Consider the following 70,833-nt stretch of genomic DNA (forward strand, 5'->3'; position numbering starts at 1 on the left):
AGTTATAAAAATATATACAATCATTTGTATTCTTCACAAACATGTCACGTCTTTTTCTCTTTCGTTTTTCTTCCGAAAAATAAGTTAAAATGTCTAGTGATGGTGGATATGTGGTTGTAAGTATATATCCCAATTGACATATGAGAAACAGTGACACCGAGGTCATACTTGAGTGTGATAATCCCATTCTGTTGCGCACCCGACGAGTTAGTACTTTATCCAAGCTGAAAAGTCTGATATTGAGTAGCATTGGTAGTAGCGGGAGAAAAGAGATATATAGGAAGGGTGGGGTATAGGTTGATAGCACCGATGGAAAATTGAGTATTTCGGTTTTGTCTGTTTTGGTTCCATGACGACGAGCATGTGCGTCTCATGTTTGACATCCATGGGAGAATCATGACAGAACAAGTTATGGAGCTTTCTGTAGAGGTCGGTGATGTTGGCGGCGGTGGATCTGGCCACTCAGATTTTGTGCAGGACGACCCACCTCTCGCATCACCACCGATACATGTTGCGAATCCAGTGGAAGACATGGACGTGGATGGTGAGAAATCCGATGAGGAGTATGGTACGAATAGCAATGATAGTGGTTTTTCTGAAGATTATGAGGAGGAGGAGTTTGTACTCGAGACGCCGGTGGAGGCATCAGTTCGGCATCTTTTTCCTGTCCCGCACCCAATTCCGGCCTTATCAGCTGTACTCAATCACTATTAGACGTTGGATTTGGATGCGATGCATCAGAAAACTCCATTTTTCAACACGGGCAAAGACGATTACGATTTAGACAGTGGTGTGGAGTTTCAGGTTGATCATAGATTCAAGAGTAGAGATGCAATGATGTAGGGTGTGAAGAATTATAACATTCACAGAAGTGTTGAGTATTAAATAGTAGAGTCGGACCGACTAAAGTACTATGTTCATTGCCGACAATATGCAATTGGATGCCCGTGGAGTCTCCGTGTTGTCCTCCGACAGAATCTCGGATATTGGTGAGGTCTCGTTTAACTGTGGTGTAATTAATATCATTTATCATTGTTATATTTTGTATAAATGCCAGCCATGTATGTATTATTTCGTTAGGGAGGTGCATAAGGTTGGAGGAGCGAGCGCACACGTGTTTAGCACCAACCATGTCTCAGGACAATCGACAGTTGGACAACAGTTTCATCTGCCATGTCATCCTGCCATTGATACAATCCAATCCATCCGTCAGCATTTATGCACTACAAGGTGCAATTAGGCAAAGTTATCACTTCAAACCCTCGTATAGAAAGGTCTAGATGGCGAAGCAAAAGACAATTGAGAGGAGTCATACAATAAGGTGCCTAGGTTGCTGCAAGCACTGCAAAATTGTTGTCCCGAAACAATATATGAGTTAAAGGCCGTACCGTACTATGATGGACACCTTATGGTGCGCGACTGTAGCATGTTTGATAAGGTATTCTGGACCTTCCTTGCCTGTGTGAAGGCATCAAAGCATTGCAAGTCATTCATCTCTGTTAATGGCACGTACCAATATGATAAATATGGTAGTATTTTGTTTATTGTAGTGGTACAAAACGACAACAACAATATTCTTCCTGTTGCTTTTGCAATTGTTGAATTTGAGAGCATCGAATTGTAGTTTTTTTCTTACTAATTTAAGACGACATGCGACTCCACAAGACGATTTGTGGATTATTTCTAACAGACTCCACAAAAGACATTTATTTTGTACTTGAATGTTAGTTTAACAAATAAAAAACCTGATAAATAATAAAAAATTCGAATAAGAAATGCATAAACCTATAAAACTATAAAAATTTTAAAATAAAATTTGTTTCAATAAATATTTAGATAACAAATTAATTTAAATTATAAGTAAAATAATTTAAAAAATAACTACAAACATTTATCTTATAAATTAATTTAAATAATAAATAATTAATAACTAAATTAATAAACATCTATAAAATTTAATTTAAATAAAAATATTTAGTTAATTAATTAATAACAACATCAATAAACCATCTCCTTCTAACTTATATTAAGTAAAAATATTTACTTAAATAATAATAACTAGAAATAAATATAAACATCTTGTTACTTAATTAAGTTTACTAAAAATATTTAGTTAAATAATCAATAACTAAATTAATAAACATATGCTTAATAAATATTTAAATAATAAATTTATTTTAATAATATCTAAAATTATATCCTATTATTTAAATCATTACTAACAATATATTCATTCACTTAACATATATTGCATACTACTTCTATAAAAATAGGCTATACATGTATTTTTTAACATAAATATAAAAAAGCAACACTAACCTCAAAGTCGACTGCCCCAAAAATGTGTCATGTCGCGTTCAGTCAGTTGATGTTCACATCATGCGCATCGGCACACGCTATAATCTCCTAGTAATGCGATAATATAATTAGAAAAAGGTAGAAGTGGAAAAAAAATTGAAGATTTGGTGTAATAAAGACTCAATGATGTTGTAGACGAAATACATATATATAGATCTTTTTCACATTATAAACAAAATAAGAGTATACATATTTCATTTATATTGTAAACGAGATAAAATCGTTATACACCACGTGTATAAATATGATACGACCATATCGTTTTGTACCTTATCTCGTTTATAATGTAAATAAGATACGTACACTTTTATTTCGTTTACACTGTAAACAAGATAAAAAATATAATAAATTTTTATAAAAATATTACAAATTATATATTTTAATAAATAATATATTTATTTTATTTATTTAAAAAAATTTCTCTCAGAACCAGGTCAATTTGAATATACATATTATTCTTAGTTATTTGATATATGTTTCACGTGATACAAGTCGCCATTAGTATTTTACTCTTTTATTATTTATTTATATTTTATTTTTGTATAATCCTTTCGTCTTCAGATACTAGAAAATTATTTTTTGGTTCAATTATTTTTTTAATTTTTATAATTTGATCAAATTGTTAATTAGATTTTTATAATTTTATTAATTAAATTTTTATATTATTTTTAATTTTATAATTAAGTCCTTCCTAGTGTAAAAAATATTAGAGTTAAATATTTTTTTATAAATTAAAGATATTCATAATTAAAAATCTAAATAAATGTTTGATCGAATGTATTTTTGAAAAAAATATTTTATTAATTTTAACATTTTTAATATGAAAAGGATCTAATTACAAAATTAAAAATAATATAAAAATTTAATTAAAAAATATAAAAACCTAATTAAAAATTTAGTAAAAGTATAAAGACTAATAAAATACAGGTTAAGTTAATAATAACTTTTTGATTCACTATGATAAAAAATTGACGGTTGCATTTCTCTCCATACAGCTCTCATCGCTAGACTTCTACCTTCTTCATGACTACTAATGCAAGGTCGAAAAATATACCCAACGACCACCAAACCACTGAGTAAGAGTATGACCTCTTGCAATGAAACATCAAGAAAGTGAGAAGGGATGAAGATTGATTTACTAGATCCAATATCCTCATCCCAAGAGTTGAAAACTGGATGCAGGATGAACTGAAATCAGGTAGAAGATCTTATGTCAACATGGTTCGTGGAAATGAACCTGGAACTGAGGTCAAGTTAGTTGACTCTGAAGATGATGATATATTGATATGTCCAATGAAAAAGACATCCAAGGTGAGATTGCCCCTAAAATTGAAAAAGAAGAAAATAGAAATAAGAAGGACAACACTAGCAAATTAGAAATCAAAGTACTGAACTTTGAAAAAAGACCTCTTTAATATCCTTATCAGTGAAGCGCGGAACATGAACTATAAAAATTCTGGTGGAGGTACCTAATAGTCAAACTGTGAGAAAGGAAACTAGGCTACGCTGCAATGAAGAGGAGGTTGGAAGTCTTGTGGGGCAGATTTGGTGGGATTGAAGTTATTGATCTGGGAAACAACTTTTATATAGTCACGTTTTATGCTTAAGATGATCTAGATCATACTATTTCTAGATGGTCTCTGAAAAATATACTATCACTACCTAGCTATTAGGCAATGAAAATCAAATTTTAAGCCTCTTAACACAACCATAGATAAAATTATAGCATGGGTTGGATTACCAGGGCTCCTCATAGAACTCTATAATGACCAAATCTTGAGGAAGATATGAGATCTTATTGGAAAAATCAGACAAATTGATTATAATACTTTCCATCTTTGTAAAGAAAAATTTGCTAGATTATGTGTCGAGGTTGATCTAACCAAATCTCTACTTGGGAGATATATGGTCAATGAAAAACTTTATCATATAGAATACAAAAGCATCATATTTACTTTGCATACGGTAAAGCCAATCATGACCAAAAGAACTATGTGATGAGAAAAAAGAGAGAAGATCAAACCAATCTAATTCTTAATATTGAAAATAATCAAGCGGGAGCTGAAACCAACAATAAAGACTAAGCGGGAGGCAACAATCAAGTGAAATAAGATAAAAATGAAGAAGCCACAAGAAAAGAAAAAGGGAAAGCCATAATGACTCAAAGCATGGATAACTTTGGACCCTGGATGGTGGTACAGAGGTAGATAAAGAGAAAATGAATCAAAAGAGGAGAGCAATAAGAATAGAGTAGGAATAGCAAGATTACAGAAAAGAAAAAAGATAATAAATCAAGATTCAGTATCCTCGAAGTAGAAGAACCACAACAAGGAATTGAAGAACCACAAGCAAACGACAAAGTTAACAAAACCTACAACAACAATTACCTAAACAAGCAACAGAAATCAAAAGCTAGACCCCAACCAGAATAACAAATAGTAGCCACAAGAGGAAATAAGACCAAAAATACAAGCTCCCAAACCATACCAAATAAAGAGAAAGAACCAGTTACAAGGACTCACAACGAACCTTAGCTATAAATAGAAACCATAAATGTCCTCAGAACCTAACAAATAGCAACCTACAAAAAAAATTGGATAGAAGTTAATGATGATACTCAAGAATAAATTGAACAAGTTATAAATAAAGAGAAAAACACACAACAAATAATGGAAGAAGACAAACACCTGACCCCATATTCCAAGAAGTAAATAGAGAAGACGATGTGGATACAGAGATTCAAAAAGAAATATCAAAGCTAGTTGAAGGGGTAGATTTTGATACTCTACCTAGCAAGAAATGGAATGGAGAGGACACTGCTGGCATGCAATTAAATTAGCCCTTATATTTTGACTTTTTCCAATGATTATTATGTCATGGAATGTAAAAAGTTCAGCTACTACGACTTTTATGTGCACCTTCAAAGAATATATGAGACAATACAAGTCTGACATTGTTATATTGCTGGAGACAAAGATTAGTGGTGATAATGCTATTAACACCATTAGAAACATGAGTTTCAGCTATCGAAGAAGCACAAGGGTTTGCTGGTGGCATCTGAATATGTTGAAATAATGGTGAGTACAGTATTGCCCCAATTGAATAACATCCACAATTTATTCATACAAAAATTGAAAGCCCCATGAGAGAAGACTGGTGCCTCACGACAGTCTATGCCAGCCCTCAAAACCAAAATAGAAGATTTCTTTGGCCTCTCATTCAAAACACTGTGGATATATGAATAAGGATTGGCTTGTCATAGGAGATTTTAATGAAATTAAAGACATTACAAAGAAGAAAGGTGGTGGCAGCACTGATACCAGAGCTTATAGAAATTTTGCGACTTGGATCAATAATTGTGGCCTTATTGACTTGGGCTTTTTGGGCTCGAGATATACATGAAAAAGGCTACAATGGAAAGATAGGATAGAATTTTCAAGAGACTTGACAGAGTCCTTGCAAACCCTAGTAAAGACTATCCCATCAAGAACCGATGGTTAATGGTCTCCCTAGGTCCAATTCTCACCACTACCCTCTCCTTATTACCCAGGGATAAGGAATGGCCAGAAACGGAAATATACCCTTTAGATTTGAGCTTATGTGGGCAACACACCCTGAGTATGATAATTTGCTTCGACAGCACTAGAAGAAGAATGATACCTTCATCAGCAACCTCAATAATATTATAACATAACTCAACAACTAGAATAGATACACTTTTGGAAACATCTTCAAAGCAAAAAAGGGATCATGAATAGATTGGCAGGCATCCAGAGACACACACCTATGAAAACAATCCTTTCTTAGATCAGCTTGAGACATCTTTTCAGAAGAAATTGAATGACATGCTAGATAAAGAAAAAATTTTTTGGCTATAGAAATCTAGAGAGCAATGAATCATAGAGGGAGACATGAACACTAGATTCTACCATACAAAAACTATCATCAGAAGGAGGAAAAACAAAATCCTAAAACTAAGAAACCAGAAAAGCAATTGGATAGAAAAGGAGTAGCAATTGAAAAATCACATAGTGGACTACTTTCTTAATTTCTACAAAAAAGAGGTAATGAGAGTTCGTTCACACATTTTGACAAATCCTTATTTTGATTTGGATTTATCTACTTGCAGGGCAGTGGAAATAACCCCTATGGACAAGGAGATTAAAAAAGCCCTTTACAGCATAAGCTCTCTCAAAACACCAGGAGAGGATGACTGTCTAAATGTTTTTTACAAAAACAATTAGGACCTCTTGAGCAGGAAGATGTGTGAACACATCAAGGATTCCTGGAATAACCCAAATCTAATACAGAATTAATTGGAGTCTTATCAAGCAAAGGCTAATCAATTTCAAACTCCCTACCAAGTTCATCAACATCATCATGGGAGGGGTCAATTCAGTCAGCTACAATGTTTATGGAATGGAAGCAAAACCAAAGATTTTACACCTAGTAGGGGTGTGAGGTAGAGAGACATATCTCCCTATCTCTTTATAATTTGCATAGACTATCTATTCCAACACATTAAAAAAGAAGTGGATGTTGGGAACTGAAACCCTATCAAGGTGGGGAAAAATGGAACAAAAAATTTTCCACCTAATGTTCGTGGAGGATCTCCTTCTGTTCGCGGAAGTTTCTACTAGTTAGATCACTAAAATTAAAGAAGTATTGGATAACTTCCACACATCGACAAGGATAAAAGTCAATAAAGTTAAATTCACCATAGTGTTCTCCAAAAATACAGCACCTCAAACCAAATAGGATATCACTAGCAAAATTGAATTCAAGGAGAGCAGTGCTCTGGGAAGGTATCTTGCGCCATGATAAACAACAATAGAAAAGGCAAAGATAATTTCAAGACTGTTATTGAAAGAGTCTAAAGTAAACTAAAAAGGGTAGAAAAGTAAGTGTTTATCCCTTGCGAGTAGGGGTAGAAACAGGTCAGGTTAGGCCAGGCTTTACTCTTAACAGGCCAGGCCTGTAATAGAGTATATTGGCCTTAGCCTGACCTGTAGCCTGGTATAGGCTTTTTAATGAGTACTGAGCCTGGCCTGTTGTTAAATCTGGTCTGGTCTGAAGCCTGTCAATAGGCCTATTTTTTTAAATAATAATTAAATTTAAGATATAATTTAATTTTTAAAATTATAAAATATAAAATAATAAATTTATGAATAATATTGATACAAAATACACATATATAATTAAAGAGACAAATGGCTGAGTGGATAAAGGTATTATTCTAAGATAGAAGACCCAAGTTCAAATTCTTCTAATAGCAGTTTTACTAGTATAATAAAACTCTCTATATATATTTGCAGGCTCAGGCCGGCCTAACAGGCCCAACAGGCTATTTCAAAAGCCTAGGCCTGGCCTTTTAAAGAATATAGGCTTTTTTAATAGCTTGAGTCTGGGCCTATTTCCTATCAGGTTAGGCTAGGCCAGGCCAAACACAGGTCAGGCTGTAGGCCCCTGGCAGGCCGCCTGACCTATTTCCACCCCTACTTGCGAGAAGGATTATGTTAACTCAAACGGCCACTAGTCTGACGATGAATTTTGATATGCAAAATGGGAGAGTGCTTAAGAGAATTTTCTATGAGATTGAGAAACTGCAAAGAGGCTTTATATGGGGAGACACTGAAAATCAAAGGAGACTACATGCTATATGATGGAAAACTCTTTGCACTCCGAAACATGAAAGGGGATTGGGTCTGAGAAAACTTAATGTTATGAATGATGCCTTCCTTATGAAGATCATCTGGCAACTCAGTAGAAAACCAGACCCTATATGGACAAAGGTTATAAGACACAAATATTACAGTAGAAGTAGATAAATCACTCAACTAAGATCCAGAAGTACGGACTCACCTTTATGGAGAGAATTTGTCAAAATATAGCTTGATTACACAAAGAACACAATTTGCCACATTGAGGATGGACTCTCTACAAATTTTGGTGAGACCCCCGGGTGGAAGACACGAATAACCTGCTCGAAGTTACAACACAAAATATTTCAGATACTAAATCATCTGTTTGAGAATGGACTAACAACAGAAGAGAATGAGATATTAATAAACTTAAAGAGTATTATCGAAAGACATGGTGACAAAGATTATAGCTTCTCCACCAACATCCCCTTGAATAGGACGAGGACATCAAGGGCTGAAAGCAAATGAAAAATGGAAACTTTTTCATTGGATCCACGTACAAAGTACTGGAGAAATGGACAAAATCTCAAGAAAACCATTGGACTAAAGTTTGGAAATAAGAAGGACCTCAAAAGTAAAAAACTCTAGTGTGGAGACTATTACATAACATATTGTTAACTAACTAGAGAAAAGCACGTTTTTAGAGGAGAGGATACCTGTCATAGCTACAGAACTCAGACTGAGGACATAATGTATATATGCCTTCAAAAACGGCCCAATTGTTTCAAGGATATGGATAAATTTGATAAAACCAGAGGCAGTGCAAGCATTCTTCGAAATCAATTTGAAGGATTGGGTTTCTCTCAACCTCAACAATCAACTTGGGAACTCACCAGGCATGAATTGAAAAGATGTCTTCATTGTCACTAGCTGGAACCCTGGAACTGGCGCAATAGAAAAATCAATGAGAATGGTTATCGAAGACCCTTACATGCAAGCAGAAAAATTTTAAAGAGGGTAGAAGAAATTTGGGAAACATTCAACAGGAAGAAGACTTTAGCTTTTGAAAGTCTAAAAAAACCATTCAAATCAGATAGAATCGTTCTCAAGTTTAATGGGTTGCATTGAATACAGACGGTACCATGGAAGGAACGGCGATAAAAGGGGCTGTGGTGGTTTCCTTAGATACAGCGACAGAAAGTGGATCGGCGGCTTCTCTTTTTTGATCGGACGCTGTTTAGCTTACAAGACCGAACTATGGGGCATTTTAAAAGGACTGGATCTAGCCTAGGATTTGGAAATAACAAAGGTAGTGGTATAATGTGATTCTCAAATTGTCATTTCTTTGATTAATGACAATAAAGATTTTAATAAAGTTATTGAAAAAAAAAGTCTTGAAATATTTTTTTTGTAAATATATATATAGAAAGGACAATAAATATGTTAATTGCCTAGTTTAAGAAAAAGTCTAAATTTAGATCCCAATTTTTATTTCTAAAATTTGTCTTAGAAGGATGTTATTAGCATCTTAGTTGATAATAAATAAGAAATTGCTATGCCCGTTTAATATGTAATTAATCTTCTTTTTTGGGCTGTATATAACCCCGTTGTTTCAACCCAAAAAAAAAGTACAGGTCAAGTAAAATTGGAAGAGACTTAAAAAGGAGACCTTATATATGTAATATATATATTAATAAAATCAACTGATTCATAAAAGATACTATACTTTAATTTGCTGAATCAAGTCATTATGCATGGTCTTTAATAGTTCAATCTTCATTATCATATTTTGGAAGTATTGTTGTGCATAAAATATCAGATTAATATTACATCGAATCTATTCATTTCCCAAGTTTTAAGTTCAACTTAGATAAACACTTCATTATATATACAATTGACATAAATATCAGCTGCGTATGCTTTTTAGTTTTAAACCCTCAATGAATGCAAATGCAAATGCAAGTGCATCATCAAATAATCATGGGGAAACACCTAATTTGGCCTCCGAAATTAAAAAAAAAAATTATATCTAATATTTTAGTTTTTAATAAATTTTTATTTTCTAAACGTCTTTAAAAATTTATTCTTGTCCTACACATTAATTCTTTTGTCATTCTCAATTAAATTTTAATATATATATTAAACAAATAATTTTTTAACAAATTTTATTATAAACAAGACAGTTAAATTTCTAAAAATTATACTCTAAGATAAACTAATCCCACAATCCTATTTCAAAATAATAGAAAGATTAATTTGTTGAGGTCTAAATTATCTGATATAAAATTCTTTAAAAATTAATTTAGATATTTATTCAATGATTATTTTCACTAATGACATTATTAATTGGAAGCCCCCCTTTAAATGGGTAGTTCTAGATTCACTGTTCATATATATGAGATGAAATAATACAACAAAGTATGGAAAGTCAAGAAATGCTAAAAGATAAAACAAAACTAGTAATTTAAATTTTAAAACACAAACAAGCCGACAAATAATTAAGCTCGCACAAACCTGCCTCAAGCCAAATATAACAGCGGTTTGACAATTCGAGATTAAAGGTCTCACTATTTTGGAGCCGCTTTGTTAGAAAAATATATTAATTATTTGAACAACACTTTGAGTTAATGCGATCTTCCGTATAAAAATTGTCAAAGGATTTTAGGTCAAGTTATTATCAGCTGTGACCAACTGACCACTGATCACACAAATATCTATCATGAGTTTGACTATACTAATGAAAATTGTCTGCGCTCTAGGGACGATAGCAGAACTGGTAGAAGTGAAATGTTACTCTATCTAATTTCGTTTTGTTTTACAATAATTTGTATAAAATTTATCTGATTTTTATTTTCGAATAGTAAAAAATTGAATCATAACCTATTTTTGCAGGTATTTATTCTATTTTTATAATTATTAAAATCTAATAAATAAAACTAAATTTTAAAATTTATATAATTATTATCACATATATAACAAAAATTAAAATAAAATTTTAAATATGATATAATATTATTAATTATTTTATTAATTATTTTACATATATTACACATATTATATATTATATATATCAGGATAGATAAAAATGAGTGGTACCTAAATTTATTCTGCCTATCTCAATAATCTACCTCACTAAAAATTCATTCCCATATGAGATAAATAATTATCCATTTCAAACAAATAAAGACGAAATAATTTAGATGGTTGCCACAATTCCTACTTGGCTCCCACTCAATGACATGCATAATGAATTACATTAAAAAAGAGGTTAGGAACCCTAAAAAAGTCTTTACGATACTTTCTTGAAAGTAAAGAATTATTTTTCAACAAATTAAACAGAAGACATTTATAATTCAAAATATTATCCATTCTTTCTTTTTTACTCAAGGGGATTAATTCAATAAAGATGGGTTGAACTTTTTAGCAAACTTTATCTGTAAGTTAAGATGGAAGAAATTTAAAATTTTGGAGAATTATCTTAGAATTAGGTTAAATTTTATTGTCTTTCTCTTATTATTTTAACAAAATATTAAGTGCACAAAATAAAAAATTAGATATTCAAATTATTCATTATATATTTATACATAAATATATATTTTATTTAATTTATTTTTAATATGTATTTATATAAATAATTAATTTATTGGCTAATTTTAAATATATACATAACATAATTGATTTTTTAATTTTTTTTAAAAAGTATTTATTACTTTTATCAAAAATATTATTCATACACTAAAATTAGCTACTAAAATCAGTCATCAATATATATGTGGTTTAATTTATTTTCAAGGTGTATTTTATATTCTAACATTATTTTATATTAATAGCTAATTTTAGTGACTTATTTTAGTGTACGCATAGCATATTTCTACTCTTAAAAAGTTAAAAGTACATTGAATCACGTTGGTATTCCGGTAATCTATATAGAATTTATTTTCTTTCTTTTTATTTTAAAAAAAATTATATATATAAAAAAATATTCATACATTTGATATTTATATTTTTTACTTTTTTTTTGGTATTCTCATATTTTATGTTTTTGGACTTGCTTAAGGGAACATTATTTACAATAACAAAAAATGGTAATGGGTCAAGCTGAAACATTTGAAGCCCAAAAATAGAAGCTTGGAAAGGAAGAAAAAAAAGCCCAAAATCACAGAATGGAAAGTTGAGGAGGTGACGCTCCATTGTGGTGTTGCGAGCTGAGCAGGTGAGTCCTCCCATGGCGGCAAGCAAAATGGTTCTGCGCCGATTCTTCTCATCATTTCAATCCCGTCAACATCCTCCAAACCTCATCAATCTTCAAGGCAAGTCTCATCTTTCACTATCTCCCACCCAATTTCCATCATGTTTGTTATTATCTTCAAGCTATATTCTTTGGTTCGAACTTCGAACTGAACCTTTTATAAAACTTTTCTTTATTTTTTCGTTTCGTAATTAATTAATTGTTTCATGGAAGAGTAATTGTAACTTCTAGCTAGTGGCTTTGTTTGGTTCCCAAGGTTGCTTTTGGATTCTGTCTCTTATAAGAGAAGGTTCAAAAAGACAGGAATTGTCCAGAAAATTTTGTGCCTCTTATTAGGGTTTAGGGATTTGTAGGGGATCAAGTAGCAGCCACCCCCTTTGAAACTAGAATGAATCACACAGTTCAATAAGAAGGTATAATCATGAACTTGTAGAGCATTGCTACCAAATGCATATTGGAAATGTACATATTACTCCCTTCCATGGTTCAAGCTCAGTGACTAATTTTCTAGTATGGTGACTGGCTTGTTCAAATTATGGGTTTAAAGTTATGTTGATATCTGCCTGTGAATGTCGCCGATTACAAAGGAAGATGGTAGAATCTTGTCTTAGGTATACAAACATGATCATAGAAACGTTGTGGAGGCTCTGATTACTAATTAGGAGAGTGGATTAGATGGGGGTAGTTCAGTAGTTAGAGGTTGAGGGAGACTTAAGAAAAATTTAAGAGGGAAATTATTAAAATTGTTTATCAATAAATGGTTTAAACACATATATGATTTATGAGGTGGCACTGTGACCTTGCTTGATCCATATAATTGAACTCGGCTTAGTTATTATTTTTGTCATCTATATTATGCAAGGCAAAATATGAGTTTGGAGCAAAAAGGATAGATTGATTTGTTTTAAGTTTAAATTCATTGTTGGTCTTTCACCTAAAATATTAAGCTTTTTTAGTTGAGTGATTCTTTAATTACTTATGCTATGTTTGATGTGTGCATAAAACTTTTACCTGCATGTATACAAGATCGAAGAGGAGTCAATATTAATAGGTTAATATTGTTTAATGGCAGCAGCATCTTGGCATTCTTCTACCAGTTCAATATTAAACAGATTTGGGTTTCATAAAGCGGTCTCAACAACTACAAATCCAACCAATTCTGTTCCTGAAGATATCGAAACCAACGAAGCTGACGGCGCAGAGTCTAGTTCAAGTCTGGATAATGTTTCTACATCGATGAGCATCAATGAGAACCCTGCAGTAAAGTTTTCTGCTACCTCAAATTTGAAAGCATCGTCGAGGCATGATCTCGCTATGATCTTCACATGCAAAGTCTGCGAAACAAGATCCGTCAAGACAGTTTGTCGAGAGTCATATGAGAAAGGCGTGGTGGTGGCGAGATGTGGAGGGTGTAATAACCTTCACTTGATTGCAGATCGTCTTGGATGGTTTGGTGAGCCAGGAAGCATAGAGGACTACCTTGCTGCGCAAGGAGAAGAAGTTAAGAAAGGTTCAATTGATACACTGAATCTCACACTGGAAGATATAGCTGGAAAGAAGCCTTAAGAAGGCAAATTTTGCCCAATACACTGCGAAGAAGTGTAACTATAGATAGTTTCTGAAATCTCAATTCTTCTGTCTTATGGTTTTCATTGTATTAAAAGGTGTCATATTCAATGTTACTCTTATTTTCATCTGTTATTCTCGGTGCCAATTGCAGGGATGTTTTTTGTTTTGAGATCATCATGATTAGCTTGCCTAGATTCTTGGCATTGTTTAGTTTGAACTGTTGGGCTTAATCTCAGGTAGATTTAAGCACTAAAATGGTCTATGAGATTGGTGTCATAAGATTGATAAAAGTGCACCATGTTAGTCAATTAGAATAAAATTCTAATAAACATACACTTTTAGTAAAATATAAAATTATACTGTATTATATGTGGTTAATAATCAAACTTATTCCTAAATAATTATGTATACATCAATTTGGTCTTACACATTTTAAATTGGTTCTCAAAAGACATAACAACAAATTAAGTTGATCTTTTTATTGAATGATAATAATTTACTCAGAATTATATCTTTCAAAAATTAAAGTTATTAATATTTTAAAGACCAAATTAACATAGCCATACATCTTTCATTCATAATCATTTTGAGTTTGAGTTTAATTTTGATACGTTGACAGTGTAAAGTATTTTATATAGTTATTCAATCACATCTGTTCTTTTGGATAACTATTCATGCGGTCAATATAAAAAATAGTTATTTTTATTAATATAATATTAAATAATTAAATGCACGTGTAAAATTACTTTAAACTGACCGTGCTCAAAATTAAATTCTCCTTAACTTTGAGTTTTAACTATTAACCCATAATATATAATTTCGAATAGAGCTAAGTTAATTTGAATTATAACCCGTGCTTAGCCAAATAATAATAATAATAATAATTTTCTAAAAGTAAACGAACTATAACTTAAATATATAATCTTCCATACTCATTTAGAAATTGTGAGTCCAAATCTCACTTTTTAACTTAAAAAAAAATTCCTAAAATTTTTTTAGTCAAATACTTTAATTTTTAATAAATTTTAATTTTAAATTAGTTTTTAAAATTTTATTTTATTATGTAGTCTCTATATCATATTATTTGTCTTTATAAAAAAACTAATTTAAAAATTTAAAAATTTAAAAGAATCATTATATTGTCATTAAATAACGACAAAAATAAATTTATCTAATTTTTTTTATCAAAATTTAATAGCAGAATTTGTCTAATAAAATAAAAAATAAAAAACTAATTTAGACATTAAAATTTATTGATAATTAAATCATCCTTAGGATCGATTTGGGAAATTACTCAAGTATCACATTCTATGAAAGTGCTGGTGGCGGTGTGAGTTAGGCGTGAAACCGAACCACTTCTAACTCCCAATCCCAACTTCCAAAAGCAGAGCATGCCATTGTTGCTGGGTATTCAACAACTCATGGCTTCTCACACTCTCATATCCTCTTCTTCTCTTCGCATCACAAATTCAATGCCCATCAAGTGTGTTCCCTCCTCCTTCACTCCCACTAAAGCCTTCTCCTTTCTCTCACTCTCTCTTTCCGCAACTACAACAACAATCCCTACTAAATCATTCCAAGGTTTTTCACTACTCAATTCTTCTTCTTTTCTTTCAAGATGCAATCTTATTCTTTTTCTTATTCGTTTTATGTTTTTGTGGCTCAAGTTTTTCTGTTCTGTTTCATGTGTTGAATTTTTAGTTGCTGCTGTTAGATTGTATGAGAGTGTTATTGTTATTCCTGTTATTTTTCTGTTGCCCATAAATTGATATGTTTCCCTTTTAATTCGTCTAGTTTAAGCATGTCAAGTTATTGGAGTGTTAGCGGGGTTAAATGAAGAGAAGGTTACAAGTTATTAGAATTCAGTAAGATAAAGAGATATAGAATAATTAAGTAAGGGAAGGAAAAGGGGAAATTTTCGTGAATTTTGGAATCATCTTTAGTGTATCAACCTAGCTTCGGTTTATTTATTTTTAATTATTTTATCCATTTTAATCAAATTGGTAGGGTCATGATCATTTTATTGTTTTTTTGCTATGCTTAAGGAATTTTCCTGGGCAGTTTGTGATTATGAGAAACCTGTTGAGGATTTGATTGCACATTTTAATGGTTATTGCCTTCGTTTATTGTCAGTGAGGTCAGTTGCTGCTCCAACAGAATCTGTAGCAGGGTTTGATGACATGGTTTCTGGCACTCAGAGGAAGTATTACATGCTAGGCGGGAAAGGGGGAGTCGGGAAGACAAGCTGCGCCGCTTCGCTTGCTGTAAAATTCGCCAATAATGGACACCCCACACTCGTGGTTTCCACTGATCCGGCACATTCTTTGAGTGATTCTTTTGCTCAGGTTAATTTAGTGCCTCTGGTGTTGATGGTTCCTATATGCTAGATGCTTCAAGATTTGATGTCGTTTGTGCTTGTTCTAACATAATGTTTATAAATTTACTGTAGGATCTGACTGGGGGACAATTGGTGCCGGTGGAAGGACCTGATTATCCACTTTTTGCTCTTGAAGTAAGCCGAAACTGATGTTGAATAAATTAGCTGGCATTTGTTATCTAGATTACTTGATGATAGGATTGGTATTTTTCGTGAAAATATGTGTTTGTCACTCCATGTGTTGTATATGCTTAAGTTTTTAGTTCCTTACTTCCTTTATAGATAAACCCAGAGAAGGCTAGGGAAGAGTTTCGCAATGCAACTAAGAAAAATGGCGGAACTGGAGTCAAAGACTTTATGGATGGGATGGGTCTTGGAATGATTGTAGAGCAGGTAAAAGCTTTATCAGGATTGTACCAGCATTGTTACTTATAAATATTTCTTGTGTGTGAATAGTTTATGCAATCATCATGTGAATTTTCACAGGTTGATGAGTTTCCTAAAAGCGAAAGAGCTCTAGTAGATTTATAGTTCAATACTTCAATATGTGATCAACCTACAATGATTTTGACTAATGCATATCATAGAGGGAGGAAACTGTTTGTTTACACATATAGAGGGCTAAGATCAGTTAAATGTTAAAATCATTATAGATGTTAAGACCGATAATGACTTTGTTACAGTGAGTATTTAACTAACCCCACTGCTAGTATATAAATATGCATTAAGCTCAATATGCTCATGTCATCATACATCAAATACAAGTTTGTTTTCCACTTCATCATCTTATGTTATAATATAGAAATCGCATACTTGATTGCACATTTGTAGCTGTTTAAATTTTAATGAGCTTGTTATGCAATATCAATGTTACTATAACTTGGAAATACTGGTAGTTAATTCATTCTGCTTCATTATAAGCCTGCTTCTCTAATACTATTTGTTACATCTTTTGTTACGAAAGTTAGGAGAGCTAAAACTCGGAGAATTGTTGGATACACCACCTCCTGGATTGGATGAAGCCATTGCAATTTCCAAGGCATGAATTTTTATGTGCTTTGGTTACTTATTTGTTATTTCATTGCTAATTAATTAGTAATACAATCAGCCTTCATTTGTGGAACTCCCAAGTCCTAACAATTAAAAATATTGCCAGGTTATGCAATTTCTTGAATCACAGGAATATAATATGTTTACTCGAATAGTATTTGATACGGCACCCACGGTGAGCCGAAAGCTAATATATTATTAATGTCTCTTTTGTCTTTGGACATTATCTGATAGATTTATGCATTTTTTTTTCCTGATCAGGGTCATACATTACGGCTCCTTTCCTTGCCCGATTTCTTGGATGCATCCATTGGGAAGATACTAAAGGTAACAGGGGGAACCTACAGTTATATACATTTCTCAGTGATAATTATAGTCATTGACACCAATTATTCTGCTGCAGCTACGGCAAAAGATAGCTTCTGCTACCTCAGCAATTAAATCGGTGTTTGGTCAAGAGGAAACTCAACAAGCCGCCGTAAGATGACATTTTCGTACTTTTTTGCATTTTCTGTCATCTTAATTTTCTTACCACTTGTTTTATATTTAATGGTTCAGGCTGATAAATTGGAGAAACTTAGGGAGAGGATGATAAAAGTGCGTGAACTCTTTCGTGACACTGATGCGACAGAATTTGTTATTGTCACAATCCCCACGGTATGGACACGCAATGCATTCCGCAGCTAATATTTGAATCATGCATAAAATGGAAGTGGAATTGATTGTATTGTGAAATGTGAAGATCTAAATTTCCCAAAAAATTCTACTACTAATTAAAACTGTCTAAGTAACTGTTTATATTTTGTCTCTACTCCCTAAGGTGATGGCAGTTAGTGAATCGTCTAGACTGAGTGCCTCCTTGAAGAAGGAAAATGTTCCCGTTAAGAGACTTATCGTCAATCAGATTCTTCCGCCCTCAGCATCCGATTGCAAGTTTTGTGCTATGAAAAGAAAGGTGAGTTAACTGTTTGCTCCTTTATTCTTGAATTGGTTCAGTTGTCATCAGAATGAACTACAATGTAGTTTATATATAATTAATATGGCTGTTGTCACATCCGAAACAACTGATAGCAAAGTGTGTCTGAAGAAAAAACTTGCGAAAAAAAACTGTTGTATTTGCTGTTCTTTCTATTTTAAGGGTGAAAACTTAATGAAAACAAACTTGTCAGGATCAAATGCGAGCTCTTGATATGATCCAGAATGATCCTGAGCTAGCCAGCCTAACAATGATCCAGGCACCGCTTGTTGATGTCGAGATAAGAGGCGTTCCAGCTCTCAAATTTTTGGGTGACATTATTTGGAAATGATTATAACATAGTTCTAATTTCTAAATGCAATGGTTAGCATTTCTTCTTCTGTTCTTTAATATCAACTATGTCATGTTATATCAATTTGAATCCAAGATTTGTTAGATTTTTATTTGTTCTTGGTGAAGTTGCAGATTTCCGATTTCCGGTCGAGATGTAAAAGTTCCGGTACTGGAAGTCCTTTAGATGCAATGCACTGTCTTAGAACACTTATACAAGCTAGAGCTTCAGAAACTGAAAACTTGTCAATACTTGTGTAAATTTCCATCTTCTTTAAATCTTTTTCTTTGATCATTATTTTGAAGAAGAGAGGCAAAACGAGAGGGGGGAGGGGGGTCTCAATCATGTGTAAGTTTTCACTGTATACTAGCAAGAAATCTCAGTTATTGGAGCAACAATTGCAAATTCAATAGTGGAAGTTTTTTTTTTTTTTTTTGCCCACAATATTTCGCCATGAATTTGAGCTCTATTTACGAGTCTATTACTAATCTATGAATTGTTGCATGCATGAGGAGGAATTCGAAAGTAATTCTAACTTATCGAAGCTTTAGGTAAAAATCTATAAACCGTTTATTTTCTTGGCATTGTGTCAATGTCACTAAGCCTTTAGTATCTTGATGGGTTTTCAATTTCTACTGGATCAACAAAGTAAATCAAGGTCAGCAAATGTTGATAACAAAATTATATTAAAAAAATAAATCAACAAAATGATAATTATATTAAAAACACAAAAGATATAGGCAAACACATAAGCAAGGCTTTTTATTTGGCCCAAAATAAATCCATATTTTTTCATGCTTATAGCGGTAGAGTATCACAAACTTTTTTGCATGTATTCTCTCTTTTCAAGTTTTGCTGAAAATACACGAGTAATTACCAAAACTAAAATAAAAAATGTAAATTTAAGTCATTATTTATAAAAATATATACTATTTATATGATTAAAAGCTAATAACAACGAATTAAAATTAGTGTAGATATGTAATACAAGTTTTAAATTTCTACAATAATAACAATAGAATTTATCTTAGATGAAATACATTAAGTATAGTAAGTGATGTTCATGAAAGTTTGATATTGAAATATTATGGACATGATTACATTTTCTATAATGAGAGTGAAGGTGAGTATGAGTAGTTGATACCTGCTCATTATTAACTATATTAACTTCCACGCATTGCGCATTATTATAAGTAAAATTGTTTAGTAAATGTAGAAAGATTTATATGAGTTCTATCTCAACATTTTTTTTATATCTAATATCAATTTGACAATTATATGTGAAAATTCATATTCAAATAAAAAAATGATTACAAAAGTATAGTTCACTGAGGACGTGGTTCGTTGTTCAAAGCTTTTTTTTGTAGAGCAAGTAGCAAAAGTGAAGATGGGGTGTACCTGTAAAAGACACTCCGACGTTCAAGTCAGTAAATATTTAAGAGGTATAATAATTCTATGATTATATAATATTAAAAATATGAGCATAGAAACAAAAAATATGATATTAATTTTTAAAAATATGAGCATAGAAAACAAAAGAGATATAGTAAAAATATTTTTGACAAATGACAAAATTTATATATACTTAGTAATACTTACACATCCGTGTATATTCAACTTAATAAGAATATGCGATCACATTGTAAAAAAAAAATTGATACTATAATATGAGAAGAAAAAATGGGAAAAAAAGAGTGAGGGGGAAAGGAATTGTGGAAGAAGAAGAAACTAAATAAGTGTAAATGTGACTTCATATAAAAAAGATAAACCATACCTGCTAAGATGGCCTCTAAAAGATACAAAGAATGCTTTACATGAATCCAATAAAATCAAACAGATAAAGAACACTGACTTTGAAATCTCAAACCAAAAAGAAGGATATCATAATAAATACAAAATGGAAATGGTACCCAATCGGCAGCAGCCTGCAATGTGACATGATCACCCCATTCACTCACCATTCCTAATATCAGTGAACCATGACAACATCAATAAAGCCATATCATCTGAAATAGCATAACCTAGTCTTTATATAGATATGATGCTATTAAGTATAAACATACTTGCTCATTTTCTTTAAATAATCACTATACTCCATTGGAACATAGCTGACAGACACCACACACAGCAGAAAACAATATATCAATAACAAGAGATAGATTAAGAATGCCATTCATTCCCGAATTTCGACATCCCAGAAGCTTCCAAGGATTGAAGTTGTGATAATTCTTCCTGGTAAGCACGAGCACAGCTTCATCATTCTACACGTAGGAAGGATGACAGAAGCCTTCTCTAACATAGCTGCTACTTAAATCCGGATCATATCTAGTTATGATACTAGGAGAACCATTATTGGAAAGTGTGCAAACATCTAAGAGATTATGAACAACATCAGGATCCATGTCATATGCTGTCATGATCCTTCAAAACAAGCAACTCTATCCAATCCAAGGACTAGCTGTCTTATCTCAAGAGTTCAATATCTGAAACAGAAAAGGTGTAATGCATTCAGACATCATATAAACAATAAACTTAAGAAAAAAGAAGGAAAATATTAAAATGGTTCCTAATCTACCTAACAAGAACAGTTCAAAATGTAAATATAGACAAGGAATAAAGCACTAAATTCAATATATTCACTACATAAACACTTGGATCAGAAGCTACAATCCTTCAACTCAAACAGAGTTACCCAAATAGTATATCATATACACTTAGACCAATACAATGCTTCTTCAACATGATATCCAACCCCAAAGCATTAACCTTGGAACATGCAAATCTTTGAAAATCCCTAGCCACCCAAAAGCTTAACCACCCCCTCCCCCCCAAAAAAGAAGAATTTAAAAAAAATAATAATAAAGAACCTGAGGTAAAAAAAAAAAACAAGTGTAAAGAAAAGACTAAACCAACCTTGGATTAAGCAGAATAAGGAAGATAGGGATTTGGGAATGGAAGAATGAGAAGAAAGAGGGGAGGGTAATTGAATTCTTCAAGAAATGGAATGCGAATGAATGGATGGATTGGAAGTAAGAAAAAGCGTGGCAAGATCTCAATGAATTCCCCAAAGATTCAGAATCTTTAAAAAAAAATAGTATCATAAGTTAAAAGGATATTTATTTTCAGAAAAAAAAAAAAGAAGTATTAAGGATTAGCCTCAAAATCTGAACCTCATCAAACATTATATTACCATGTCTTCAATATGCATTTCAATAAAAAATTTAGAACTTTATTTCTCAATCACTAATTTAGAACTGTTGCCATCTTAAATTTCTAAATAACAATTCTGAAATTTAAAACATAAAAGAAGTTTCATGTTACCTTTTCAATCTTCACACTTCCTCAATGTGGTTCTTTGTGAATAGCTAGTAGAAACGTTGAAGAAGACTTCAATCTTGATGAAGAAGCTGTGCAAGTGCTTATCGAGAAAAACCATCACTTCTAATTGTCAATGCCATCCTGGAAAAAAGAAGAAGAATAGAAAGAAGTAGGTGATAGAAGGAGGGAATTTTGTATTGATTTACTAATGTCTAATGATACATGATTTTTATTGTTATATAGAGTATTTAAAAGAGTAATTATAACTGAAATAACAGAATATAGTTACATTAAATATTCCACTTGCATTCTAACAAAATAAAAAACTAATAAAAATAAAAATTTAAATTTTATATTTTAGTTCAAATTTAAAATATTTGTATCCTTTTTTTTTTCTTTAAAGTTAGTTGTTGTTCATTCATTAGACAAAATTTCACTCCAATTTGAAAAGAAAATACTTGTAAGTTAATAAAATGAATAATGACTAACTTTGTGTTTTAGTTCAAATTTTAAAAAATTTACATTTTTACAAATACTTATATAATATCTTATAAAATCGAGAATAAAATTGAAATAAAATCAAGCATTACAATGTCTCTTACCAAACATAATCCTATTCTTCTAGGACATGATACTTATATATGTTGATTTTGTTTGATAAAATTGATTGTGTGTGTACATAAATATAATTATAAAAATATTTTATGAATATTAAAAATTATTTATTAATTATTATATATTTATATAATTTGTACATATTTTTTTAATAAAATAATTGACTATTAAAAGAATTAAACTTTTTTATAATAAAATAATAAAATATTTTCATAAAAATTTATATTTGTCATAGAATAAACTATTAACTTATTAAATTTGATTTAGAATAAATAGTTATTTATGATCATGAAAGATTCAGATAAAAGAATTAATAATTTTTGCTTATATCGGAGAGTCAATAATTGACTAAAATTGAACACTAACAATGTAATTTATAGGAGCGGCAAACGGACTAGTTCACCCGACTTAATAGCAGATTGGCGGGTTAAGTCCGTCAATTTTTCGTTCTTTTTTTGGTCAATTTTTATTTTTTTTAATTATTAAGTTATTAAATAAAATAAATATATAATTTTACAAACATTTCTATAAATTTATAATTTCTAAAGACAAAAAGTTATAATTTTTAAATTTACAAATACTAAAGTTTTTATAATTCTAAATATCTAATAAACATAATCATTAACCAAGTTTTTTAAAACAAACAATACAACCGACATTGTCTAATTATCCAAAATATATAATTAAATTAAACATTGTCCAAATCTCTAATCAATCAAACATAATTCTAATTAGTCACAAAAAAAACATAATTCTAATTATAACTTAAAATAAAACGGACAAATATTTTAAATACAAGCAAAAAATAATATTTTAAATTCAATTATCATCTCTACCCTTTTGTAGAATGGCGGACTCAATAGATAAGTCTGTCCCGCTGCATCGAAATCCACCAAAACTTATGAATTAGGCGGTACAAATTAAGCTGATCCGGTAGATTTTGACTTATTTATCATTCTTAATATTTTGTAGAATAATATTTAATTAGAACTGTCAAATGAATATAATCATAGATACAATATTTATTTGAATGATTAATGGTTAGTTTTATTAGTATTTGAATTTTTTTTATGATGAAAAATGATTATTTATTTTTAATTTTATGTAAAAATCTTACAAGTTTAGTATGACTACGGAATCCGATAAGTTGACCAAAACTTGAGGCTAAATTAGCGGACAATAAAACGGCTGTCTTCATTATGGTTTTAAAGGACAATGTTGTGTTGAGTTCACTGTACTTGTATGTTGTGTCCTCGTTCGAACGTGATCTCATATCCTTTTTGGGACCCACCATCACTTCCTCACTTCTCATTCTCATCAAAATTTACATTGCATCTAAAGTCAAAGATACTAATATCTTCATCAACTACTTACCAATTTGAGTTTTCATATGCACAGTTTTTTGTTTGTTTCAGTACGAGAAAGTCTAAGGAGTCAGTATTTTTGTTAAAATCTGATTAACATTTAACTATCAAAATAAAAATGATTAATTCTATATTATTAGATATTATCTCACATTATTAAAAATATTGATGATGACTAATTAATGACTAAACATCACAAATTCTGTTAGTTCTTAACACTCCTTTTCAGATTCTACACAAATTAATTCTTATTCTAATAACTTCTTCATGTGCACTTCTCATTTCCTAATTTTATGGGTTATTATAATATTACATAACTTACATTTTTTGTCTCTAACATATATAAATAACATATTAAGAACAATTTAATAATGAATATGTATAAACAAGTTTGATAGGTTGAACCAACATATGCATGAATGGGAAGGTGTACAAGAATTTGGCATCCCTTCAATGTAAGCATAGCATCAAATTCATTCCCCTCTCTTCCTAAATGAATCAAAAGCTCTTCATAAATAGTTGACCTTTCATAATTCCCTTGCATGAATCAGGTTGTTCCAGTTCAATGATGAGAAAGTGGAGCAGCTCAAAGCATCTGCTATGGCTGTTTCTTTGGTTACCCTTTGTGGTTCAATGCCAAGAAGTGAATGACTATGACCAAATTGATAACCCTTCTGTTCTTCCACTTGTTACTCAGCTTGTCTATAGTAGACTTTCCAATTTGACTTCACTTCTCAGCCAGGAAATTACCACTCACTCCACTTTCTGTGTCAAAGATCCGTAAGCACTTTCTTTCTTTGATTATTGATTCAATTTTGGTAATGTTCTGAGCTAGTTATACTCAAATTTTAAGTCTTGTATATGCTTTAAATGTTCATAATTGAAAAATGTTCACAACTTGGTAATTTTATTTGCAACAAGAATTAAACCAATCAAGAGGAATTCCATGGATGAGAGAAAAATGGAATTTGAGTTCTTTTGTTCAATTGGGGCACAGACATTGATCTTTATAACGGTTTATAGATTTATTGTTTAAGGGATGCTGATTGGAACCAAGCATTTAATTTCTCATCAGATTTGAGTTTCCTGGCTTCTTGCATTAAGAAGACTAAAGGTATGATTGCTAAGAATCACAACACCTTTTATGAATCAATGTAACATTCTTGATTATTTTGAATCTGATTATTGAAACAGGAGATGTCACAAGGCGTTTGTGTACAGCAGCAGAGGTGAAGTTTTACCTAAGCAGTTTGTTGGAGAGATCTACAAGTTCCAATTATTTGAAGCCTAACAAGAACTGCAATTTAACTTCATGGTTCGCCGGTTGCGAACCGGGTTGGGCCTGCAGTGCTCCTTCATCCCAGAAGGTTGACCTTAGAAATTCAAAGGAGATTCCTGCAAGAACTTCTAACTGCCAACCTTGTTGTGAAGGATTTTTCTGCCCTCATGGTATCACTTGCATGATCCGTAAGTATAAACAAAAATCCTTATGAATCATTTGTAGTTTCTATGTACAATAACATTAGAATTAGTAACACTAATTGTTGTCTATCTCTGCTAATTCTGTGTCTGATTCCTCTCTACTTGAAATTCTTCTCTCACAGCCTGCCCTTTAGGTTCCTACTGCCCTCTTGCTAAACTAAACAAAGCAACCGGCGTATGCGAACCGTGAGTTCTATTTCTATCCCTTAAGTTGGGAGCTTTCTTGAGTTGTTGATTTGCAGAAAGTGTGTGAAATTAATGTATGATTGATATGTTTATGCAGATATCTTTATCAACTGCCTCCAATGCAGCCAAACCATAGCTGTGGAGGTGCAAATGTATGGGCTGATGTTAGTAGCAGCAGTGAGATGTTTTGCTCAGCAGGATCCTATTGTCCAACAACAACAAAGACAGTTCCTTGTAGTAGTGGGTATTATTTTTCTTCAACACTTGCCTACTCTTAGAAAATGCCAAACTTGGATCCTAGAAGAAGTTGTTAATGTTTTTTAAGCTTTTGGAGGAAATGGCCCTAACTCCTTGTATGTTACATAGCCGGTTTTACAAGTCTGGATAAATAAGGAGAGTTGTGTTAGGCTCTTGACAGCCAGCTAAAAACTTTGTTGAATCTTCATGATATGAACTAAACACGTTATTGCACTATCTACGCGTAAACAGTTTCACAATAGGCATGATACATGATAGAACTCAATGGTATTGTCTGATCTATGTAGCCGACTCCATCTAATGGGATGGCGACCCTGCATTGCATAGTTGCAATGAAATCTAAGATTAGTTTTCTTAACTCAACATATGAAGCACAAAAACACACTTAATTTCTTAACAAATTCTTTCTATTATTATGCTTTTGATTGTTAAATAAAATCATCATCCTGAAAGCTGAACTATCTTAATATTTTCTCTGGTGAATTCAGGCATTACTGCAGGATGGGTTCCACTTCTGAGAAAAGTAAGATTAGATATCATATTTAGGTCCCATTTTTACTGATGAATTTTCTCATGCAAAGTATATATGATAATTTTCTTGATTATCATGTAGGATGCTTCAGATTGACTTCTTGCAGCTCAAACACAGCGACGCAAAATATGCATGCATATGGAATCATGCTCATTGTAAGTTTTTTACTTTTACCAAACAAGGCCATAGAGACCATGATGGTAGATTTGAACACTCTTTGATTTCTTATGCAGGCTGCATTGAGTACTTTGCTGCTCATAATTTACAACTGTTCTGATCAAGTTCTCACTACTAAGGAAAGGAGAATGGCCAAATCTAGAGAAGCAGCTGCTAGAAATGCAAGGAGCACTGCCACTGCGCGCCAAAGATGGAAATTTGCAAAAGATGCTGCTAAGAAAGGTGCAATCGGGCTACAAGCTCAACTTTCAAGAAAATTCTCACGTAGGAGGGAAGAAACAAATCTTGAAACAGTTGTAATTTTGGATCAAGCAACTTCTGAAACAGATGTTGAATTGTTAGAACACTCACAACCTACTACAAGTTCATCTGCAAAGTTGAAGGAAAAGGGTAAAGAATCCAGTGGTTTTAAGCAGATCATACATGAAATTGAAGATGACATTCATGTTGAGGCCAACTTCAATGTGAAAATGGAAGCTAGAACTAAAAATGTGACAAAAGGAAAACAATTGCATACTCATAGCCAAATATTTAACTATGCATATGCTCAGCTCGAAAAGGAGAAGGCTCAGCAGCACGAAAACAAGGCCCTTACCTTCTCAGGAGTGGTTAAAATGGCTACCAACATTGAAAAAAGAAAGAGGCCTTTGATTGAGATTTCTTTCAAAGACTTGACTCTTACATTGAAAGCTCAAAACAAGCCTATATTGAGATGTGTTACCGGGAAAATTAAACCCGGCCGAATCACGGCTGTCATGGGACCATCAGGGGCTGGCAAGACAACATTTTTGTCAGCTCTAGCTGGAAAGGCCTTTGGATGCTTCGCGAGCGGTTCGATTCTTATAAATGGAAGGAATGAATCAATCCACTCCTTCAAGAAAATTATTGGCTTTGTGCCACAAGATGATGTAGTTCATGGAAACTTGACAGTGGAAGAGAATCTCTGGTTCAGTGCACAATGCAGGTACATTATATTGCTGCACATTCTAACTGAACTATGTTGTTACTTTTGAGTGCTAGAAATGTACTTATTCAAGTGATTTTTTTCTTTAATGTTAAAGGTTATCAGCTGACTTGTCAAAACCAGAAAAAGTTCTGGTTCTTGAAAGAGTTATTGAATTCTTGGGGCTTCAGTCTGTGAGGAATTCCTTGGTTGGAACTGTGGAAAAGCGAGGGATCTCTGGAGGCCAAAGGAAGCGTGTAAATGTCGGATTAGAAATGGTTATGGAACCTTCACTTCTCATCTTGGATGAACCCACTTCTGGTTTGGACAGTGCATCATCTCAGCTTCTTTTAAGAGCTCTAAGACGCGAAGCGCTTGAGGGAGTGAACATTTGCATGGTGGTTCACCAACCCAGGTAACTTCTTATTAAATTATATATCCAAGTTGAAATCTGCATGAGAAAACATTTTGCAGATTAATCTTATGCTTCCCTTACAATGATTTGATGACTAATTTTGATACTTCAGCTATGCATTGTTCAAGATGTTTGATGACTTGATACTTCTGGGAAAAGGTGGACTTACTGTCTATCATGGACCTGCCAAGAGAGTTGAAGAATACTTTTTAGGCCTGGGGATAGATATACCGGAGCGAATCAATCCTCCGGATTACTTCATTGACATCTTGGAGGGGATAGTAAAACCTGGTGGTAGTTCAGGAGTGAGGTATAAAGAGCTACCAGTTAGATGGATGCTTCATAATGGATATCCAATACCTCATGATATGCAGCAGAGCGCCGAGCAGTACGACTCGTCCATGAGCATAAATTCAGCTATAGAGGCCAATGTATATGATCATGAGGACAAAACCTTTGCTGGAGATCTGTGGCATGATGTGAGAAATAATGTGGAACTGCAGGGGGAGAAGATCAAACTCAATTTCTTGAAATCCAAGGATTTATCCAACCGAAGAACACCCGGGATATTCAAGCAGTATAAGTACTTTCTAATCAGGGTTGGTAAGCAGAGATTAAGGGAAGCTAGGATCCAAGCCATAGATTATCTGATATTGTTACTTGCTGGAGCATGCTTAGGAACTCTTACTAAATCAAGTGATCAAACATTTGGTGCAGCTGGATACACCTATACAGTGATTGCAGTATGTAAGTTATACAAGTCCCTTAATCATATATCATTTTTCATATGGCAAAGGAATGAGTAACCATGCTAAATTTGTGTTAATTTCAGCACTTCTGTGCAAAATTGCTGCCTTAAGATCATTCTCTCTGGACAAGTTACACTACTGGAGGGAGAGTGATTCTGGGATGAGTAGCTTGGCTTATTTTCTCTCAAAAGACACAATTGATCAATTCAATACTGTGATCAAGCCTGTGGTGTACCTTTCAATGTTCTATTTCTTCACCAATCCAAGATCTTCTTTTGCTGATAACTATGTTGTGCTGCTTTGTCTTGTGTATTGTGTTACTGGCATAGCATATGCACTTGCCATAATTTTTGAACCTGGTGCAGCTCAGCTGGTTAGTATTAAATATTAATTACCATCAAATAATAATAATAATAATAATTTTTTCTTTTACATTTTTAATTTCTCTAAGATGTTTCTGTTTCTTGCAGTGGTCAGTACTACTTCCTGTTGTTTTGACTCTGATTGCAACACAACCAAAAGATAGTAAAATTTTGAAGGGTATAGCAAATTTATGTTACTCTAAATGGGCTTTACAAGCATTTGTAGTTGCAAATGCTGAAAGGTAATCTATGAGAACGGAAGATAATTTGTCTCATTGAGAAAATGCTCAGAATGAATGATACTAAACATGATGTTAATTACAATTATAATGCAGGTATCAAGGAGTTTGGCTCTTAACTCGTTGTGGTTCACTAATGAAAAGTGGCTATAATCTTCATGATTGGAATTTGTGCATATCAATCCTCATTCTTATTGGAGTAATTGGCAGGGCAACAGCATTTTTCTGTATGGTCACCTTCCAAAAGAAGTAGTGCCAATTTTTGTCACAAAAGTTACAATATATCATGTCATTTTTTAATCTCTATCTAGAGCTTGTACATTTGTATTATAGTGATGAAAATTAATGCCATGTTTAAAATTTTACTGTTATTAAATTTTCTAGTTCACTTTGTTGTATATTTGGGGAATAGATGTTCTCTATTGTTAAAAAAAATTGAGAGCGTAAACTAAAGTGCGATCTTTAATTCTCTATTGTTCTCTCTCTCAAATTTATTCTTGGTCCCACTTATAAAACTAATAGCGAGAGATCACACTTTACTCTTTCAATTGTTAAAAAGAATAGAGAAAATCTTTAAGCTTGAAGCATTTAAGAGTTGTCAACATAAAATGTGGTAGTCGATTTTATTATTCAATAATGCTAGAGAGATAACAACACAAAATTATTTTATTTAACATTCGTAATTTTATATATGTAATATTTATAATTATATATTTATTACATCTAATATTATTTAATTATTCCATCAATAATTAAAAATATAAAATAAGATAAATAATAATTAAAAATATAAAATAAAATAACTTTGGACTGATTTGGATTAGTTTTCTATTTGTTTATTATTAGATTATTCATCAATTTATTGGTTCATGCAACATCACAGTGATTGCATTTATCGAACATAAGAAAAACTAGACAAAATTGCCATTATTCTTTTTAGTATATTACCATTTTCCTGTTCAGTATTCTATATATTTAGTTGTCCATTTGATTTAAGTTGACTTCAAAGAATGGTTCTTCAAAATGCAAATCCATGATATCAATTCCACCTTATGTACTAAAGCACCATGTGTATAACTCAGCTTCAAAGAAATGGAACCTTGGTTTCTACCTGTCTATCTATTTTTTTTTTTATTATATAAAAAGTTGATACTAATTTTTTATGTTAAATTTAAACCATATTTTTTTTTCTAATAATACCAGATAAGCAGTTCTAATTAATTGACAAAAACTTAAAAATCAACCAATTAACTATTCTAAAATATAACCCCCATAATTAATTAATTTGTTACATATTATTATTTAATAAAAATATAAAATAGAATAAATATTTACATTAAAAATTTTATAATAATAATAATATTAATCGTAACAAATTTTATATTATTTGACCTATTTATATATTTGTGTTTCTATTTAAATAATTGAGTCTAACATCTTCTGAACCATAACCAAGAGCCACCATGGCAAAGTTTGGAAAGAATCCTTCCAACCACCGAAAACTTTGCCTATGAACTTCTATTTTACCAACAAAGTCTTTCGATAATTGATGGTGTAGTTGAACCTTGACTGGACTTCTACAATTATAGATTTGACCTTGATAGACGGGTCAGTCTCAACCAATGACCTTAGCCTCAGCAACTGTGTTTGAGTCTAACTTGGAATGGTCCTGTGAAATCGTTTCCATGGTGCACGTGTGCCTACCATTGTATCTTCGTATCTTCCAACAACCTTTTTCTGTATCAAGCTAGCTTAGATAATCCAGTCGTACCCACGCTCATACATTTTGTATTTTGCATAGAACGTATGTGGTTTGGACTTATAAACATTGTAGTCGATTCCTCTAAAGATAGTGTAACTTCTGATTGCTGCAACAACAGATTTTCTAGAACGATACTCCATTCCAATCCTGAACTCTTCACATTCTCAGGGTCAGTAACACCTACAGAAATATCATCATTCATTGATCCATCCAAAATATAAAAACACAAAAACGTATTATTCACTCATCACGTACCTATATTTGCATATTCCGTAAATTCTGGTGCATTCATGGCATCAAGTTCCAAGTTGCGCATAAAAAAGTGGGATTTCATCGGTTGACTAACTGTGGGATGAACCATTACATTCTCAGCTGCTGTCTCGACTTCCACATCACCATCCTCGTCTTCGTCACCGACTTCATACGTGGCTTCAAAGTCCTCTTCGTTGTCACTGTTCATTCCTTCGTACACTGCAACTCTATCATCCTCTATATCTAAATCATTTTGAATTTCATTTGCCTATACGTTTTCAAACTCAACATACATCTGTGACTGTCGCATTGATTCTACCAGTGAATTTGGAACATATTCTGCATACTTTGAGAGAAAACAATAACTAGATTTCGGTATAAAATACTGCTCACTCTCGTCAACATACCATTCTTCATACTTTGACAGAGACCGTTTTAAAGTTCCATCAATGTCATAGTGCAAAAGAAAATGAATTCTGACACACAAACATCACTCTTTCATGAATATTTTGTATAATCTCACCATTGTAATATACTACTAAATTTGCAGTATCATCTGTTACACTAGCAACACACCCAAAAAACATTCTTTCTCACAATAAAAATGATACCGAGGAGAGCATTCAACACGCCCTACTGTTTTGATTTATCAGCCAATGACAAATTGTCACGTGTAACACACCCTCTATATGCTGTAGTTCCATGCAACGCAATTACCCCCCTCCCCCCACATGCTCTGCATCTATTTTTAGCCAAAACACCACTAATGAAACCACAACCAAATTCTTTAGCGAAGAGGAATCAATGTTGCTTCCAGTTGTCCAAGATACGGAGAAGAAGACGAATCAGAAGCCCATGTGGTGAGGGACTGTTGGTACGCAAGAAAATTAGTTTGCGTCGCCTCTAACATAAGAAATAAACCTACAAAAAATCAAGGGCTGAAAAATTAGATGTTTAATTTATTGGAAAAACTAGATGAAAAAAGAAAAGCAATGTTTTGTGTGCTGGTATTCAAAGGAACAAATGCAACAATTGAAGAGGAGATTGAGAATGCGATGAAGGGCTTCCAAGACTTCCTGAAGGTAAACTCAAGAAACAAGGAATTAAGGGTTGTTGACTCTTCATTGGCCCAATTAAGAGAGACTTGGGAGGCGCCAAATCATGTACAAAATCTAGCCATGTTGGACATTTTACCACCAGTCAAATATTTAATGTAACGATATTCTGTTATTTGACTTATTTCAGTCATAAATAGTCTTTTAAATACTCTATATAACGAAAATCACATATCATTAGTAAATCAATACAAAATTCCCTCCTTCTACCACCTACTTCTTTCTATTCTTCTTCTTCATATTCTTCAGGACAACATTGGTGATTAGCAAGTGATAGTTTTTCTCGATAAGCACTTGCAACAGCTTCTTCATCAAGATTGAAGTCTTCTTCAACTATTCTACCAGCTATTCACAAAGAACCACATTGAGGAAGTGTGAAGATTGAAAAGGTAACATGAAACTTCTTTTATGTTTTAAATTTCAGAATTGTTATTTAAAAATTTGAGGATGCCAACCGTTCTAAATTAGTGATTGAAAAATAAAGTTCTAGATTTTAGATTGAAATGCATATTGAAGGCTTGGTAATATAATGTTTGATGAGGTTCAGATTTTGAGATTAATCGTTAATATTTTTTTTTTGAAAAGAAATATCCTTTTAACTTATGATACATTAATTTTAAACTAAAAAAAAAGTGAAAAAAACAGTTATTTCTTGACAAAAAGAGTAATTTAATTTACTTCTTAAGATTTGGATGTAGATTTATAAGTTGATTTATGGTTGTAAGACTCATTTTGAGTGAACAACTTAAATTTTTAAAAAAGTTTAAAGTATAAAGACTTTTATTAATAGTAGCTTATAAATATGTTATTTTGTATTTGGATTTTTAGTTATAGAAGTACTTATTTAAAAGTTGTAACATTTGGATAAATAATTCAAAAAATATCTTTTTTTCCACAAAAAATTAATATTAAAACAACAATGATAATAAATACTTTTTAATATTAAATGTTGATACCTAATCACTAATATTACAATTGTTTAGACAATTAATTCTTTATTTGCTCTCTTATTAGTTCCCATTCTTTGATAAAAACTGATTCTTCTACTTTATCTTCACCCATAAGGTGTTTTTGTGTGATAAATAATAATAAAATTTTAATTCACAATAATATTGATGGTAATGCTAAAGAAATTATTGTGTAGTTAGTGTTTACTGTGTTTTATTATGTATGATATGGTAGATAAAAATAAAAAATAAATATGAAACGGTTCCGCTACGTTACCAACAGCATATCTGCCAACTTCTGCCAACTCTTATTTATAATTATGTTTCATGGAAGTGTGTTCGTGGATGTGTCTAATAAAAATGTCTTTTTTATAACTGTGTTTAATAGAAGTGTTTTATAGATACATTTTCTGGATGTGTCTCTTTATATATGTATTTAAAATACATTAATTATTAGACACATCTACGAATACACTTCCATAAAACACAAATATAAATAAGAGTTGGCAGAAGTTGGCAGATAATATGTTGGTACCCTATACTTTTCCAATATAAAATGTGTGTCAATGTATATTTTGTTGTTGTTTTTATTTTTTTTTTACTTCTATTAGAATTTCTAACTTGTTATAACTAACTATAAAAATAATAGCAGCTATATAAAAATAAAATCACATAAAAAAAATAAAATTAAAGTTAAAATTTTATACCACACATAATATTAAATACAAATTTAATAATAAAAATAAAGTGGTAAAATGGTAAAAAAAATTCCTAACTTGATCCAATGGATGATCTTTACAAGGCGTGACTAGCACTAACCAGTACATCTTTGGTTAAGAAAATTTCATATTCTCCAAGAACCAGACTCTTAAATCAAGCACGTCGTTCTTCCTTCTTTGGGAGTTGACAGGGAACTCCAGCGTTTGGTTGCGAAAATCGCATTCTACTAATTGTCAATGGTTATGCATGTATTTTGTATCATTGTACGTGTGAATGGTTCTGATGTTTTCGACGCTTCCATATTTGATTGTCATTTCTTTTCAGATGCCCTTGAAACAATAACCCTTCAACTATAAATCCTGAATCCTGTAATAACATAGCCACAGTCGAATTTAATTTAAATTAGAATATGTGTATGGTGGTGGGACCAGTATTTTTAGTATTTTTTTAGAGAGTCAAGAATAAAAGTAAATTTTTTGTTTTGAAGTCTTTTTTTTTTTTTACAAAAATAAAAGAATGATTTATCTAGGAAGAGAAGTAGGAAGAAAAGTCATGTATTTTTACTTTTTCAAGAAGTTATAAATTAATTTTTCGAAAAGTTAAAAGTTCTTTTTAAAATAATACCAAACACACGTACAGTGAGTTTTCATAATTTAAAAGTCAGAAAAAGTAGCTTCTGCTACTTTTCAAACGAACTCTAAGTATTATGGATAAGTAATTCTTAGTTATAAATGTCTTGAATAATATTCAATTTTTTTTTTCATGATCATGATCTATATAGACTAAAGAAAAGAAAGAAAGAATGAACTACTATTTTGAAAGCATAAAAAAAAATTCAAAACGTTTTGGTTTAGGATCTAGAGGATAATTAGAAAGATATTTTATGAAAATATGCATATTTGAGTTCGTTCATTTTATGAAAATAATGTTCAAAAGTGCAAGTTATTTCTGAAGTGTGCAAGTAAAAACATTGATGTCTATAATACTATCTATAATGTTAAAAAATATTTCACTAACTCAATGTATTGTTGTTTGAAAAAAAGAAAGAAAATTTTTTTGAAAATATCCCACTCTGTATAATTTTAAAGATACAAAAGATTCTTTAAAAATTTAGTTTTAATGTCTTAAAAATGTAAATTAATATAAATATATTTAATTATTTATTGTTATGTTACTAAAAATATTTTTTTTATAACTATGATATAAATATTCATATATAAAACAAATATAATTTGAAACAACTTAATCTATCACTACATTAAAATTAAACTCATTTTCTAAATCAAACAAGTGAAACTAATATAGAGTTATATAGTGTATACTGTCTAAGACTATTCCTCTTGAATAAAACTGATACTCTAAAAAATAAAAATAGCATGAGACTCAGAGAGAATCTAAGCCGTATGGATAGAACGAAAATAATGATATCATGACACGTCACGTGAAAATAACCGGCGACGGTTTTCTGATTCATACCGTGGTGGAAATAAAGATGCCGAATTTCAAGAAAAGACGTTACAAGCGACGTCGTTTTAAGCTATAGTAATATATACTGCGCTTTTTTCTTTTTTCTTTTTTTTTTTATTTGTAATGATTCTTAACCTTTGGGGAATTCATTGAGATCGCGCCACACTTTCTCTTACTTCCAATCCATCCAATTCATTCGCATTCCATTTCTTCAAGAATTCAATTACCCTCCCCTTTTCTTCTCATTCTTCCATTCCCAAATCCCTATCTTCCTTTTTCTGCTTAATCCGAGGTTGGTTTAGTCTTTTCCTTACTTTTTTTTTTTACCTCAGATTCTTTATTTTAAAAAATTCTTTTTTTGGGGGGAGGGGGTGGTTAAGCTTTTGGGTGGCTAGGGATTTCTGTCCGCTGGGATATGGATTTAGGTGTTATATTTCTTTTTCAGGGGAAAAAAGGTTGTGATTTTTGATTTGCATGTTCCAAGGTTAATGCTTTCGGGTTGGATAACATTTTTTTTCCAAGGTTAAACAAAACTAGATATTTAATTTCATATTGAAGAAGCATTGTATTGGTCTAACTGTATATGATATACTGTTTGGATAACTTTGTTTGAGTTGAAAGATTGTTGCTTCTGATCCAAGTGTTTATGTAGTGAATATATTGAGTTTAGTGCTTTATTCCTTGTCTATATTTTCATTTTGAACTGATCTTGGTAGGTAGATTAGGAACCATTTTAATATTTTGCTTCTTTTTTCTGAAGTTTATTGTTTATATGATGTCTGAATGCATTGCACCTTTTCTGTTTCAGATATTGAACTCTTGGGATAAGACAGCTAGTCCTTGGATTGGATAGAGTTCCTTGTTTTGAAGGATCATGACAGCATATGACATGGATCCTGATGTTGTTCGCTGGGGCCTTCATAATCTCTTAGATGTTTGCACACTTTCCAATAATGGTTCTCCTAGTATCATAACTAGATATGATCCGGATTTAAGTAGCAGCGTAGAATATGTTAGAGAAGGCTTCTGTCAGCCTTCGTACGTGGAGAATGATGAAGCTGTTGCTCGTGCTTACCAGGAAGAATTATCACAACTTCAATCCTCAGAAGCTTCTGGGATGTCGAAATTCGGGAATGATCAAGCGCGGGCAGCCGTACTTGCACAGGATTGGCATTCTTACTCAGATGGAAGCAGAAATTTTGGTGGTATAAGCTTGGCTACTCTATTGTTATCTTTTTGATGTGCTGGATATTTTTCAAACTTGTCATGATAAATTGTCAACAACATGTAGGCAATGAAACTTGCCAGAACTCTAACAGTGAGCCATACAACATTCCAGAAGCAGAGAATTATGATCCAAGTGGAAGGGAAAATGGTATGCATGACATTGATGTTTATGGTTCCTCTTCTGGGTCAGGAGAGATTCCAGTTATTAGTGATGATATGTGGCATACGTTGGAAATAATGGATGAGTCTTCTCTTGACGGTGAAGTAGGCAAAATATTAAACCAGATGGTCCCAATCCCTGTAAGTTTAGCCTTTTAGTGCAGCCAAATTCTGTTGTATTTAGTATCATTGGATTTCTTCTTTCTATAATTTCTTATATATGTAATACTTAGTGATGTATACTTTATATGTGAGTGTAGCTATAGAATTCCAATTTGGATATTAATACAAATGTCTCTTGTCTGTACTTGCAGCATATTCCTAAAACCAATGAAAAAATTCCATCATATGATGAAGAAATATCAGATCACCAAAGGCTACTAGACAGGTCTTGGTTTATTTATGATTTATAATTTTTTTTAGTGTAAGTTGTTTTCTAGGTAAAAAGTAAAAGGCATATCTAACCTGTAATTCTATCTGCTAACCCCCCCCCCCCCTTCCTTTTCCTCCTAAATGGGCAAATGATTTGTTAGTGTAACTAAAATGGGAATACTATTTAGCCACAAAGGTAGAACCTTATTGCAGCTCTCATTAAAATTTACTAGTATACTAGTACAGCATAGGTAGTGAACAACCATTAAGTAGCCAGTACGACAAAGCAGAAGGATGTAGGAACAGGTGAACAGCCATTAGGTCACCCCACACTCTCTTCATATTAGAGGGAAAACACTCCTTGCACTCTTAGTTAATTACTTTCTGAATAACTTGGTGCCATAATGACTTAATTTCTGATTACTTGGTTCCTTGATGACTTTGATCTTAAAAGAAATTGCAATAGCTAACTAGATGGATGCCACGGCAATAAATTGAGAAATGAGATTTTATAGACCCAAATCTCCTTTGTTTGATAATATGCAACACAAAGAGGAAGAGGTAGGGAATGTTGGACTAGCAAGACTAGCAGATACTATATTGTAATATCTGGCTTATTCTCCTTTTTCTTTATTTTCCGTCAGCTTCCTATCTGCAAGTTAGAGCAAAATATATATCTTAACTTGGTTGTTTGGTTATTTAGGATTCATCTAATTTAATGAATTTGATCCTTCTTAGATTGCAGTTGTATGAAGTGGTTGAGCGTAAGGTTGAAGGAGATGGTAACTGCCAGGTTGGGTCTTTATCCATTATTTTTGGATTATAACAATTCCTTTATTTAAGGTTTAATTTATCCTTGTAAGATAGTTTAAGATTTAATGAATAGCATCTGAATTATACTAATATCATTTTTTTGAAAGGATTCAACTTCACTGGCTGTTTTTTTGAGAAATTTGCAATGGATCATGATGCATAACATCCTTTTTCTAATGGTAGTTTATATTGTTTAAAAAGTGTCTTATTGGTTTTGTATTTTTCCAGTTTCGTTCTTTGTCAGATCAACTCTATCGCTCACCAGAGTATCACAAACATGTGCGGGAGCAAATTGTTCAACAGGTTTGTTCATGTTTGTGGCAAGTTAACAACAGATTATTTTTGAGTGGGCGACCTTAATCTATCTCTTGTTATTGATATATTGTTTTCTGCTGTGTTTGGTGTCAGCTCAAGTCTTATCCAGAACTATATGGGGGATATGTTCCAATGGAGTATAGTGATTACTTAAAGAAAATGAGCAAGTATGTTTATACTTTATAGCATTATATCTATGTAAAGACTAGGCTATGCTATTTCAGATGATATGGCTTTATTGATGTTCTCATGGTTCACTGATATTAGGAATGGTGAATGGGGTGATCATGTCACATTGCAGGCTGCTGCCGATTGGGTATGATGAAATATACCATTTCCATTTTGTATTTATTATGATATCCTTCTTTTTGGCTTGAGATTTCAAAGTCAGTGTTCTTTGTCTGTCTGATGCATTGCATTGGATGCTTAGTCTATTGGATTCATGTAAAGCATTATTTGTATCTTTTAGAGGCCATCTTAGCAGGTATGGTTTATTATAAAAGCTGTAGCAGCTTTAGGGCATTTTTCTAGTAAAGTTCAAATGGTTATGTAGTGAACTTATTCTTTTGGAACCATAATCTTTGTTTAAACAAAACATTGTTTTGGCTTGAAAAAAGACAACTGTTGAATGCTAGTTACTTAAAAATGATTAGGGAGGTCATGTGATGCGTAGAAGGATTTGTTACCGAGACATTTTTAAGATATATCATTGTTATATGCCATAGTTGACTATTTTTGTGGATGGAATTCAATCCAATTAGCATATCTCATGATTTGAAATGTTGAAGGAAAACCTTTGCATTTTAGTTGATTTATATCATCAATCACTTCTATGATTTGCTGAGGTTGTCTTTTTGTTTCTACATTTCAGTATGGTGTCAAAATTTTTGTGATTACATCATTTAAGGATACGTGTTACATCGAGATTCTTCCACAGACACAGAAGTCTGGAAAAGGTAAGATTATATTAGTATACATTGAGTTTATTATTCTATATCTATAAAATTCTATTATGGTGAAACAGAGGCATGCAGATTTGTATATAGAAGCAAAATGGTTCTTACTACTGTTAGTGGTTTTGTTTGACTCTTGCGAAATGAGCAAAATTTAAATTGGTATTATTTTGTTTATCTATTCGAAAGTAATTTGTCAACTGTGATGCGTAATCTTAAATGACAAGTACCTATAGTATTTTAACTTCTGTTTTAAGGACATGCTAAGCGAGTTTCCATCGTAACTACTGCAGTGATCTTTCTGAGCTTTTGGGCGGAGGTGCATTACAACCCAATTTATCCTGAAGGAGGTAATTCCATACAAGTACCGTAGAAATTTAATTTTGACTTTATTGCTCCATTGAGTCTCTTACTTTTATAATGTCCTTTGGAAGGTTCAGAACATTTCTCACATTACCATGTCCTAATTATTGTGATATGTATGCTATTTACCAAATGCAGCTACAAATTTTAAGCAAGCAATTTGAGGGTGTTTTTTTGTATGAGAGTAAGGAATGATGAGGGGAGTGGCAAAGTTTATTGATAGTTGAGTTATAATTAAGCTATACAACCTTGCTGAGATGTCCCCTATGTTATTTTGTTTTCTGCATTTTGGATTCATTTGTTGTACCTCAGACAGATTGTTCTAGTGTCGTTATAATTGCGGATTAGCTTCTATGCATAATCCTCAAATTTTTGGGGAAAAAGGAAAGGCAAGTAACATAACAAAAGCAACACAACATATTTTAGATAAGAGATTGGAAGATTAGACTTTCTTATTTAGCTTTTTCTTTTCTTTAGTTTTTGCTCAAGTTAGGAGGATCTATTTTCTTGTAACTCTTGCCTTTAATGATATTCTTCATTTAACTGTAACCAGAGTTGCCGGCACCCTATGCAAAGAGAAAGAAGAGATGGTGGAATTTTGGTGGTTAGGATTGAAGTATTTCATGCATGCAGCTACTTTATCATCTGTTCTTGTTTATGGCTCTTCACTCGGCTGTGGTTATGAGTTTTTTTTATTGAAGTTGCATATTTATACCAGTTGGCTCTTCCCCTTTATTCTGCTTCTATTCTTTTGTACATATCCTCATTTCCCCCCCTTGTACAGTCCTATATTCTTATAGTGCATCTCATTTACAGGAAGAGTGATCTCTCTCTCTCTCTCTCTCCATATTAAAACTCAAAGAAAAACAGTATGCTAAAGAGGAGAATCTATGTATATATCTATTATATAAAATATAAAAAGAGAAACCAATCAAACCATGGTAGTTTAACATTCATTCTCAAATACTTAACATTTCTTTATTGTGTCAGATCATTTTTTTACCAATGTGGCATAACTTACTTTTTCTCTTTGTATTATAATTTAAGATTTTCCTTAACTTTCATCTGCCTCTTTTGACATTTATCTGTTTTAGCCCTTTAGGTTATTCTGTGCTGTTAATGTTAAATAATTTTTTTTAAGTGTAATTGAGCTATAAAACTTATTTTATTATCTCTTTTTACTCATTTTTACTATTTATTGTTTTTATATTAAGTCACATTCACATTTATTTTCTTCTTCCACAATTCCTTGCCCCCTCGCTCTTTTTTTCCCATTTTTTCTTCTCATATTAGTGTCCATTTTTTTTTTACAATTTGATCACATATTATTATTAATTTGACATATACACGGATATGTAAGTATTACTAGGTATATATAAATTTTGTCATTTGTCAAATATATTTTACTCAATCTCCTTTGTTTTCTTCAGCGATATAATTCTCATTTTCACACGGACATGTATATATAATTATAATAATGGTAGTTGATAGTTTATAACTATTTTTTTAAACTAAAAATGTTATGGTATTATGATTCTTGACAAATAGAACTAGAAATTAGATTTTTTTATAGTTTTTTTAAAAAGATTTTACATTAGTTGAGGTTTTTGTACTTATATATTGCATGTAGTGACTTATATCTTCTATTATAGTATTTAAATATAGCATATGTATGTTACTTTATATATATTTTCATAATTCACAATCAAAATTTGACAAATAAAAAGAATAATGAAAAATGAAACATAAGAGAAATAGATATGAGGATGAATATAAAACTCATTTCTAAACTTAAAATTATTTCTCTTTTTTTTTTGTTGCTTCTTTTTACTCTATGTTTACTTTGAGAAAATGCTTTTTTATTTATTTAAGTGATTATTATTGTTAATATTCATAATTATTCAATTACAATTTTTGTGACAATATTTATATTAAACGATATTATTAATTTCTCATCTTTATAACTAATTGAAGGTTATGAATCAACAAAGTTTAAAAGTTAAAGCACAAATAATGTGTAGTTACGAAGACATAACTATTGCTAAAATTCTTGGGCTTTAAAATAGAAATGTAGACTTAGATGTCACTTGACGATAAGTTGGAAAACATGTTTGATTATTTTTAAAATTAGAATGCCTTTTTATATTTATGATATTGGTGTATTATAGTTTTTTTTTTATGTAATAAGTTTGTGTGTCTGTGTCTGTATATATATATATATGATACATGATCTTAATGGATGCTTCTATAAAATTAATATCAGTTGTTTTTTATGTTTGTTTTTATTTTTTCCGTTATATTTTATAAATCTTAGCCTCTTTTTTCTTCTTTTCTTTTTATCCTATTTTTATGTTTTTTCTTTCATATCATGTTTTCATTTTAATATGTCTGTGCTATATTTTACTGTTTATTTATATATGCATATTTTGATATATAATAATTAATTTTAACAAAATATATACTTTTGATCCATTACTCAAATAATACTTTTGACATATTTTATGTTTCTATGGTCATATTTTTAACATTCTATATTCACAGAATTATTATACCTTTTAAATATTTACTGATTTGAGTGTCGTATCGTAGTGTCTTTGCAGATACATCTCTACTTTTCTCGGTTTGACTCGGACCACAACCATGGAAGAGCTTCTGACGGAAATTTTCAACCAAGTTATAGTTTGGAGTCACCACTTCACTTTTGCTACGTGCTCTACAAGAAAAGCTTTGAACAACGAACCACATCCTCAGTGAACAATACTTTTGTCATTATTTTTTTATTTGAATATGAATTTTCACATATGATTGTCAAAATAATTTAATCAACTTTGATATTAAATATAAAAAAAATATCGAAATAGAACTCATATAAATCTTTTCATATTTACTAAACAATTTTAGTTATAACAATGGACAATACGTGTGAGTTAATATAGTTAATTATAATTTTAATAACTAACTACTAGTACTATTTAGTATCTACACAAATTAATTGCTGCATTATTTCAGAATTCACTATCTGATCTCAATGCTCTTCTTTAACTTATGAAGCTTATAAATTTATTTACCAAGATTCTTACAAACATAAATAAGGAGGTTCCTTAAAAAAAAAACAGGTAAAACCTCTTTTTTTAGTGGATTTGGTGAAGCCTATTTTTGCTAAGATACTTGTTACTTTGCAATTGGTTCTTGGAAGAATAAATTGAGTTGAACATTTATTTTATATTTTATTTATATATTTTTCCAAGAGTAACTAGCCATTCACATTTGAATATGAAAGTATTTGAATATTGTGATCCCAATGAGTAGGCCAAATGCAGAACCAAAGCATGCATATCTAAAATATTACTTGAATAGGTTTTTCTAATAAATAGATCTTTTTAGTATTTGAATTGAAGTTTATAACTTTATATCATCTCTTAGGTAGCGTTTGTCTTGAAATATTATAACAGAGACTAAGAGATTGAGATTCAGTATAATGTTTGTTGGTTCAAAGACTGGTACTAAAATTTCAGTCTGTCTCCAAAATTTCAGTATTTCAATATCTTCAAAAAGTGGGGACACAGAGTACTGAAATTTTTGGAGATGGAGACTGAAACTTTAATAACATTTTATACTTAAAATACCACATTTCAATTAATTAATTTTAACTTTATTCTTTGTACAAATTAAATTAGAACTTTATTTTTATTTCAATCTCTGTCTTTCACTTTACACTAAACACAATACTGATACTTATTTCAATATCTATTTTTCAGTCTCAATTTCTCAGTTTCAATCTCTCTTCCTAACGCTACTTTATAAATCTAAACTTATATTTATGCATACACAATACTTTTCTTTTGGGTCAAATAACTTCATATTTTTGTCAAAAGTTCATTAAGCACCTCATCAAAGGTTTAAGCTAAAAGAATAATACATGAGTAAAAAATTGATTAAATTACTCTGTTAGTACTTATAATTTTACCAAATTTATAAAAAATTTTAATGAAATCTTCACACAGTTATAAATTTTGTTGTTATTCCAAAAACGTTTAACTATTTTTAAATATGCTGAAGATAAAGATCTAATTACAAATTTAAAAAATGATGTAAGAATCTAATTAAAAAATTTTAAAATGTACAGACCTAGTTACAAATTTAAAAAAATTACAAAGACTACCAGATTAATTTGACCTAAAAAATTTAGATCTCTCAACGAATGTATTTAAGATTTAGAAAACTCATGTTTCTTTCATCAAGACCTTCTACTCCTAATCTATTGTATTTATAGCTCTGAACAATTTAAATCCATAGTCTAAACACATTACACAAACGAATAAATGCAGTTAAAAGATAGAAGCCAGAGATAAAAAGACAATATCAGCCGAGAAGCAGTATTATTTACACATTTAAAGTGGAAGTTGAGAGTCTCAACTACAGACTCCAGTTATTGCAATGAATCTTTTACCATTGATTTGCTTTACAGAACAATGGATTTTCATGTACACTGCAAAAAGAAAAAAAAAGACACATTGCCATCACCCTAATCTTTGCATCCTAACTCAACTCTCTTTATGGAGTTAATAATAACAAAACCAAACCATAGTAAGAAAAATTAATTTATTCAATTGTCCCTCCAATGCTTAATCAAAACTTAGGGATATATTAACATCCATGTTAGCTGTACAACGGATTTATGCGGTGGCGCGAGGAGGAGGACGACGATTTGTTATCAAGACTTCAATTATGATGCTTGAGGAGGAGCTAGTAAATTAGGCTAACATCCATGTTAGCTGTACAACGGATTTATGTGGTGGCGCGAGGAGGAGGACGATTTGTCATCAAGACTTCAATTATGCTAACAACCCTATGCGCCTTTCTGCAAATGCGGCCAATCGAATTATTAGAAATTCCATTGCTTCCTGAACAATTCACAAAAAGTAGTAACTGAATTCTTTACCTCCAGTGGTTATGAGCTTCTCCACGCGCGAAACTATGTGCTTGCCGTAGGTATACTGCTTCAGGGCATTTAAGTGAACCTTGATGCGAGAAAGAATCAGCTCAAGACTTCGATCGTCGCAAGTCTCGAGCACTTTTTGAACAACATAGTTACCAAAAGGATCCTTCATCATAGCCTACGATTTCATTGTCATAATCCAACTCAGGAAGTGCCTCTGATTTGATAATTTTAATTCTATCATATCTGTTTATAGATTTAGTTAATGAGAGATGAAAGGGGCCAAACCTGTAACGGCTCGTTCTCATCAGAGTTACCAAGCATTTCATTCACCAAAATCTGGCGTTCTTCGGGACTACCGAAAGCCAAGCATTTCTCAATAACATTAGAAGCAAACTTTTGTTGACTCATTTTAACAATTTGTCCTGCAAGCTTGCTAATAATAGCTGTCCTTTCATCTGGTTTACCGTGTTCGAGGATATGCTATAAAAGAAGCATGGTATTTAGAAGTAACAAAATAAAGATAAAGTACACAACAATTAAGTAATCTGCATAAGATAAAGTACTCAAAAGATAACACAGCCTGCTTATGTGTATTCAAAATAATCTAATCGAACAAACACATTGTTGAATGCTTCGTACCTGAATAACATAATTTCCATATTGATCCTGTGCTAAAGTGCATACAGATTGCATGATTTCATCCATTATAATTTGTTGTGTATTTAGAGCATCACAATGTTCTAGAACCCTCTGTTAACATCCACATGTTCAATACGATTATAAAATAGATAAGCTCATCACTAGGTCAATAAAACATAAAATACCACGTGCAATTTTCTGACCTGAATAACACGGCAACCGTAGGGATGAGTAGAAAGTGCAACAACTTGACCATAGAAAGATGAGACAATAAACTGAATTCTATCTTGAGGGACACACTCTATACACTTCTGAATAACGTGGTTTCCATTTTGATCCCGTACACATTTCATTATTGCACCGTCGAGTTCTGAAACCATTTGAGTCTGCTGCTCTACATCAACAACCTCCAAGGCCTGTTAACAAATTTAGCTGAGATTTGAAAGAATGCACTGATTTATCCGGCATATCTAAAGAGCAAACAATAAACAGAACAAAAACGTTCAGGTTGGGGGCTCGGTTCTTTAAACTATTTCCATGTAACAATAAATACCAATATTCACTGCAAACCGCTTAAGAACTTCAACTTCCTTCTCAAATCATAGCGATTACCAATTATACACCAAAGGACCATGTAAGATTGATGTGATACAACTCGACAATGTGAAATATTGAACCAGCACATATCTTATACAAAAAATGGGGAAACTAGACTTAGATAAAGCATATGAATAGGAAAATGAGAATTTAAGGCTTGAAAGGCACCTTCTGAATCACTCTGCAGCCATACATTTGCAGGCTAAGAGGTAAAACATAACCTGTAAGCTGGCTGGCTAATTCCTTTCTTTGATCTTCCGTACCATGCTCGAAAAACTGCAGTGTCAAGCATGATAAAATAGAATGAACAACCAAACCAAAGGAACATATTCATGACGGTACTCGATATTCAATATTAGAAGTTAATTGTACTTTTTGTATAACATAATTTCCAAAGACATCAGTCATCAAGGTACGAGCATGAGGAACGATCTCGGGAAATATCTTGGTCTTCTCCTCTACCGAAGCTGTTTCTAGTTTCTGCTGAATAAATCGGCTACCATACTGATCGGTACTGCATTATGTAAGAGATTATAATTCAGACTAACAGAGCGTTATATGATTAGGAACAACAATTCAGGAGCAACATTCATACCTAAATTGAACCACATGATCAACGATGTCTAGAAGTTCAAAAGTTCTAGCCTTGTTGTTCTTGAACTCATCCAGTAAGGACGAAGGAAATCTTCCGTCCATGTTATTGCCAATATCAGCATGCCATGAGCCACTAGAACCTCCCATTGAGCTTCTAATCATAGAATTCAAGCGAGATAAACGTTCATTCTCAAACAATGGATTTCCAGATCCAAGGGAAGTAAGTGAGGAACTTGCAAGCTGTTTCCCTGTATACGGCATCCCAATACCATACGGCTGACTGCCATAGAACCTAGGATTCATAAGCCCGGATTTGCTCAGGAGTGGGAGTTCATATTGTTGCTTTTGCTGAGCTAGAAGTGAATCAAGATATGCTTTCCGAAATCCCTCTAATTCTCCATTTGAGGTATCAGAAAAGTTCCTCATTTGAGAAGGATCACTGGAACCACTCACCCCATGCATTGAGTAATCAGAACTTTGCTGCAAGCATTGTATTAAGCGCGGATCCATATTTGTACAATGAAGGTCAAGACCAATCTGATTTGCCAGTGCCTCTAAACTTTGTCCATCTCTGCAACTCCTCAAAGCTGGAACCGAAACACTGAACTGTTAATGCTAATTAACAAGGCTAAATTACACCTGCTTAAATTAAATTTCAACAGAGAGAGAGAGAGAGAGAGAGAGAGAGAGAGAGAGAGAGAGAGAGAGAGAGAGAGAGAGACCTGTTTCAAGTTGATTATTGTATACAGCATTTGATTTCGAGTTTACAGGATATGAGGCAGTAACATGGCCAGTGTAGTCTATATTTGGCAAACTTGTCATATTTCCACTAGAGTGCACTTTGGAGCGCAAACTGGCAAAAGAAGCTGTTTTTTTCAGTAGATTGATTTGATCATTTGAACCAAATGTGTTAAAGTTTGCTACTAGCCCATTATGTCTGGCCAAATTAACATTGTTCTGTGCATTTAACATAACATTGGGATGATTATCAACTTCCATTTGTAGCTTAGCTTTTAAAAGATTCTCTTGCTCCGCGTGCCTAGCAGCAGACAAACTTAACCCTGATAATGAAGACGCTATATCGGCAATATCAGTCATACTAGAAGAATGACCAATCTGGGTCCCCAAGCCATTAACACTTTTCTCAACAGAGAAAACTTTACCACCCAATGGAGGAACACCGGATCCAAGCGGTCTCCCAATAACCTGTGGTTCAGGGGTTGTAACTCTTGACATAGAAGAACCCACTGCAGATGAAAAACTATGAGTACCATTGACACCATGTGTTTGAAGACCAATCAAACCAGGAGTGGAAGCTGAAGAACGCAAGCCCTCCAAAGACTCACGATCAACAATGCCATTTGAATCCAAAATATCGCCAAATGTATTGTGACTCACTGCGCGTGACATATTGCTAGACAAGGAAGTAGGTTGATCAAGTCCTTCCTGGTAAAACACTAAATTCAGTTATAAGCATAACAAAAATGCTGATGATTGAACACTAATAAATAGCAACACAGCTTTTCGTAGCACTTCTTTTTTTTCTTTACATTAAAATTTAAAACACTCACAAACACAAGCCATAAATTATGGAAGTGACAAACAGTTTCACCTTATTGGAAGGTCAAGGATATTGTCAGAAATCGAAGGATAAGGCAAGAGCATGTAAAGACCAATTATGCAACTGAATCATAGTTGCAAGTAAAAATGACACCTCAAAGTCGAATGCACTGAAAATGTCTCACCTAGAACCAAAATACACATGCAATTGGGATTGGAATTAATCAATTACCTGAAGAATATCAGCAATAGGTGTTCTCCTTCCACCAACACCAGCTCCGGTCCCTATTCTAGCCAAATCCATATGCCGATCCAGCAACTGAGCTGAACCCTGCCTAGAGGAATTTTGCAAACTGGCCTTCCTCAATTCCATCAAATCATTCTCTGCTTGTTGCACAGGAAATCCTGGTTGCATCGAAAACAGCGATGAACTATCACCATTTGCAACCATCTTCTTCCTCCAATCCCCAAATCCATCATATGGAGATCCTCCAACCTGAAACCTTTGTGTAACACGCCAATCTTCTTTCGACAACAGTGGTGGAGGTAACCTAGGATTTATACTCTCATGCGAGTAATAATAAGAAAGATACACTGGATGCGAACGAATCTCGTCTTCAGTCAAAATCCCATTATTGTTACCACTCCTACTATTTATTGCCCCAAAATCAGAGTTCCTTAGACTACCAAAAGCACTTAATGATCCCTCCACAGTCGGGGGTGCGCTTCCACTTCGATAAATGTTTAGATCCCTTTCTCGATTGATAAACTGCTGATTGCGCTGCTCTTGCAGTATCCTTTCCAACTCACTCTGCAGCGTGTCTTCAATAGTCCCATTCAACAAATGCTGCAAACCATTATCTACCTTATTCCCACTGTCCATCTCAAAACTAGAAGTCACCTATAAGTGACACCAAAACCGGTTAATTATAATTGCACAAAACAATAACCATTAAAGTAATTAATAACTAAGAAAAAACCACAAAAACCACAATCCACATGCCTGAATTCACTTTATTGTTGTAGGGAACAAAAACAAAACATACAAAAGCAAGAATCTTGGGTCATTCTATTTCATTATATCCTCCAAAAGTTAAAATACTGCCTAGAACAAACTTGAAATACGACCATAAGTTGCTCAGAATCACATCAGACGCAAATCACTATATTATCTCTTCATTTTTCTGACTACCCCTTTTACCCTCAGATACATAAGAGCAAAAAATCAATCAACAAACTTCAATCACAATTTACAAAGGGGGAGAGAGAGAGAGAGAGAGAGAGAGAGAGAATGGGCATACCTTAGACTCCGCAGCTCAAAAGGAACCTTCACATGAATAGAAACAAAACCCAAAAATTTTGGATCCTTTCTGAAACACAAAATAGAGAAAACCCCATCATAAAAAGAAAAAAAAAAGGAAAATCACAACCACTTGCAACAATCCAGGCGCAAATCAAGACACAAAGTTTTCACATTTCAACCGAGAAAGCAAAAGAAACGAAAAAGCTCGAAAGATTTCACATCAAATAGACAAATTAAATAAACCCCATAAAATTTTTCTGATAAAAATGAACACTTTTTGGGTGATTGAAGAATCAAAGAGCAATTAAAGTTACCCTATTGAAGGGAGTGGAGGAATGAGGAGAAGCTGGGAAGAATCGTTGTGTTGTTTTTGTTGTATCCGAAAAAGAAGGAATTTTGGAGAGGATGGAATTGTTGTGTGTTATGCAGAAATCAGAATAGATAGATAGAAAAGAGAGATGGCGTGGGCCTCAGTGAGATCAAAATCAGATGGCTATGTAATGAATGAATGAATGAATCAATCTATGAATGAATGAATGATGGTACGTACTGCATGGGATGGATGCGTTTACATATATCATGATGTAATGTAACATATCATAAAACATTCTTCATTCTTAGGCTTGGTTTGGTAAAATTTTTTGAGAAAGTGTTTGCCTTATTTTATATTTAGTAAATTAAAAAGTCCAAATACTTATGTTTATAATTTTTAAAAATTAGGTGTGTTTTTTAAAGTTGAGTTGTACTTATTAAAATAAAAAAAATCTAATATAATAAATATTCAAAATTACCATTATTAATTATTAACACTAGATTTTATTTATTTTTTCACACATATTTTTAGCCATTATATTGCTATTGCAATTCTCATATATTTTTAATTTCTAAACCTAACCTTCACAAATTCTAACACAATCTTCATATATTTTTTATTTTTCAACCTAATCTTCACAATTTTAACACAAATATATCTCTATCACGTATTAAGTATTAACTTCTATCTATTTATATTATTTTTTGTACGTTGTTTTTGTATTTTTTAGTAGAAGTTTATTTTTCTCTAAAAGTGAAGAAGAAGACCAGGTTTATAGAAATCAATCATAAAATTTTTGTACACCAACTTTATGAACATTAGTCAAAATTATAATAACAACATATATATACATATGTAATTATAGATATATAATTTTACTTGAGATGTGTGTCCCATTTGTCGTAATTTGTAAAAGTGAGTCAATATATATAGATGGGTATAATAAACATATCAGTACTAACATTAGATTACATACAAGTTTTAATGTTTTATTATTGACTAATAATAATTCTATTTATATTAATACAGAAAATAAATCAAATAAATATTTAAATTATTAGTCTTTAAAATTCGAAAAAAAAAATATTATTCTTCATTATAAATATATTTATTATAATTTTTTAATTTTTAAAAACTGTTTTACCAAATATAATTATAGTGTTTGTGCTTATTAAAAACTATTTTTAACATAATTTTATCAAATATAAGTGTTACACCTTTTAAAAAACTATTTTTTCAAAAATAATTTTCATAAACTATTTTCAAAAAATAAAAATTTTACCAAATCAAATCAAGCCTTCAAAAGGCAAGTAGATTTCCCTGCTTTTATTGGGTTTTTTCCTTTGGTTGAAGGGTTTGTTTCATCTTAGAAATAGAAATATGTATTAGAGAAGATTACAAGTAAATTGTATCTTTTAATATATTAATTATATATTAGCATATCATTCTAAATCTACTCAAAAAATATTAATAAGGATTACTTAGAATTGATGTAGATTTTATATATATATATATATATATATATATATATATTTATATATTATTGTGTTTCTCAATCCATGTATATATATTTGTTAATGATCATAAAAGATATATTATGATATATACCTGTAATATGTATTTATTAATAACTTATATATTGGTCATAAAAAAAATTGCACATAAAATAGTTTATTAGAAAAGTACATTATTATTAAAATATCAGGTTATTGCTCTAAAACTAACTCCTAAATCTCACCCACATTTTCATAACCATATATTAAGCTCACCCTTATAGTTATAGTAATGTCAACAAATTTGTTTATTGATTTGTGATAATGAGATACTTAGCTTAATAGGATGGGATATTATACAAATTAGGATTATTCCAACTTCTAATGAACACTTGTGGAGATTCCGATGACAAGATTGTTAACAAAAATCGTGGGTCCAACATTTTATTCTCAACCAAAATTTAATTGATGTAATAAAGTATGATTTTAAAACATATATTAATTTAGATTTTTTTTTCTTAACTCAAATATAATAAAATAATAAGTGAATACTATATTTATGATGTCTATGAAAAGACAAACGTAAAATATGGTTAATAAAATTTTTTTGAGTTATATAAAATATATTGTTAGATTATTTTGTAGTTTAAAAAAATAATGTAAAAATAATTCATGTTGTTAATAATTATGTTAAAAATAATATAAAATTTATTTCATATCTTTTATTGTTGTATGCTTTACTGAATATGTTAAATTTGTTTGTCTTTAAAAAAAGGTGCATATATTTTTTTGGTGTTTTTTTTTTTCACTGAAATTTTATATTTCAAAGTGGCATGACATGACATATGTTGTTGACTAAGTTCCTATTGGGCGGTGATGTGTTTATGACATATTGACGTACAGCTTTGTACATCCTTTAATAAGCAAGTACTCTTATAATAAATCTTTGAAAAAAGAGTACTCTTATAATAAAAGGATGTACTGACTAAAAAATTGCTTCTATAATTTTTGTTATTTCACCGTTATGGTGAACAATAAAATAATTTTCTGATATCTCGTTTGCTTCTTTTATAGTTAGTAATACGGGTGCATATGGTTGGGTGAAGTTAAGTTAGATTTGATGTGATTTAAATTTGATTCGAAATATATATTGGGTTTATTTATTAGATCTGAATTTGACTTTAAATCTGATGAAATCAACACATTTTTGGATCACAATTATACTGGGTAAAAATCAGGTGAAAATTGGGCCGTTCACATTACATTGCGTTAATACTTTCTTTTAAGTTAGCATGTAAAAATATCCAAATTTCTAAGACTCAACTATTATTTAATATGGTAAAATTCATTTAGAAAAATATAATAAGAACCAACCCTTCTTCAAAATTAAAGCATAACCACAATCAATACTAAAGTATAACCACAATCAATACTAATATTGTCTAATAACACTAAATATTTAAATCAATACAAATAACACAATATTATACATTAATCTAAAGTCTTATGCATTCTAAACATAAAATATTAACTTATAGTCTTATAATGACTAATAACACAAAATATTAAGGTTTACAAAACTTAAATTCCACATAAGAATAGCCATGATTCATTACTAATAACACAAAATATTAATTGTAATCGGACCACCGGGCCAAGTTTGGGCGACCTGGGCTGTGGCATGAACCCGATGCGAAATAATGACCGGATCTATTTTTGAGACCCTTACCCGACCTTAAACCCAATGAAATCACACCAAATTAGCCCCTAAAATATTCGGGAGAAGACCCGGGCCGGGCCATGTGCACCCTAGTTACTAATATTTGATGAAAATTAAAATAAATTGCATAGATTTTTAAATAAATAAATATTTTATTTACTAAAATAAATAATTTATAGCATTTTAAGCAAAATGCATCGAATTTTTTATCTCATTTACAATATAAACGAGATAAGATTACACATATTTCATTTACATTGTAAATTAAATAATACACGAGACGACGTGGCCGTATCACGTTTATACACGTGTTGTGTAAAATCCTTATTTCATATAAACGAGATAGGTATAATCTTATCTCGTTTACACTATAAACCAGATAAAAGTGGAGCAGATCTATATATAAGCATTTCATCCACCGCTACCATTAAGAGCTTTTCACTTCTATTTCTTGATCTTTTCTCCCACTTTTACCTTTTTCAATCATATTTTCGAATTATTTAAAGAATATGGCATGTGCTGATAATTACGATGTAGAAATTAACAGACTGAATGCGACTTAGCACATTACAGGAGTTATCGACTTTGAAATTGGTGTTATTTTTTGTTTTATGTTTATGTTAAAGCATGTTACTATATTTAGAGTACTTTTATAAAAGTAGTACGTTGACATGTTGTATATGTTAGGAATGGTTTAAATGTTAGGATATGATGTTAGGCATACTTTAAAATGGATTTGTTAGTTAAATATTTGTTTAGGTTGTTTTTCTTTATTCTAAGTAATTATTAAGCATATGTTTATTAATTTAGTTATTAATTTGGGTTATTAACCATTTCTAATAAACTTAATTAAGTAGCAAAATGTTTATGTTTTTATTTACTAAATATTTAAGTAAATAGTTTTTTTTTATATTTTATTACTTAAATTAAGTTATCAAGTTGATGGTGTATTTGTTGGTTATTTAAGTAAATAGTTTCACTTAATCTAACTTATATAAATTTTATTATTCACTATTTAACTAAATAATTTTATTTAAATTAAATAAGATATATGTTTATTAGTTTAGTTATTAATTATCTTACGAAACATTTTTATTTGCATTATATTATACAGACGTTTAAATTAATTATTTAGTTAAGTACGATTTTGGTCCCTAAGATAGGGGTGAAAATTTTTTTTATCCCGACCTTTTTTGCTTACAAAATAGTCCCTAAGATTTAACTTACTTTTAAAATCGTCCTTCGGCCAAAAATACCCTTCCCCCTTCTTTCCCAAAATCAACTAGAAGCATGAACTGAACCAGAAGCTGAAGCAGAACAGAAGCAACACCAATGAAACAACAACAACCAGAAGCAAAGAACAACAACAACAATGGATAATGGAATCAGAAGAAGAACAATAACAAAAGCAGCTAGAAGCAGAAGAACAACAACAACAAAAGAATAACAACATAAACCCATAACTAAAAAAAAATCATCATTATCATAAAAACTCAGAACCTAGAACTAAAAAAAAAAAAGAATCCAGAACTCAGAACTCAGAAAAAATAATGGATAATGGAATCAGAAAAACAACAACAACAAAAGAACAACAACAACAATGGATAATGGAATCATAAGAAAAAATAGAAGAATCGATAATCAGAAGCAGAACCAGAACCAGAAGAAACCAGAAATCAGAAGAAACCAAAAACCGGCGAGAAGCAGCAATGACCGGCAACCGAGCGAGGAGGAGGAGTAGAAACGACAAGCGGCGCGCGACGTCCACCCTCGCGGATCTGCTGGCGTCGACGTCGAGCCAGGAAAAGGAGCAGCGGCAAGATCTGGCGGTGAGATCCAGCGGCAACGACGAGAAGCAGCGACGGCGGCGGCGAGGACCCTTCCCCTTCCCTTCCCCCTCTTCTTCCCTGAACCCCCCTTCTCCCTTAACGCGTTTTCCCTTCCAAAATTTTCCCTTTACGCGTTTTCTTTCTTTTTTATTTTATATTTTTTATTAGGGGTAATTTGGTAATAAAAATTAAAAAATTAGTAAGAATGACGATTTTAAAACTACGTTAAACCTTAGAGACTATTTTGTAGGCAAAAAAGGCCAGGGACGAAAAAAATTTTCAGCTCCTACTTTAGGGACCAAAATCATACTTAACCCTTAATTATTTTACTAAATATTTTTATTATTTAAGTAAATTTTTTATTTAAATAAATTTATAATTTAAGTGTTTGTAATTATTTGTTAAAATAGTTTGCTTATAAGTCAAATGAATTCGTTAAGTATATGTTTGTCAGTAGAATGTTTTACGTTGAAATTCTTATAATTTTATAGGTTTATGCATTTCTGATTTAGTTTTTTTATTGTTTGTAAGAGGCCTCGCCTACTTCTTCTTCTCAAGAGAGTGAGTCACACATTTCTACCACTGAACGTCATTGTCCCGTACCTGAGGGAGGCTGGGTTCAAAGATGCATTGCCACTCAAGAATTTTGTGTTCGACAACTCCCTGATCACGACATTTGTTGAGTACTGGAGTCCAGAGACCCACACCTTTCACCTGCCCTGGGGTGAGTGCACGATCACCCTATAAGACGTTGCATACCACCTCAGGCTGCGTGCTAATGGGGAGCCCGTGGTTGTTACTCTCGTGACTTCCATACATAGTCCGGGACCGAGGCCTGGGAGTTAGTTGAGCAGCTATTCGGTGCGAAGCCTCCAGTAGACTTGAAACGAAACATAAAGTTTGCTGTCATGTGCCGGACACAGTAAGCATGAAATGCTCCAGGAGGATGTCAGCCATTATCCTCAGCTCTCAGTGCAGTCTTGATCGCTTGAGATCTATCAGAAATAATCAACAGACCTTTTTGTGTGGTGACGTGTCGCCTTAGATAGGTAAGAAAGAAAGATAATGATTCCGTCGCCTCAGACTCAACAATTACAAAGGTTACAGAAAAGATATTGTTTTTAGCCTGTTACCGTCTTGTGTCACTACAATGAGCAAAACACCACCATATTTGACATATATATGTGTGTCATCGACGGAGATGAACGACTTGCAATGCTTGAAAGCCTCTACTTAGGCAAAAAAGGCCCAAAATACCTTATCAAATATGCTGCAATTATGCACCATGAGATGGCCATTATAGTACGTACAACATTGATCTCACACATCATTCCGGGATAAGAACTCTGCAGGACTTGCAGCAACCTCGGTACCTTATTGTACGACTCCTCCCAATCACCGTATACTGCATAATCACCTTTTACTTCACCATCCAGACCTTTTTATACGAGGGTTTGAATTGATAGTTTTGCCTAACTGAACATTGTAGGACAGAGATGCTGACAGACGGGTTGGATTGTACCAATGGGAGGATGACACGACAGATGAGACTATTGTCCAATTGTCAGTGGTCCTACGACATGGGGTGTTAAACACGTGTGCGCTCCTCCCACCCTATACACCTCCCTAATAAATAGAACAACTGTAGTTGACAAGTACAACAACCATAACAATGACAATTGAAAATATAGAGCACAATGAAACTTCAACTTACCAATATCCGAGATTATGTTGGAAAGCAACACGAAAACTCCAAGGGCAGCCTGCTTCATCTTGTCAGCAACGCACATAGTACTTTAATCGATTCAACTCCACTACTCGGTATTCAGCACTTCTGCGAGTGCTGTAATTCTTCATGCCCTGCATTACTGCATTTCTGCTTTTGAATCTGTGGCCAACCCAAAACTCCATACCTCCATATAAGTTGTAATCGTCTTCACCCGTGTTGAAAAATGCAATTTATTAGTAGCCGCAACAAGAAAAACTAACTATTAACCTATGCATTGGTTTAACTTTTATTAATTGTTGCTAGAATTAATAAATACTAAATAAAATAAGTTTGAGTTATTTTTTATCTTTCTAGCAATACCGTGCTAAAAAATACAATATTTCACTGTGATTTACTAATAAGAAAAACAAGATATATATGTGTTTCGAGGGTTACCTGAAACGTTGATTTGGGCCTGAACGTGAGGTCCAGGTCCCTTCTGATGGCAGTGTCCGACCTCTTTGGTGTCGAGAGGCCGCCTGTCCGAGTTCCTCGTGAGGAGGTAGGGGTTAGTACCTACAAGAGACTCTTATGCTTAAATTAGCAAGGGCTTTAAATAGGTTTTTAGCATATTAGAACGTGTCTTATACTTGGAGGTTCTAGTATATTTATAGTAGAGCTGCTAACCACTTTTGTTGGAGTAGTTCTATCTTTTCTGATAGATAATTATTCTTTTTATCTTGGGAGTTTGTTAAGATCTTCTTTCTAGACGTGACAGAAAAATATTTGGAGGCAATTACTCGTTTAGACTAAATAGAGCTGGACCTCTTTGTTGATGTCCGACCTCTTTAAAGAGGTTGGGTACGTTTGCGGAGGCCACCTTTCTAGGTGGACTTTCATGTTTATTGGGTCTGATTTTCGTTTACTTGGGTCAGGTACGAACAATAGGTAAGTAACATAAAAAGTTTCTTAATTTTTTTTGTTTTAAATAAGTAAAAAAATCCTATTAAGTAACAAAGTGAACAAAAAAAATATCTAGGTTGGATTTTGACCCGCTTATTTATTTTTTTTAAGATAATGGTGAGAAAGTAAATGATTAAATGAATCATTCATGAGTAAAGGTATTGCTTACTATTTGCTTTCTGTTCCTTCGGGGACATCCGATACTATTTGCTTTCTACTTTTTTTTTTCTTCTTTTTTTTATATGTTCTGTTTTCCTTCCTACAATTCCGAAAAATCAATCAACATAGTAAATTCAGGCATATGATATTATTCTTTAATTTCTTAATTTCTTTTTGTATAATAGTTTTGTTTGTTCAACAACAAAGTACTTTTGGAAGCATAAAAACTCTGATTTTGGAGTGTGATAATAAGTAGTGTCAATAGTTGTGTTATTTCTAATATTTAAAAATAAGTGTTTATTTAACCATCAATTTAATTCAATTATAACAAAATATTGAATATCATAGTAAATTTAAGAATAATGAGTGCAGGAAACATAGATATTCAAGTATTTGCCTCAATAGTAGTTAAGGATGGTTGTCAAATGTTTGAAGTTGGTGGGTCCTCATTTTGATGGGTACAAATGTTGTTGTGTTGGCGCTTCTTATATTTCATCACTATTTGCAATGCAACCAGGATTTTCTGAGCAGCAATGATTCATGGAAACTAAGAAAACCAGTGTAAGGAATTCCTCTGCCTGCAACATGGCACCATTCTTCTAATATTTTATTTTTATATGTGACATTCTGAATAAAATATTTTCAGAGGATCAATCATATCATATATGTATGAGACAAATTAACTTATAATTGAGGCAATCATAGACTGTACAGAAAGAAAATCAATGTCGGTCACATAAAGTTTGTAGAAAATTAAAAACTCCAATACTTCTAGAGAAAGAACAGAACAGCAATATCAAAAATCCCCTTTTGGTATTTTTGAAGGGAAGAAAATAATTTCCTCAAAACCATTCAAGTTAGACTAAGATATTGGTGGGAAAAATGAAAAGAAAAGAAAGAAGAGAAAAGAAAAAGAAAATTGTCTGGTGCATGTTATGATCTTCATGTCAAGTGTTGCACTCATTTTCAATCATTTCCTGAACATCACCTATTACCCAATATGCATTATGGCCACCTATTACTTCAGCTTGTTTCTTCCCATCTTTCCATAGCTGCACAAATTATAACATGTTGTCAAACCATTACTTGCTGCAGAAGAAAGAAAATTTCATATAATTATATACAATGACACTTACTTGTATTGTTGGCATTTTCTGTGTTGAGGCCACAGCATAAAGGTACAAAGAAAGAGAGCAAAAATTAGATAAATAACAAGTATCAAGACAAAAAGTGAAGGCGACAATTGGTTAAAGCAAACACAACAATATAAATGATTAGAAAGATCATAAAAATGAAAAAAAAAAAAGAAAAGAAAAACCTTAAATACAAAAGCAATTAAGAACAGTAGCACACACAATAAACCTTAAATCCTTGGTGTATGATTCAATTGTGATGTGTTAACAGATTATATTTGTTGAGCTGTTTATGATAGGCTCAGAAAGTAGGAAGCGCTGCGATTATTTAGGATTTAATTTATATGCATCGTTAGTTTACACGAATATCTGATCCTATATTGCCACACTAACAAAAGTGTTTGACTCAACTATATCTCAAAATCATACAAACACAAGTATTCGATTAAATGATAGTGTGCAACCATTTCACGATGTTAATGCATGGCAATTAAACTTTAACTATATAGCCTCGTCCTGAAGTTAAACAATCCAAGAACATAGCAAAATGACCCAGCAAGAGCAGAATCATAACCACAGAATACCGGCTACCGATGCATCGTTTGAAACAGAAAAGGATGCAAATTTCAATGTGTAGTCCTCTTTAAACTAAGTTTTCAATCATGCATGTCGGAGATACAGATACATTACCGCAGTCTAAGTTAGAAATTTGTGAGAAATATTCATGAATTTGCTCTACATGCTCAATTCAAAAAATTCTGTTCCCTCAGGATATATAACTAGTAGCAATGCTCTGACTATTTGTAACACAATCATCAGAAATTCAAACAGTGATTTTCTACAACAGTTGGAGCTAAAATGTCAAGCACTCATTATAAGATACTAGAACATCTTTAACAAATACAAGCCACAAAAGATTAAAAAATGAAACATATATCATATAAACTATAACACAGAATATCAATACAGGTTTCTAACTTATTCCTTCATTTACAACTTGTTCACACGTAAAGTTTTGAATTTTGAATTATCTTTTGTGTCCTCAAACCATTATTTATGACAAATATGTGGCGAGATTCCTTCAGACAAAGGAAAGTGCCTTGCACAGATAAAGTTAGGAGAACATGGACATAGCATACATTCTAAAGTTTTAAGACAGCACAAACAAAGATAGCAAATTGAACAGAATGGATATAATTCTATAAGTGGATTACAGAAAGAACTTACAGTGACACCAGCCCGAGCAACAAGTTTATGTGAAACTGTATTGACATCGACAGTGTAGAAACATAATCTACACAAAATCATAGTAAGTATATCCTTGATTAAAGAGTTGACCAGCAAATATATTAGACCAAATAAGAATCCAAATATCATCAAAAGTTCAAAACCATCACAAAATTTCAAGTATCAAAAGGAATCTCACCTTGGATAATATTCCGCTGCCAACTTTTCCAATTTTGGTTTTAAGTATATGCATTTTCTACACCAATTTGCCACCCTACAAACCACATTTATAACCCTACCTCAAAACCCAGAATGTGCTAAAAGGAGTTATTCAGTAATCAGAAACATTAAGGGTGTGTGTGGTTCAAGTATTACTTTGTTATAAAGATTCCATTCCCATAGGAATCAAAGATACCCAAGGGGAAGGTGGGAATTGAAATGATGGTATTTTGATTCCCTGGAATCAAACTTGCTTAGAAATAGCTTTTCAAACTTGAACCAAGCATGGAAATATGATATTCCCATCTTAAAATTCCTAAGAATTATTTATAATTCCTCCAATCAAACACATCCTAAAGGAAATGTAATGCCCGTTATAAAGTGTAGGAACATAATGCTTAAGCAAACCACAAAACTTGTACAGATTATAAAACCAAACAAAGTAGAAAGTATAACTAATATTCATAAATTACCATAAAACAGAAACCAGAACAGTTGATCTGATCATGTCATATCAGGTGGACCATTCCATAGGGCTAATTATAAGGTTACTCTGTGATGATACCAATGACAAGAGAATCAAAACCAATAATTCTTTGTCACTAATGATGAGTTTGACAATCTAAGCTAAATAAAATTAAACTCCTAAGAAAGCATAATACGCAAATGAAGCCAATTGATTATACTATGAAATAACAGATTCAACTTAAAACAAACATAAGTCATGAATGGCCAACACAATTGATAATAGAAAATTTTAATTTTGGTTTTGAGTTCGTCCCTGAAACCGATAAAGACAAGAAATTTGAAAAGAAGGGACTTAACAAAGTCAACCTAGCTAGCTTTATGAATTAATATCCCAAATCAGAATCCGAAATCATGAAGATAAAAAATCAAAACTTTGTAATAAAAGAAAAGAGAAAACTAACCAAACAATGATGAGAGGATGTTGATTGTGGTGAAGGAGGTGATCAAATTGGTCATCGGTAGAAATTGGCGTGAGCTGAATGGAAAGGGGCGAGTCGCCGAGTTGGTGGTGGTGTTGGCGTTGGGGTAAGGCGTTTAGGGGAGAAGGAAGAAGATGAAGAAGAAGAAAAAGCGGTCTTTGTGGTTTGAAGGAGATGGAAATGGGAGAGGAACGAGAAGCAGTAGTTGAAGAGAAGAAGAAGGAATAAGGAGGATTGTAGTGAAGAATAGGAAGAGGGAGTGACATGATTGTTGAGTGCAGAAATTAATCAAGTATAGAAGAAGATGATTGTTCCCTTTTTGGAGCATCTATCGTCTACCTACCATTTCCATTTCCAATGCCCATTTTTGTACAACTCAAACTGTTGTGAATAGTAGCAGTACCAGAATTAATTTGGCTGGTTGAGGTCGACCAGTCAACTCTCTGGTTTGTTTGTACATATGTCTGATTTAAAGGCTTTTTTACTCGAATAAATAAAACAGAAACTATTTTTAATTTACTTGATCCTCCTAAAACAAAGTTTTAAAGGTGTTCTTCTTTTTCATATATGATGTAAATTATCCTAGGTGATAAGGGTTATAAAATATGTTAAATAGGACAATTTATGCATGTATTATATAGGAGAAAAATATGTAAATCGTCGCAGGACATGAGAGATTACAAATACACATAAATCGTCTTTCTGTGCCATGATTCGCGTGAAGTTGGGCTAAAGCACAAAGACCTGTCACGATTCACGTTCAAAAGCGTACCCTGGGTAACCTGCTACGATTCACGTGCAAAAATGTAACCCTCAAAGCCCAGAGACGATTAATGCTTGAAGAGTAACCCTAATGTAGCTGCAATGAGTTATTGCTTGACGTATTCTCTTAACACACAGCGACAACTTACGTTAGTGAGGGAGGATTCACCATATTTAACCAAATTTGGGAGAGAAGAGTTGGGAGGAAGGCAGGCCAAACCGGTGGAGGAAGTGGCAATGAGCGGAGGCTTCGGGCATTCATCGGCGACGGTGTGGCGGCAGCGAGGCCAGATCCACCATTGTCCGGCATATTAAGGCACAGAGCGGTGGGTATTGCGCATGTTGCCGGATTGACAATGAGGTTAGTAGTTGGACAATAAATTTGGTTGAGTTGGTTGATGTCATGGCTATTTTGGCTACACTCATATATTGATGAATATTAGTTTGAATATGCATGTTAGAACATTTTTTAATACTAGTGTTGCAATTTTTATTGTTTAGTGATTTTGTAGGATTTTGGTTGGGTTAAAAGATGTTAGAGTTCAAAATTTTAATGAGGCATGGATAAAGTGGTAGATAATTTTATGGTTGTGATGTTAGTGCGGTGATAAATTTTTTCTTATGCTACTTGAAGTGTGATATTTTTTATGAATAGGGATAAGTTGGCCTTTTTAATTTCAGAAGCTTGTTGGATAAACATTTTATATTGAGGTATTTTTTTCTGTATAATGACCTGTTAAATTGTTTCACTAATATTTATGTTTTATCAGCCAACTTGATGCATTCGGAGTTTTCGTAGGTAACAAAAGATGATCCTGCATGATCGCATGCTGCCGTACTTAGATCATGCCAATTTATTGCATGTTGCGAGGTTGAATGATTATTGGTTCAAGTTTGATGAGCCGTTGATCAGTGCATTCGTAGAGCGATGACGTCCTGAGACGCACACATTCTATATGCTATTCGGGGACTACACGATAATACTACAGAATGCGACATATCAGTTTGGCCTCCCTATTGGCGGACATGCGGTGAGCGGGTGTTTCAGTGACTTCGAGCAGTTGATGGAGGGGGGAAGGCTGCCTGGGTGTGGTTTGGAGAGCTATTCGGAGAACTTCCACCAGATGATTGTATCGATGACTTTACGGTTTTTTTTAGTTGGTTCCAAAACAAGTTCAGAGTCTTGCCTGCCAATGCATCGGAGGCAACGGTACAGATATATGCACGGGATTACATTATGATGTTATTGCCCACGGCACTTTTTGCAGACAAGTCTGGTGCTAGGGTTCACTTATGGTGGCTTCTGTATGTTGCGGACCTCGATGGGCTTGGCAAGTATAGTTGGGGCTCGGCCACCTTGTCCTGGTTGTATAGGTGTTTGTGCAGGATTGCTAACCGAAATGTAAAGAACCTAGCTGGGCCATTAGCACTGCTTCAGTCTTGGATTTTTTGGCATTTTCCGACGTTAAGGCCTAGAGGGTTTGATGCCATTCTCTGGCCACTTGCCGCGAGGTTTGACCTTTTCATGTAGAATATGTCTGTTATGCACTTGTTTGTATCTTATTTTTTAAGTTGAATATTAATCGTTTTGTATCTCGCAGGTGGGTGGATTTCTGCCATCGTCGGACGAGAAGGGTCATCGGGTCATTGCAACCCGACACATATTAGACAGGCTGAGTGGGGATGATATAAGTTTGATTGTCTATTTTGCTATTTTCGTTGCATGTATATACTTATGTATCTCGATAAATTTTAATTGATTCCCATATTGCAGTTCATTTGAATGCTATACAACAGTCGTGAGGTTATCCAAGTAGTCCATCCTGACATCTTCAGGCCTGACCACACGCTTTTATGGAAGCGACCACTGCATTGATATACTTTGCGTCAATTGAGTGGCACCAGATTGATAGGGTTTTATCTCAACTCGGGGGAGTTCAGCACATCCCAGATCCAGCTATCAACATTGACTTCTTGTTATCGAAGGATGGTAGAGGACCGACGAGGTGGTTCCCTAAGGTGTTCGACACCTGGCATCAGTATTGGGACCAGAGACGACAGAGTGTGCTTTCCTTTCAATTGGCCCCAGATCCTAGTCCATATGCTAAATATCTTGATTGTTAGTTTCGTGTAGCAAGAAGGTTCCTTTCACATGATCGTCTACTCATAGATCCTCGCCAGGTTGGGGTTCCCGTAGATGCTCCTATTCGGGGTCATGTGGCTGCACCTGCTAGGCAACAGGGACCGAATGTGGCTGCTCTTGTTCGCTTATAGCCTCTGCAAATGGATCTATCTCTCTTATCTCCATGAATGACGGTGCACTGTCCACTGCAAGTGCTGCTCCCATTGCAACTGCGAGTTGTCCGAAGCTACGCCCATCACCCAAGTCATCTGCCGGAAGGGGCAAATCAGCCACAAATGATGGGGATGAAACAAAGGGAGTCACCGGTTGTCCAGTTGGAATGGTGGTGGAACTTTCTTCTATGACGCCAGTTGGCGGATTCAGAGCAGATCCACCAGAGCTACCCTCTACATCAACCATTCTGGAAAACAACTCCATAGCGCCCATGTCAACAGATCTTGCTTGACTGTGGAACATAACTCGTATGTCGTCATCGCCAGCATCTCGTACTTTCCAAACTTAACAAACCTTGCTTCTGTGATATAGGAATACAAAAAAATAATTGCTTGACACATTTTTTACCACACTTTCTTGCCATCTGTAATATACTACTATGTAATTCCATCAAAGTTGTTGATAGATTTACAAACACACTTATCTGTTTCTCACTAGAAAAAACAACACCTTCACTTGTATTTTCATCAATTTTCCCTCGATGATGAACTAATAAAAATATACTCTCAGCCATCTCTTCCTAGACTCACAAAACTTCGAGTGTGATTTGTTTGCGCCAAACTCGTTTATTTATGGAGTTTTTTCATCATAAATCGTCATAGGCTCTGCAGGGTTATAACGTTGCATGCGAATCGTGGGAGGCCTATTAGGTTTAGCAAAGATAACATAAATCACGCCAGGGTTGTTAGGGTTCAGAAAACACATTAATCGTGGCAGGCCTTTGAGCTTTAGCCCAAAATCATATGAATCATGGTAGGAAGGGACGATTTATACTCAAGTTGTAATTATGGGCACCCTGGCACGATTTATGGCTATTTTGAATTAGCCAATACATGCATAAATCGTCCTAGGATGCCATGTTTAATATATTATATAACATTTATCACCCTAGGACAATTTACATAATATATGAAAGAGGAGAAACATGTTTGAAAATTTGTTTTAGGAGAATCAAGTAAAATTAGTTTTTGTTTCATTTATTTGAGTAAAAAAACTTGATTTAAATTTCCTCTTGTGAATATAGTTAGGGCTTGTTTGGGTGAGCTTTTAAGAAAAGATCTTTTTCAAGTTATCTTTTTTTAAAAGATCTTATAGAGAAGTAAAAGTAATTTTATGTTTGGATATCTCATGTAAAAAAGTCTTTTTATCTATCAATTATGTTTGGGTATAACAATATAAAAGTACTTTTTTATTTATTTATTACATGAAAAATATCTTTTTTTAAGGAAAAAAGATCTTTTTTTTTATTTTACTAGTGCTTTTACTTTTACTACTAGAAATTTGCCAAACACGTTAAAAAATAAAAAATATCTTTTTTCATTGAAAAAAGATTTTTTTTTAACAAAATAATGGCGCCCAAACATATACTAACTCATTCTTATTGGTTAGGGACAGACTTTTAAAATAAAATACAAATCATCGACTAAGTAGCCATTTTGACCAACAAAACTAAAAGATATTGCAGAATATCTAAACAAATAAAAATATAGTAGTAGAATACCCTAAAAAGGTAAATATAGTTGTACAAGATTAGGGATTATCCCTTCGATTTTGGCTAATAAATAAATATCTATAAAAATATTATTAATAAATTAAAAAATTAATTATTAAATTAATTATTATATATTTATTATTTATTTTATTTTAATATATATTTTATATTTTAATACATATTTTATATAAATAATTAATTAATTTCACAGGTAATTATTAGTATACATTGGATGATAGAAAACAGAACGAAATTATGAATTCTTGGATGAATGGTACTATGGTAGCATGATTTTAAATAAAGTAGATGTTTTGTGGAAAGTAATAATTTCACAATAATAAATTTATGCTATTGGTATGTAATAAATTTATATTGTTGATGGAAAAAAATGAAAATGTTGTTTTCTTTAAAATATTAATATTTGTATCATAAAATATACCATCTTATTGTATTTTTACAGATTTGTTCATGTGTATTCAATTCTCAAGAGTTGAGACCATTGTTAAAGATGTAAAAACAAAAAATTTTCAGCATTTAAATAACACTATTTTTTCCAACTAAAAAAAATATATTTTTAGCAAATCTTAGTTTGGGTGTCTTTGGTGACAAGTGGTATTTGAACATAGCTATTACAAGCCTTATTTATTATTTAATGCAGTGTTAGATATTTTTTATATGATATGTTTTCTTGTGTTTATTCATAATCCGTTTGAACATTTCAATTTAGAAATGATAGAGATCTGTTCAATAGGTCAGTTGAAAAGAATAACAGAAAGCCCTTAACGCTACAACCTTCTCACCTCCGAAGGGAACAAAGGATGTAATGTTAATTTAGAGTCTTATGAAGTTTTCATTTTTTTTAGATGATTAAGAAACAAATTTGATCACCATTGATATCTGATTTGCATTCGCAACTTTGTATTCTAAGATCATGTGAAAAGATATCAGATTTTAAAATGCAGAAAAAATATAAAATTGAATTTTAATGCAACCACAATAGAAATAATTTTGCACGATTTTGTAATCAAATTCATATGTTAAAATGATTTTTTAAGTAGTTAATTTAAAAATTAGTTAGTTTTGATGATACCATAATATTCAATTAGATACTTGTGTAATGCATGAAAATTAAACCCATAATATATATAATAAAATTAAGCATCTAAACGTTATTTAAATAAAGTCTTCAACCAAACTTTTTTTTTCCTACGCGTTGCTGTTTTTTTTATTTCATCTTTTTTTTGCGCACTTCTTTTTTTCAGTGTCGTCGGCATCGTCATTACTGTTATCACTGCCTCTTTTTTCATAATCTTTTTTTCATATATATGTTCAGAAAATTAGCACAGAAATTTTTAAAAGACTACGTGCTTAAAATATTGACAATCGACATATCCAGAACATTGACTTATTCACTAACAAAATATATTCACAGCAAAAATTTATATACAATATATGAAAATTTTTATGTTATATACAAATATTTATGTATTATGTGCAAAAATTTGTGTTATATCACTAAATTTTTGTGTTTTCTAACAAAAACTTTTTTAAACTATAGAAGCACGAAAAAAAATAATAGCAATATATACGCATATTTTTTTACTGAATTTGTGCTAACTTGATTGAACTTATTATAAAAATGCTTATACATATAGCATCACTATAATATATATGTATTATGGTTAGAAGTGAGATAAAAGATTAATGGCAAGCTTATCTCAATGTGTGAGAATCTAGTTCATTCATTCAAACTAAAATTCATTCATCCTTCCTTAACTGGTTCCTCTTTCCACAATCTTTTAGTTACCATTATTATTGCCTTCACTTCAAACAATCAAACATGACCAAAACTTTCTTGTGATGGAGTAACAAGTAGCCACAATAATCACAAACAATAGTAAATAATTGAAATTTCACAAACAAAAAAAAAAACTCAAAATTGGGTGTGACAAATAAAAAAATAGGTAGAACAAATGACAATAGCAGACATATTCAAATCTTATGTTCCAGAAAACTTCATCCGCTTAAACTCTTAACAATCTCAGCGAGTGCAGAATATGTACCGAAAACAGCACAAACAACACCAATTGAGATGATTGTAATGCAGAGTACTGCCTGCAGAAACACAAAAAAAGGTTGAGTTGATGAGTGAATTTGTGGTGTAACAAAAATATCTGATGATGTTTCTTCTAAGATTGTTAACATAGTATGTTTATATCAAATTCCATTTAATCAATATAGTATGTTTATCCTAGCATTTTGTAAAGGATCCTATAGTGTTATCAATCCAATAGTTTATCATTATGCAGTCGACTTCACGTGAAGTTGATAACTGAGAGTCGTGAGTGAATTTGATATAATCATACTATGGTATCATCATCATCATACCTGAAATCGCGTGACTTTGCCGCGCAAGATTCGTAGGAAACAAGCACAGGGAAGTATCAAAGTCTGTCACCAATGTGAATTCCAGTTAGTTTAATGCTTCAAGCTATTAGTACAAAGAAAAGGAACAGATTAAACTGAAGAAAACTTACAACAAGCATTGTGAGTGAAGATCCAATCAATGACATTACAAGACCTGCAAGATAATCATAATTAACAGCAGACTGATTTGTTGATCTAAGAAGTTAATGCAGTTCATCCTAATCACATTTTCCCTTTATTTGTTAGTTATGCATATTAGTTGGCTTGCTTAGATTCTACAACAACAACAATAACAAAGCCTTGTCTCACTAAGTGGGGTCAGCTACATAAATCAAACGATGTCATTGTGTTCTGTCATGTATCATGTCTACAGAGAGACCGTTTACATGTAGATCTCGTTTGACCACCTCATGGATGGTCTTCTTAGATCTTCCTCTGCCTTTCGCCCTTTGACCATCTTCTGTTATGAAATTTTTCTTTACAAAATCTTGAAAACAGAAGACACAGAAAGCGAAATTGAAAAGCAAATAGGCCTGGTTTTGTAAGCAAATTCTCTTGATAGTAAAGGAAGCATAAAGACTCACCGAAAAAAGGAACAGAAAGGCCAATAATGAGTGTTGAAACTACTAGCCCTGTTCTGATGAAGATGGAATATAAGAAAGACTTGGCATGGCTTGATGGTATCAACTCTTCTAGACTCATTGCTACTGGAGATATAGTCAATGCATACGTGATGCGAGTTAAGCGAAAACATCCTTCTTCGCCAAGAAATCGCAATAGAATTGAAGTATCATAAATCCGAAATTTAAAGGGCTTCCTAAGAAGCATAAATGTTGAAATATTCATATGGAAAATGTGAAAGGATATTTGGTAAATGGATTAACCACCTGCAAAAGTGCAAGTAACAGATAAGATAGTTAGCATATAGCAGTTGATATGCAATGAAATCGACTTAGTTAATGGCGCTCGAACAAGGACAGAGTAGAATGTAGAGTGTGCATACCGTAGTCCAGACAGCAATCTTGGTAGCAACCATTTCCTTGGGCATGTTAAGAGTGAACTGAGACAGAATAGCTTCTCCAAACATTGTGTATCCCATGACAGCCGCTCCGGCATACAGCGCAGTACAGATACCAAAACTATCAAGAAAATAAGGTGGAAATTCAGGTGGAGTCGACTTCACGTGAAGTTGATAACTGAGAGCCGTTAAATGATTTGATTAATTTGACTAAATTTCCATCTAACGGCTCTCAACTATCAACTTCACGTGAATTCGACTGCACCTGAGTTTTCACCACAAAATAATGATCACAGATTGAGACTTTTATTCCTTTAACAGATATATAACATACCTTGATTATACTGTTTTCTGCTTCATAGAACACATTATTCTATTCGTATGTTAAAGACATTAGTATGTTAGTTAGGAATGAATTCATTATTCCTAGCTAACCAACTTATATCTAACAAACACTATAATATCTCAAGAATCATAGATTATATAACTTGCTAAAGAAAATCCTTGGTTTTTACCATGTTAAGAGCACTGCAGGGAACTGATTTGGATTTGCCATGGATGTATAAATGTTTGGAAACACTGCATGTCCTGAGTAGCAGTATCCATAGAGACCAACAGCAACAGGAAAAGTTGCAAGATTGAGTGTTGTCCCTTTGCTCTGAAAGCCGACATCCTCAATGCCAATCCAGAACAAGCAGATAACCACCAAAACCGATGCAACAACTCCACCGGCTATAACAAACAAGGTAATCATAGGTTACAATATGATTTTTCAAGTATGAATGACTGTAATTAGATTCCTTGGAAAGCAAGTCTCACCTGAGATGTAACTGAGAATGCTTAGGTCCCGGAGCATAACAGTTGGTAGAACGGCCAAGGTGGTAATCAGCGCAAACAAAGTATGCGAATCCAATTCGATTCCTCCCAAACTCAAGTGAGCACTTGGAAATAAGGAAGACAAATTGTCACCCTCCAAAATTATATACTCAATGCAACATGCCTGTATGAAGGAAGGAATATTAAAGTAGGCAAAGTAATTTCTATCTGAAAAGAATTGAAGGTAGCTTCTATCTGCTATGAACTTACATACAATTCCACATACAGTACTATCTGCATTCAAGGGAAAAGAAAATAATAGTTAGCATCAGATTAGAGGTAGCAGATCTTGAACTAGACTATTATCTTTTGTAATAATACTTTGCAGATATTATTTTGTATCTAAGATTCTGTTATCTTACTAGTGAATCTAAAAATTTTGAATCCATAATTGGTTATCTTAACCAAATTCACCAGCAGGAATCTAAAAGACTTACTGAGATGGCGATACGCCCGGTGGTTCCAAAAGCGGCTTGGCCAATGTCTGGATATGTCTCAATTCCAGGTTCACTATCCAAGCAGGAACGCAAGAGCATCCCGGTATAAAAGGAAATAATTGCAAAAAGGAACAAGATTGAAAGGCCAATCCATCCACCTTCTTTGGCAGCATAAGGTGTAGAAAGGATTCCTACACCACAAAGGACATTTATGCCTGCAAAATCCAAAACAAGATTTTGAGTCCATGGTTTATATAGCTTTATGCATTGCATATATATGCATGTTCTGATACCAACATGTCTCAATTTTACACACATCTTATTCTGTTTCAAGTAACTCAAACTTTGGAATTAACTCTTCAATTCTTACTAGTTTATGAGTTAGTTTTACTATTCAAATTTTTCAGATCAATGTTTCAGAAATGTTAGGAGAAAATGATGTTGACAAGGTGGAATGATTAT

At 32.4% G+C, this 70,833-nt stretch overlaps 7 protein-coding genes across 15 annotated transcripts in view; 4 read left to right on the plus strand and 3 right to left on the minus strand.

Moving 5' to 3' along the window:
* Window positions 1–12,105: 12,105 nt before the first annotated feature.
* Window positions 12,106–14,135, plus strand: LOC130948178 (uncharacterized). Of its 2 annotated transcripts, none has more exons than XM_057876895.1 (2): window positions 12,106–12,310; window positions 13,325–14,128. In XM_057876895.1, exons 1-2 carry the CDS (start codon window positions 12,226–12,228, stop codon window positions 13,813–13,815), a joined length of 576 nt encoding a protein of 191 aa, XP_057732878.1. In that variant the 5' UTR covers window positions 12,106–12,225; the 3' UTR covers window positions 13,816–14,128. The 2 variants fall into 2 exon arrangements, with proteins under 2 accessions (XP_057732878.1, XP_057732877.1); XM_057876894.1 differs by having other exon boundaries at window positions 12,166–12,310; window positions 13,322–14,135.
* Window positions 14,136–15,119: 984 nt separating this feature from the next.
* LOC130947896 (ATPase GET3B) lies at window positions 15,120–18,983 on the plus strand. The gene is made up of 12 exons (XM_057876609.1): window positions 15,120–15,399; window positions 15,952–16,163; window positions 16,268–16,330; window positions 16,478–16,588; window positions 17,160–17,234; window positions 17,352–17,420; window positions 17,507–17,572; window positions 17,649–17,723; window positions 17,804–17,902; window positions 18,066–18,200; window positions 18,415–18,584; window positions 18,687–18,983. Exons 1-11 carry the CDS (start codon window positions 15,210–15,212, stop codon window positions 18,550–18,552), a joined length of 1,233 nt encoding a protein of 410 aa, XP_057732592.1. The 5' UTR covers window positions 15,120–15,209; the 3' UTR covers window positions 18,553–18,584; window positions 18,687–18,983.
* Window positions 18,984–24,228: 5,245 nt separating this feature from the next.
* On the plus strand, window positions 24,229–29,562 carry LOC130950763 (ABC transporter G family member 28-like). Of its 2 annotated transcripts, XM_057879343.1 has the most exons (14): window positions 24,229–24,304; window positions 24,401–24,629; window positions 24,887–24,963; window positions 25,044–25,316; window positions 25,454–25,517; window positions 25,615–25,761; window positions 26,264–26,298; window positions 26,389–26,462; window positions 26,541–27,448; window positions 27,546–27,842; window positions 27,955–28,589; window positions 28,675–28,964; window positions 29,062–29,195; window positions 29,289–29,562. In XM_057879343.1, the coding sequence occupies exons 1-14, from the start codon at window positions 24,265–24,267 to the stop codon at window positions 29,443–29,445; spliced, it is 3,360 nt and encodes a 1,119-aa protein (XP_057735326.1). In that variant the 5' UTR covers window positions 24,229–24,264; the 3' UTR covers window positions 29,446–29,562. The 2 variants fall into 2 exon arrangements, with proteins under 2 accessions (XP_057735326.1, XP_057735325.1); XM_057879342.1 differs by lacking the exon at window positions 24,229–24,304 and having other exon boundaries at window positions 24,581–24,629; window positions 24,925–24,963.
* Window positions 29,563–35,584: 6,022 nt separating this feature from the next.
* Window positions 35,585–42,520, plus strand: LOC130948418 (OVARIAN TUMOR DOMAIN-containing deubiquitinating enzyme 9). 6 transcript variants are annotated; one of them, XM_057877133.1, is made up of 12 exons: window positions 35,585–35,747; window positions 36,264–36,660; window positions 36,747–36,982; window positions 37,156–37,229; window positions 37,952–38,006; window positions 38,255–38,329; window positions 38,435–38,508; window positions 38,609–38,657; window positions 39,213–39,297; window positions 39,588–39,644; window positions 40,211–40,261; window positions 42,247–42,520. In XM_057877133.1, the coding sequence occupies exons 2-12, from the start codon at window positions 36,330–36,332 to the stop codon at window positions 42,477–42,479; spliced, it is 1,320 nt and encodes a 439-aa protein (XP_057733116.1). In that variant the 5' UTR covers window positions 35,585–35,747; window positions 36,264–36,329; the 3' UTR covers window positions 42,480–42,520. The 6 variants fall into 6 exon arrangements, with proteins under 6 accessions (XP_057733116.1, XP_057733121.1, XP_057733120.1 ...); XM_057877138.1 differs by having other exon boundaries at window positions 42,258–42,520; XM_057877135.1 differs by lacking the exon at window positions 35,585–35,747 and adding an exon at window positions 35,832–35,910.
* Window positions 42,521–43,993: 1,473 nt separating this feature from the next.
* Window positions 43,994–49,830, minus strand: LOC130948417 (pumilio homolog 4). The gene is made up of 12 exons (XM_057877132.1): window positions 49,607–49,830; window positions 49,291–49,359; window positions 48,222–48,890; window positions 47,152–47,875; window positions 46,431–47,016; window positions 46,208–46,349; window positions 46,004–46,111; window positions 45,442–45,654; window positions 45,239–45,349; window positions 44,885–45,079; window positions 44,600–44,774; window positions 43,994–44,518 (listed from the first exon to the last, which is right to left on the minus strand). The coding sequence occupies exons 3-12, from the start codon at window positions 48,870–48,872 to the stop codon at window positions 44,493–44,495; spliced, it is 2,931 nt and encodes a 976-aa protein (XP_057733115.1). The 5' UTR covers window positions 48,873–48,890; window positions 49,291–49,359; window positions 49,607–49,830; the 3' UTR covers window positions 43,994–44,492.
* An 8,315-nt stretch (window positions 49,831–58,145) lies between these two features.
* On the minus strand, window positions 58,146–61,421 carry LOC130947824 (thioredoxin-like 3-2, chloroplastic). The gene is made up of 5 exons (XM_057876543.1): window positions 60,986–61,421; window positions 60,037–60,111; window positions 59,838–59,904; window positions 58,614–58,631; window positions 58,146–58,529 (listed from the first exon to the last, which is right to left on the minus strand). Exons 1-5 carry the CDS (start codon window positions 61,267–61,269, stop codon window positions 58,425–58,427), a joined length of 549 nt encoding a protein of 182 aa, XP_057732526.1. The 5' UTR covers window positions 61,270–61,421; the 3' UTR covers window positions 58,146–58,424.
* A 5,893-nt stretch (window positions 61,422–67,314) lies between these two features.
* LOC130948691 (amino acid transporter AVT1C-like) overlaps window positions 67,315–70,833 on the minus strand; it is a 5,768-nt gene continuing 2,249 nt past the window's right edge. For both annotated transcript variants that reach the window (XM_057877535.1, XM_057877534.1), the window contains exons 4-13: window positions 70,372–70,586; window positions 70,145–70,168; window positions 69,878–70,058; window positions 69,574–69,790; window positions 69,044–69,179; window positions 68,908–68,927; window positions 68,625–68,770; window positions 68,151–68,194; window positions 68,002–68,064; window positions 67,315–67,728 (exon numbers count right to left, since the gene is read on the minus strand). In XM_057877535.1, the coding sequence (XP_057733518.1) occupies window positions 67,630–67,728; window positions 68,002–68,064; window positions 68,151–68,194; window positions 68,625–68,770; window positions 68,908–68,927; window positions 69,044–69,179; window positions 69,574–69,790; window positions 69,878–70,058; window positions 70,145–70,168; window positions 70,372–70,586 (1,145 nt within the window). In that variant the 3' untranslated portion in view covers window positions 67,315–67,629. The remainder of the gene's footprint in view (window positions 67,729–68,001; window positions 68,065–68,150; window positions 68,195–68,624; window positions 68,771–68,907; window positions 68,928–69,043; window positions 69,180–69,573; window positions 69,791–69,877; window positions 70,059–70,144; window positions 70,169–70,371; window positions 70,587–70,833) is intronic.

This window comes from Arachis stenosperma, chromosome 9 (genome assembly GCF_014773155.1).
Source record: "Arachis stenosperma cultivar V10309 chromosome 9, arast.V10309.gnm1.PFL2, whole genome shotgun sequence".
Classification (NCBI taxonomy): Eukaryota; Viridiplantae; Streptophyta; class Magnoliopsida; order Fabales; family Fabaceae; genus Arachis; species Arachis stenosperma.

Bases quoted from the DNA above. Each gene is read 5' to 3' on its own strand.
- LOC130950763 (XM_057879343.1), top strand. From the start codon at position 24,265: ATGAATGGGAAGGTGTACAAGAATTTGGCATCCCTTCAAT. The intron at 24,964-25,043 runs GTATGATTGCTA...TTATTGAAACAG, and splicing joins TTGCATTAAGAAGACTAAAG to GAGATGTCACAAGGCGTTTG. The intron at 28,590-28,674 runs GTAAGTTATACA...TGTTAATTTCAG, and splicing joins CTATACAGTGATTGCAGTAT to CACTTCTGTGCAAAATTGCT.
- LOC130947824 (XM_057876543.1), bottom strand. From the start codon at position 61,269: ATGTCACTCCCTCTTCCTATTCTTCACTACAATCCTCCTTATTCCTTC. The intron at 60,112-60,985 runs GTTAGTTTTCTC...TGTGGTTTGTAG, and splicing joins CATCCTCTCATCATTGTTTG to GGTGGCAAATTGGTGTAGAA. The intron at 59,905-60,036 runs GTGAGATTCCTT...GATTTTGTGTAG, and splicing joins GCAGCGGAATATTATCCAAG to ATTATGTTTCTACACTGTCG.
- LOC130948178 (XM_057876894.1), top strand. From the start codon at position 12,226: ATGGCGGCAAGCAAAATGGTTCTGCGCCGATTCTTCTCATCATTTCAA. The intron at 12,311-13,321 runs GCAAGTCTCATC...GTTTAATGGCAG, and splicing joins AAACCTCATCAATCTTCAAG to CAGCATCTTGGCATTCTTCT.
- LOC130947896 (XM_057876609.1), top strand. From the start codon at position 15,210: ATGCCATTGTTGCTGGGTATTCAACAACTCATGGCTTCTCACACTCTC. The intron at 17,903-18,065 runs GTATGGACACGC...CTACTCCCTAAG, and splicing joins TTATTGTCACAATCCCCACG to GTGATGGCAGTTAGTGAATC. The intron at 18,201-18,414 runs GTGAGTTAACTG...CAAACTTGTCAG, and splicing joins TTTGTGCTATGAAAAGAAAG to GATCAAATGCGAGCTCTTGA.
- LOC130948418 (XM_057877133.1), top strand. From the start codon at position 36,330: ATGACAGCATATGACATGGATCCTGATGTTGTTCGCTGGGGCCTTCAT. The intron at 38,658-39,212 runs GTATGATGAAAT...TCTACATTTCAG, and splicing joins TGCAGGCTGCTGCCGATTGG to TATGGTGTCAAAATTTTTGT. The intron at 39,298-39,587 runs GTAAGATTATAT...TAACTACTGCAG, and splicing joins GACACAGAAGTCTGGAAAAG to TGATCTTTCTGAGCTTTTGG.
- LOC130948417 (XM_057877132.1), bottom strand. From the start codon at position 48,872: ATGGACAGTGGGAATAAGGTAGATAATGGTTTGCAGCATTTGTTGAAT. The intron at 47,876-48,221 runs GTAATTGATTAA...GTGTTTTACCAG, and splicing joins CTATTGCTGATATTCTTCAG to GAAGGACTTGATCAACCTAC. The intron at 45,655-46,003 runs GTGCCTTTCAAG...ATTTGTTAACAG, and splicing joins GCTGCAGAGTGATTCAGAAG to GCCTTGGAGGTTGTTGATGT.